We start from the raw sequence: 71,263 nt of genomic DNA on the forward strand, positions 1-71,263 counted from the left end.
TTTTAGGTCCAGTGTGTAAGATGTAGGTGAAAGGAAACTATTCAATATATATTATATTATATTCAAATACTTGATATTTACATGGAGGGGACCCTCTCTACGGAGGCCGTCATGTTTTTTACATTAGTCCAGACTGAACAAACTAAACACCTTTTGAGTTTTTATGATAATTAAAGTCTACCACAGGTTCTTTTTCATGTTTGGAAGGAGAGGGTGAGGTGAGGGGTGTTCAGCTGCAACATGACACTTCTACACTAGACCTTTAAATATTGATGAATGATGAAAAAAGTTGGGCTCCAGCAAAAATGGCACTTTTCTCATCCAGGTCAAAAGGGCAAGCGGTTGAGCACCACTAGGGGTCTATCTGTGCACGTGCCCGTCGAACGTGGTGTTATATTTATTAGTATTTGAGTTAGGGCTTATCTTTATTGCGTTAATTACGATTAATTAATTACAAAAAAAAAATAACGCGTTTAATTGTAATTTATTCCTGCACTCCAAACAGCGCGGAACGTTTCTCATTGCACAAGTTTTGTGCAAATTGTGCAAGAATGAAAATCACCGGAGCTCTTTCAACATCAGCTACTACCTCAATGCCAAACATGTTGCAGCGAGCACAGACAACGTCCCAATTCACACTCGACAAGATGAAAGGGTTCAAAGCCAAAATGAATAAATCCACGACTGACAAATTTACAAACTCACTGGAAAAAATGGATCGCAGTGGACTGTGGACCACTCTCGGTGGTAGAAGATCAGGGTCTAGAAGCGGTGCTACAGATCGCGTCGTCTGACCCCAACCATTTATGATAAAGTGCTTTTTTTTATTTTAAAAAACAAATTTGTTGAAGACAGAAAGTTCACATAAATGTCCTGAAAAAGCTTGAATATATCTAACTAGAATTTCAGTTTGTGCCTTGTTAACGATGCAGTCATAATGTTCCTTATTCATATTGCACTTTTTGCTAACACACTGTTTAAGCTCATTTATGTGTACTCACTGATTCAGTCATATACCAAAATCCATTTAAATTGAAAAATGTTGCTTCTCGTGTCAAATATTGATATGCGATTAACTGAGATTCATTAATAACAAAGCCTCCAATTAATTATATTAATTTTATTAATGGAGTCCCACCACTAATTTTAATATGATTCCTGTTGTGTGAATGCTGTGATTTATAATATAGCCCAAAATCTAATCCGTTTTTTTCTTCTCTCTGTTTGAAGTTGGTGAAACAGGTAAGGTGCCTCAGTCTTTCGATTCCCCACTTTGCCTTCATTTGTAGTAGAATATAAAGCACATGTTACTGATGTTATATTTTTCTCTCACAAACAAACAGTTGTGGATGGAGACTCTTTCACATATTCAGGAAGCAGCTTCACGTACTACCTCCGGTGCAAGGACAATAAAATCCTGCTTCTCAACCCCGCAGGACAGTTTCGACTACAGCACCTATCGACACACGAGCTGTCTCGACATGGTAAAGTGCAGCCACATGAGGGAAAATACTGTACTTTCATTTACACAAGCAGCCGAAGCTGTGTGCTCAGCTGTGAGGCAGAAAACAGTCAGCGACAAACTCATGACAGCATCTACACTGGGATTTTTTACAGCACCTATAACACATGTACATCCAGAGAGAAACAGCAGCTGCAAACAGAAGTTTTAACACACACTACAAAAACAGCTCTCGCTAACCGGGAGGCAACTGTTTGTTTGTGATGTCATGAGCTCGGAGAAGCATCTTTGGTTTGTTCACGTGCTTTGAAGTCGGAATGTGGAAAAAACGTGTAAACAGAATGTGTTGCATTAAAATACTTTAATTTAAATTGCCCTCCTGGACAAATAACGTCTTTTTTTTGCCTGTGAGAGATAGACGTGCAGTTTGCGAGACACAAAAGTGTAACATCTGAAAGGTCCACATCAAAATTTAGACTGTTTAGAGGTGATTGTTAATTGGTTCATAGGCGATGACAGAAACTCGGCAACTCCAGGAACACGTCCTTCCCATGAATCCAACACATCAGGACTTCCCAATGTGTTCAAGTTAGCCCGTGGCAAACAACTCAAAACTTATTATTGGATGTTAGTTACATGAAATTCCTGCCTCGTGCCACAACAAATAATAGCACTATTATCAATTATCCTTCTTGACCTATTTAAACTACCACTCAATCATGATTGGACCAAAACAGGCATGTGACACATGCAGCTAGGATTCATACTATATTTGTACATAATATACATCTTGCACTAAAGTAAGTGAGAAAAATGATGATTTCATGACTTACATGTGTTATAGCGTGAGCTGTGAAATAAATTAAAGACATTTTATTTGGATCTACATCAAATTACACACAGCACATGTTCAAGATTCACACATAATTCTTAATCAATTTAAAGGAAAGAGCCGTGAAAGTGTCCTGGTTCTGCCCCCTGATCAGGATCCACTTCAAACCCGAATGGGTTCTTCTCTTCAGTTTAATAGGAATCCAGATTTCTTTGCATCGTCCTGCTAAGGGACAAACAGGTGCAGATTAAAAACATAACCTCCTAGTTTGAGGTAGAAACGAGTTCAGCAACCTGCACCTGCACCTCCAGCTGCAGCTGTGGGCTGTGGTCGGGGCGGCCATGGTTCTAATCGTAGAATTTGGTTTCATAGGTTCAGCCTCAGTTTCAGAATCGTTACTGCCCAGTGGCTAACAGTAGATTGTGCCTTCAGCTGTCGCAGAGTGAGTCATGTGAGGGCACTGCTTCTGGTCGTCCACACTCAATAATAAAAGGCAGATGACGACAAGTTTTAAGATGTAACAGTTGATGATTCCACATTTCTTTCTCAAAAAGACTTTTAGCCCACTGCCTCCTCACCTCCACCTTCCTGAGCACAAATGCCCTTGTTTCTGATTGGCTGTAACAGTGTAAGTGGAGATCAGGTCATCCCGGTTTCTTTCTTTCCTGAAAACTGAGCCAGAGCCGAGTATTTAAACCGATTCTTTTCCAGCGTATAACATACAGCTAGCGGCGCATGGCGACATCTTCTCAGAATTGACTCAAAGTGAATTGGATTATTATCACTTACCCGACCTTCAGATACTTCATTTCCCCTCCCTCACTTTCTTCTCTTGTGTTTAACTTTTTCAGATTGCAAATTCAACATCCACACGTACCGTGAAAGTTCCCTTGAGCAAAGGAAGGGGGTGCCCGTCATGCTGTATGCTAACTCAAATGACAAGAAGATGGTGGCGTGCTGCAGCGAGAACAACGAAATCTACCCCGAGGAAATGGTGAGGATGGAGAAGGAATTATGGGATAGTTAGAGCTGCAGCAGTTTTATGTGTAAGCATATATCACTCATCGTATATTGTGCTGCTTAGATTCTTTTTTTGCCACTTATGTTTTTTTTTTTCTACAGGATATCCCAGACGAAATTCCGAATAGTGCACACAAGGCCTTGTTCTACCTGATACATCTCACAGCTGACAAGTTCATGTTCGAGTCCACTGTGTACCCTTCTAAATTCCTGGGATTCACTTGTGTCGACGGGAATCCTTCTCTGAAGAAACTAGTCTTGCGTGGTGAAGGTCCCGATGGCGTTGACGAGTCCGCTGAGGCTATTTTAGATAGATGTAATTAATCATTTCAACAAGTCATCATAAAAAACAGACCCTGTTTGTTGCATTAAAGATAAATTGCATACAGAGCTGCTGTCCTGCAAGTTTTTTCTTTTCTGCTGCTCGCCTCTACAAAAAGATTCTTGTTGTGCCACTTATACGTGTGCTGTGGAACTACTGTAGGTTTAAAGGGATAGTTCACCCGAAAATGAAAATTCTCTCGTTATCTACTCACCACTAAGGCGATGGAGGGGTGGGTGAAAGTGTTTGATTCCACAAAACACTTCTGGAGTTTCGGGGTAAACAGCATTGCAGCCGAATCCAATACAATGTAAGTAAATGTGAATGTAACCTAGAATGAGCCCCTATATTTAAATACTTCATATTTACACAATCAGAAATATCGGTCCCCTGGATGTGTCGAGGTTCATGAATGATTATCTGAGAAGTAAAGAGTGTGAAAAAGATTCCTGGATCAGCACCGACATTTAAAGAGTTCTTCCCTGATCTATATCACATCCTCTCACCAAGATTCATGGAAACTATTTTTGAGTAATCGTCCTTACAAACAAACAAACACATGGACGGGGTGGAGGTCATTACGTATTGATTGTGGTAACATGGAACACTCCAAGCTAACTTTTCCTTCTTATTGCTATTTGTCATTTCTAGCCTTGACACCTGGTGTCACAGCAGCTGCATACAGGACCTGTTCACTGAGCGTGTTTGTCTTCTCCCCTCTGCGGCAGTTTATTGTTTCTGAAACAAACAGGTATTCAGAAACGATTGTTGCTTTAAATTTAGATTTTTAATCTTATCCCACATTAATGTGTAAAAGTGAAGATGCGACTTTCTTACATACTTCATACATCTGTCAGAGTGTAGATTTCTGTTCAGTGATAAAATGTCATAAGTATGAAAGCATGAAGACAAGTTTAATCCACTGAACAGGAGCAGTGCACCTGTCTCACATCTAACTTTGTGCGTATAATCTGACAGGAGATCAGCTGAACAGATATGACAAATTGACGATTGATGCGCTAAGCAAACAGACCAACACCAAACTCGTTAGCGCTCATAAACATTTACTGCATGAACATTGTGACAAAGGACTGAATCCGTGAACCCGACCTGTGACCCTGCTCATTCCAGCCACACAAAAATAACTGCTGGTAATAGCTGCATGCAAGGACAAGCAATTATATGCTGTGAGTAAATGTGCCAAGATTACATTGACATTTTTGCTCTATTTTGCTTAAAGGTTGTAAATTATTTGAAAGCGGCAAAAATAAATTTAGAAAACATAGTTTGAAGTTTGCTGACTCACACAGTGGAAGGAGTTTCACACATTAAATACAACACGAGTCAATATGTTACAGAGGCATTCATATGACTGACACCGTTAAGGTCTTGAGTGATACTTGGTTGGCAGAGGACGGCATTTTGCAGCTGTTAAATTCAGACCCTGCTGTGGCTGTTTGCTGCTCCCTCCTGCAGGAGACGCACAGGTCGGCTGAGTGTTGCTGAATGGCTTGAATTTGAAATCTAGCCTCCCTTATCCTTAATGAACCTTCACGAGAGCAGCAGAACTCATATCCAGGATTAAAACCGGCCAATACAAGCAAATCCACTCAACTCTGCACAAAACAGTCTCTGCACACTCGGCTGAGGAACATCTCTCACTGTAAAGCTGCAGACAGCGTTTCTGTCAGACAGGAGTACGCTCTGAACCGTGCTGTACTGTGATGATGGGGGGGGGGGGGGGGGGATGTGGATGGTGAACTCCTGTATAAACAAAAGTTAAATCTGTGAGGGCTGCCCTCTTATTCCTGAAGCGTTACTGAGCAAAAGGCAGCGTATACTTGTTGCGTTTGAAAGAAAATACATTTAAGACGTCAGCGACAGAAAGGACCCGAACCTGGAAAAAAACAAAAAACCACCTGAAGCTATTTTGTTGCATGTCCCTGGTAAATATAACATCTGCAGATCAGGATACTGGATTTCTCGTATTTTGGAATATTTGGTCGTGACATTTAATAACCGGACATGTTGCTTTGTGAGAACACAGCTTGAATTTAGTCGACACTGAACAAAAAAAGAGAAGCTCATCTCCCACATGTAAGGAAAAGATTACGGACTCCTGTCGCCCAATTATTACCCAAACTTAGCTGAGCAAGAACTTAATATAAAGACCGAGCCGGAACTGATAGACATGAATTGCAGTTACACACATGTCAATCACTGTCAAAATGGTCAACATGATATATATTTATAAGAATTTACATAGAACACCTTCAATTTTTTTTTTACAATCGGCCGGGACAAGATTGCTCCCGTCCCGGCGTCTGGGTCCTCCCAAGTCCACAGTCATTCATTTGCTCCAGAGCAGGGCAATGGCTTTGCAGATGCCGACGTCGTTGTAGTTGAAGTAGCAGAGACCGGCGAAGGTGACCGTGGACAGGAGGAAGAGACCTGCGTTGGCGGCCTTGATCTTTGCGTCACCGTGAACGTAGTCTGTCAACACCTGCCCCAGGCCCCTAAGAGACAAACACAACGTGCAGAACAGATGAGCGGTGAATGAATAATTAAAAATCCAAATGACAGAAACACTAATCATAGCTGTGCATAATGTTTTTAGCCATGTGCTCCCGTTTCAATTTTTCCGTCAGAACATCGTCAGTGTCCGTCAGGACTCAACCTGGTCTGATGTTTGTCATGTCAAATTAGTTCCAGCTTGATATTCGGTCAGAACTGACAGCCCTGATATCCAGTGAGCCAAACATGCTGCTGATTATCGAAGTTTAATAAATACAATCTCTGAAGTTTAATAAACTAGACTTAAGATTAAATCTGTTAGAAGTTGTAAATGTCAGTTGATGCGGTCAATACTCTCTGCATGTGTTCACGAACTGTCAGTCAGGTGTCTGCTAAGTCCTGTTCCTCCTCCCTCCCCCGCTGACCTGCGCTCACTTTACATGTTAACAATAGACACCAACAACAATCAGAAGTTTTGAGGACACGTACGTAGTATTAAATACTATGAGTATGTGCTGACAGCCCCTCCTCTGCCCAACATTCACCAGGGTGCCTCACTTCAAACATTCCTCAGTGCTATAAAATCCTATTAGACACAGACACTGCTTATCCTCAGTACCAGATGAAAACAGGAAGCTTTCTAACCTTTGCGTTCTTCGACACCAGATGACACTTGAGTCTTTATTTAATCTGACCCTTGCAGACACCAACGATCCCCTGAGAGACCAGCAAAGCCTGGTCTGTGGCCTCAACCTGCCACGCTGTTCCGCGCTCTAACTGATGGTAGAGCACATCGCTGTGACACTAAGCTGAAGCCACCTGCTCGAGTCTGCTAACAGTCGCAACTAACCAAGTCTGAATTAACCGCCGCAGACAGCTTCGGTGAGACGGATTAAAAAAAAACCAAAACCCTGGCTCAGAGTTAGCCTTGTGTCTGTTAAATCTTTGTACTGAGTCGCGACCTTTGGCGACGGAGTTTGTGAAGGCTTCAAAGGACTCTGACTCATGCCTCAGTTCTCTTGATCTGTTAAATCACAACATGTGGGTGTTAAGATCACCGGGGTGACGTTTAGACAAATTCACAATTTCACACTGGAATACACTTCACTGAGGACCTCATGTGATGAATCCAACCTCCATGTTTGCTTTTTTTCCCAGGAGAGGTGAGGTCTGTGTAAGTACCTGGTCATTTTGGAGGCTGAGGTCTGTGGCACCGTTCCATTTATTTTATACAAGTGTTTCTAACATTCAGTCTTCCATGATGATGTAAGCAGGGTACACAAAATAATACAAGAAACAACTATCAACCACAAAAAATGACCAACGCCTCTGTAAAACAGCGATTGACGATATACATAACTACGAGTATACGTGAATGATTTACAGTTAAATATTAACTGTTTAAACATTCTAAGCACAAGCAGGAGCTACTGAAGTGTGAGCACATGGTTTTGAGTGAAAGCATAAATGTCCTGGTCTCAAACTGAAGGATCTAGTTTTTGAGTGAATAAAACAAAATGCGGGCTCTACCTCCTCCTTCCTTACACAGCGGTTACACGGAGGCTTTCGGGTCATTGTAAACCTGAGGTGGTTCGAATGAGACTGTGACAGACCTCGACAGCCAAGAGTCAGAGCAGCTGCACGTGTGTGATGATGTGTGAGTCCTCATGTTTTATTGTTTGTAAAGATAAACTCGTGTTATTAGAAATGTTGAATTGGTGTTTATGTGTCACAGACACTTGACAATTCTAAATAGAACATTTTATTCTCATTGGTTAAAGATTAGTGGCCAATTAACGAGCATCAGTTCAACTTTTTAGATTTATGTACTTAGGTGTGCGACTGTAAATAACCTTCCCTACCACTGAGACATTAACTGATCTGACCTTCCTAACCACTAACCAACCAGCAGAGAAAACATGACTGCTGTGTAGTTACCATGCGACAAGGAAGTTAATCTACATCATCAGAAACCTGCGGGTTGGCAGTGATTCAATAAATTTAAATGTAAGGACTTCGAAAGACAGAACACGTTCAGCAGCATTAGAGAAGGTATGGCACCTTCAGACGTATCTTACCAGTGGCCATGCAGTGTCAGCGCAGCAGCCAGGGAATAGTCAATGACCGGACCAGGGCTATAATAGGCCACGGGTCCCATGGCCAGCAGCAGGATGCTCAGCACTCGCTCCGCTGTCCAGTGCAGGGAGGCAGCTTTGGAGCCGGCACCGGCTGAGGAGCAAGAGAAACAGCAGAGTGTCAGCAGACACAATCATCTGCCTGGTAAAACCAAAGACTTTATATAAATTAACAACAGTTAATTGATGTATATTACAGTTGTACAGTGTGTGTGTAAACACACACACACACACACACACCTGTGTATAGATGTTAAACATAGCACTTTATTGAAACCACCCTTTTTGTCCACGTCCAAAAATATTGGAACATGTGACTGACTCGGTTCCCTTTTTCGATGGATTGTGAACATAAAATAGCTCGTAGCACCTGCTCTTGGATTTCACCTGAGAAAACTGTCTGCTGTTAAAATTAACAAGAGCAGAGAGATCATTTGAAGTAGAGAAAAGAGGAAAAACTCTGCGTACGGAGGAAGAGACACTGAACAGGTCGGCTAAGGAAAGCTCATGACAGAAACATTGTCAGAGCTGTGAAAGAAAAAGCTAAATGATACCTAGTTAACACCAAATTTTAAATTGTGTGTAAACCTGTTTAGAAAAGGTGATTAACTTCTTCCCCATTAACAGTAGAGAAGCTGCCTTTCAGTTTTTTTTTTCCCACCGGTGTGACCTCGATGTCACAAGCAACAACAACAATCACCTCGAGACGCATTACCAACACCTTCTGAACTGGAGAATGGAACAACTGCGTGATTGTACGAGACTTCAAGTTAATATAATCTCCATCAGAACATACTGACAATCAGTCAACAAGACTAATGTCAGGTAAACCAACTTTTGGTGTTTAACAGATAAACCTGACTTTATCTGTTAATGACTCGCTAACCCAAAAAGTGTGGGAGGTCTGCAGACCTCACGTGAACCTGGTGTCAAAAATACTGACACCGCTGTCGCATCTGGTGTGGACCACACTACACCAGGACTGTGGGCCAGCTGCAGGGTGTCAAACCACACAAACTGAGCTCCCTGCCATAGCATCTTACTTTTCTTAAAACTGAGCTCTTTTACTTTATTTGAATTCGCTTTATTTAAAAGGTCCTCTCTTTTTTATCTTCTCCATGATATTACTCTGATTGCATTGCCGAGCTCACCTTTCCTCCTTCTGTCCAACCCTTACCCATTAGTTGGTGTAGGACCGCTCGACGTGGCCAAAAATGATATCAGGATAAACATTTTCATACAAAGTCAATATCGATAAGTATCTTGATAAATGTCACATTATTATTTATTATTATTATTTAAGTTTAAAATCAGATTTTTGCTCTGGAGTGAGTGTGTGGTTCCTCACTCCTCTTCATGAACAGAGAATAACAAACTCTTGAGGTTGATCTATAATTTGTAAAACTTCCTCACTTTCTGTTCCTGTTTCAATTTCCATGTACAAAATTAAAAATGCTCCGCTGTCTAAAATATTTCCTTTGAAACGAGAATTAGCTCTGTTTGATTCTGTTATTAATCTGAATTTATAGCATATATTCAACCCACTCTAATTTTTCTGTATTCATATATGTCAATATTTCTCTTATAAAATATAATGTATAAAAATGTATAACCTATATTGATATATATACAATATGTAAGCATTATATCGATACATATTGAACTTTTATTATATTATTATTGATGAAAATTATGTTGAAATCATTAATTCATATTGTTTTATTGCCTGGTCCAAGTGCTACTACTGTAGATTCTGTCCAACCGGAGTGCAGTGCGGTGGACAGATCTCTCTCACATACAGTAGATTAGATTAACTTTATTGATCCCAGTTGGGAAATTGTTGTGTCACAATGAATGGTGCTATGATACCTTCATGTTTAGTGAGACCTTAGTTACAACATGCTGCAGTGATAATGGAGTTCAGGTCAGTCAGAGGTGAAACTGTGTTGTGCTGCTGATTCACACGACACTGACCGTACAGAGCCTGCGACGCATGAATCCTGGCTGTCAGCAGGTGAGGCTGCTCCTGGTATTTGTGTGGTACAACCAGAGGTCTGGACAACAGAGTGGTTTGGTACAACAGAGCTGAGGAGAAAGGACAACATGTCACATTTACCACCAACATGGAATCAGCTGGAATCAGCACAACAAACCACATTTAATTCTTATAAAGCAAATTATTTAAGCATGTCTTGACACAACGGAGATTATTTATATGTTCTGCTCTGGTCTGTGATTGAAATCTTTCTAAATGATAATGCAACAATACAGACAAACTATTCAACACTCACAATGTGTGTCACACAATCACAACTTCTTATTTAGTGTTCAATGTGATTTATTATAATAACAACAACAGTAATACTAATAAAAATGATTTATATAGAATCAGTCGTGTGCTTTACAAGTCACAATAAAATGCTTTACAAGTTCAAATGAAAAACGAAGGGGGAATCTTTTTATTAGAACATATTTTCTGTTTTGCAAAACTGTATTCAGCCCAAAGTCACGTGACTTCTACCGACATTGAATATGATTCATTAACCACAGAGTGAAAACAATGACCTGTATGTTCATGGTGCAAATTAAGCTATTAAAGGTTCACTGTGCAGAATTTGGTGACATCTAGTGGTGAAAAGTCACGTTGCAGCTGAAAGTTGAAAGTGTTCAGAGTGGAAACATCAGTGGGATTATTCGATATCATCTCTTTGCCAGTAAGACCCCTGTGCTCTTGAGTGTTACACACTGAGGCTAATCACAGATCTCAGGTGTTTCCCACAGTTAGAATAAAGGACATTAACGTCACTGACGTGAGTGAAGCTGTGATTCACAAACGTCGCAGAGCAAGAACGTCACGGTGGGTTTGGCTGCCTCTGACTGAGCGTCGCTATTTATAGACAAACTATATAAAGTGTATAAAGTGTGTAAAGTGTGTAACACCAGATGAGAGGATCGAGTGAGTTAAACACAGCTGGTTCATCATCACCACAGACGAGAACACGAGTGGACTCCTGCACAGCCGCCGAGCGACTCGTCCTCTCCGTCTCGACTTCAGTGAAGTCAGGACACACGGTCAAACACTGGGGGGGACACAGGGGGGACACACAGGGGGACAGACACACAGAAGAACTCACGTCTGACTCCTCTGCGACACACGGAACCCAACCTGACGATCGCCGCCATGATGATACTCCGACCAAGGTCACCACAGTTACCCGGATGTAGTTGCTGTGTCGTCAGCGGCACAAAGATGTTGAGTGTGAGAGGAGATCAGTCAGTCACGTACAAGTACTACTACTACTACTACTGCTAATACTGCTAGTACTAATAATAATACATGGTTACAAAGTGCTGCAGAAGTAGAAAAATACAAGTACAAATAGATACACTTAACAAAAGCACAAAATACAAGTACACATACAGCAAATCATAGAAAAGCCATGCAACACTGAGCAATGCAATAAAAAACAAAACAGACAAAAGAACAAACACAACTCAACAAAAGCAAAAAAAAAAAAAAAATCGACACATGATGTGAGTTTACAGCTACTTCTAAAAGTGAAGCACTCATTTGGCTGATCTGATTTCAAGCGGTGTCGGAGCTGAACGCATAAAAGCGTGATCCCTCCTTTTTATTAATGATTGTCTGCTCTCAGGGTTCTCTGAGAAATGTGAGGGGTTAAAAGTTCTGACTTTATGAAGCAGAGACAGTGATTCATAAGTGAGTCAGTAGAATATTACATGGAAGCTGTGAGGTTTGGCTCGGACTGGAGTGATGTGTTCTCTCTACGTTGACTGTAAACACTAGGTTATACTGCAGTTTGTTTTGCTCACATTGGAATCACAGTTACACAAGACACTTCATCATCATAGCTTTTTAATTAGTTTAGATTTGATTGTACAGATGTAATTACAGCAAAAAGATGCAATATTTCATAATAATCAGTTATTTGATGTGCTGCAAACTGGATGCACAATCCAATGTTATGTTTGAATTAACTGACTCAAAAAATGTGATCAGTTGTCGGTGACACAAAGTCCTGTGTGTGTTTGAATCCTTGTGCACTTGTAAAATATGATGAGTTTCTTATATTCTCATGTGTCCTGTTGTTCATACTGATGTGAAGCAGTGAGGTTAGGAGAGATCTTAATTTGAGTTTGAGTTACCTTCTCTTAAACGTTGAAAATCTTTGTCAGTGTCACTTCCTGAGTCGCAGTAAAAACGCTGAGTTATAAATCACATGGATGGTGCAGCTGAGCACGGGCCAGCGCAGCAATGCCGGTCCTACTTCCCCTGACGTCACGCAAACCTCCCGAATATGACCTCAGATGACCGAGGCATCTGAAGGGTTTGATTATGACGTCGTTCTAGTTTACATAATCCATCCACCTCTTGTCTCTTGTAAGCAGCTGAAAACAGATTGATCTTGTATTTACAGAATAAGAATGACACTGATGCTAAACCTTGTTTTTATTGCATCGTTAATGTGTCACAGTTGTAATCAAGTGTGCGAATAAAAGACACAACCCCAGGTTTTCTTTCTGGTTGGTCCTAGTTGTTGAAGCAGACATGAATGTGCAGCCGACCGCAGTCTGCATTTTAAATACATTCAATCCGCAGAAAGAACCTTTGCTTATTGGCTGCAATCAAGCCAGACTCCACTTCTGAACGCCCCCATGTTGTTTTAACTTATATGTAAAGAGCTGATTTTACAATAACAGCAATGTTCCTATATACTGAAACATATAGAAATAAATTAATGAAAAAAAATGGGACAAATTATTCATTTTCTTTGTCCGAACTCCTGTCAGATTGACAGTAGACCAGCTCATAGTGTCACTCAGACACAATCCGGACATTCTGATGTAGAGTTGCAAAATGAACTCTGTATAAAAGATCATCATACAACCACTTTCACCATTCAGTGCATATTAGAATCAAAGCAACACGTCCTGTTCCACTTTAGATTGAGAGTAGACAACGTCACTACTGCACCTTTCAAATACAAAGTATTCTAACTAATTCAAAATACCACCAGTAAATAAAAGAGTTTAAACAGTGTGCAGGATGTAATTCATGTAATCCAAAATAGTGAGAGTGGTTTTGAACTTGAATCACATTACCCTGATAAGTAAACTGTGTTTAATTATGTTTTTCAAAATGCATTTATATTTCTTGACATTGAGTGTTATCATTTGTTCAGAGTACAAATAAAGTTTTTGGTTTTTTTATACTTCCCAGTGTTGTTGACAGTACCAGTGCTCCCTGCAGCCGCCTGCTCTTCCTCTATTGACCAGAGGGGGCGCCGTTCATGTTGCAGGCGCTTCAGACACCCCCTGTGTATGATTTGTAGATCTGTGCTTTTTACCCACAAGCCACTGCGCCCGGCTCCGCGACAGAAGGTGACCTCGCTCCTCCACGTTTTTTCCTCCAGGAGCTCGGCACCGACCCGCCGCTGCTGCTTTTACGCTGCGTAACGACGCCATGGACAGTTTCGACAATTTCAGCGCGTCGGAGAAGGCGGACGCGTCGGAGCTGCAGCGGATGATCGCCGTGGAGCAGCAGAAGGCCCAGTTCCAGGCCCAGGTGTGTTTGATAACCGGGGCTCAACCTGAATGTTTTAACCGGTCCTGTGGCTCCCAGGTCCACAACACGTGAGATCACTGATCCCAGACCTGAGCGCGTCTCCTGTGGTGGGACTGTAGTCCCTGACGAAGAGACAACCTGAGAGTCCTCTGCGGAAATACACTGTTAGAAAGTTGTTGATGGTATAACACTGGGAGCTGGTGGAAAGAAGTGCATTCATATCTGCATAACAAGACAATTATACCCAATTAGAAATAGTGTGGTCAGCCTTGATAGTGGAGTTTGTGTCAGTACATGTGGCTTGTTCCAAAACCCTGTTTTTCCCAGTATTTTATTCAGGCCTGTCCTTCTGAACAATCTGGTGTCGCCATGCTTTCTTAAATATGACATTTAGGCCCATGTCCCTGTAGTTTCAGGACCCAGCATGGCACAGTGTGATACACGGCTCATGGTTTCTTATTGTTACTGCACTAAGAATGTTTTAGATGTGAAGAGATCAGTTACAGAGAGAAGCTTGAGTGTGTGAACTCAATGATGTAGAAAACACAGATGTAGGTGTTAGTTAGCCTCAGTATTTGCATGCAGACATATTTGGAAGACATCATTCCATTCCACTGCTGCACCGGCATTGATCAACTGTTGTTTGACCAGTGTGTCACATTTGCAGCTGACTTAGCTGTGACTTGTCAGAATCTCACAGCCGATGATCAGAAGCTGGTTCACTAAAAACACATGAGTTCATCTTCAGTGAGAGGGACCAACGTAGAAGAAGAAGACACACCCCTCCGATGAAGATCAAGTTCTTAAATGACTCCATTCTTAGATGCATCGCGGTGTGGACTTGGACGCCTCTGCAATGATGCAGTGACAGAACACAAAGATTCATGTTTTCCACTACGTTCATTATTTTAGCGATGTCCGACGCTGAATAATTACAGCCAGCGCTGCTCCAGGACAGACGCTCATTAATAGTCCGGCTGTCCTGTGTCCGAATCATCTTCCTCCTCTGACCTGCGCTTGTTTTTTGTTTTTTTAATCCTCAGTCTGTGTTTGGATCCTGTCAGTAATCACGTACTGATAATCCATCTGTTTGTGTGGTCTGTTCCATCACCGTGAATTATTAATCCCATACTTCTGTTAATCAGCTGTATTCTACTCCTCTTGATTCCAGGTGCACAGCTTCACTGACATCTGCTGGGACAAGTGTGTGGAGAGTCCGGGCTCGAAGCTGGACTACAGGACAGAGACGTGCCTGGTGAGCTGTGTCGAGCGATTCATCGACACCACGCTGACCATAACCAACCGCTTCACACAGATGGTGCAGAAGGGCTCTCATTAACGATGGAGCACAGATGCCAACAGGACTTAAATTATGTCAAAAATAAAGTTTTATGCTTTCCTCACACGTTGATGGAAGATAATGTGAAGAGAACGGGTTTTTTATAACTCACTGTTTAGACTGATGGTGCTTGACGGGTCCAGAAAGAGTCATGTAATGTGACCTTAATGAACTGACACTGGGATCCTCAGTCTACTAAACAAAATGGGGGACGAGCAGCTTCCTCTGGACAGAGTTCATCCACCAGCACGTGGAGAGAAGATCTGGTTTCAGACGGACTTTTTTTTATTTCTGTTTTTAGTGTCGCACCAGTGATAAAAAATCATGTAACTGGGAAACAAGGATTTAAGATGAGAATTTATTGAAGCATGGCCACATGAATATCAAGAAAAGCTTTGATTAATAACAGATTTATTTCATATATTCATCTGAAACGACTGAAAGCTCCCGATCAAGGCATGTCTTGGTGAAATATCTTTGAAATAGATTCTCCTCTGCTCAAGTTAATGTATCCTGGCACAATAAAATAAATGTACCGTAATAAAGTAGAAAAAAAAAACCTTCATGAAATCAGTCTGTTGTCTCTTTGTTTGAAAACATACTCATTGGCCAAAGAGGTGGGGGGGGGGGCAATATTATGAATGCATATACACACATATATATATATATATATATATATATTGGCCTTGTCAGTTATTGTTAAAAATGAATCTTTCTGTTAAAGCTGCCAAAGGCTGCATGTAGTAGCAGCGGCGAACAGCAGATGTCTGTTCATGGCGTTATCATGGCGTCTGTCCCCGGTTGGGGGGGGGGGGCAATAACATTTTAAAGCAATTACTTTATTCAGACATTTTATTTTCTTGTACCTAAGAGTTTTAATAACTGAAACATAAACCGGCTGAACTGAAATTATAACAATGATAATAATAATAAAATACAGACATTAAAGATTCGATGGCGTACAGAGAGGATTCGGAGCTTCCAGAACATTATGTTTTTCATTTCTCTGAATGTGAGTGAATGTGTTCGAACGTGTGTTAAGAGAAAAGTCCGAAACAAAGCTACAGTGTGAAGCTGTTGATATTTTTCGCTGCCCTGAGTGCAGACTTCATGGCAGTTTCAATCCACCCATGAGGCATCGCTGTGTGTTCTCCTGCAAAGTGCACCCGTCCCTCACTCTGGAACAATTCCCTGGCGTATTGCCCCTGCTGGTAGGGCATGAACAGGGCGAAGGCTCCCAGACTGTAAGGATCCAGGCCCCATTTCTTCACCAGCCCCCCTGTCCACAGTTTCCTAATTCCTTCTCCGTGGATCTTAACCAAGTCGTCCAGGACCACGGCCATCACCTCCTCCTCGCTCATCCCTTGGAAGAGGGTGGAGTCGTCAGAGCAGGTGTAAGATGCCAGGAGGGCCCCTGCGTCTGTGCCCTGGAAGGTGTGGCTGGGGTAGTAGATGAAGCGCGAGGGGCGGTCCGTGATGCTCTTCCCCCCTCTGATGCCCTCCTTCTCCCAGAAGCGCTCCCTGAAGCTGAGCACCACCTTGGTGGAGCTGATGTAATGGACCGAGCGCAGGGCCTCCATCTTGTCCCCGGAGAGAGGGGGCTGGAAGTCAATGAAGAGGGTGGCCTTGGCTGTGGCCGTAATCAGGGCGTAGTCCACTGTTAGGTTGGTCAGAGCGCCTGAATTACGCCAGTCCTGATATGTGACGGTGACATTGCTGCCACTTGTTTGGTGGATCAGCTTCACCTTGGAGTTGAGAAGGATTGTGGAATTTAGCACCTGGTAGAAAGCCCTGGGGAGATGGTCGAAGCCATCGGTCACTTCGAAGTACCTGGAACAAAACACTCCTTTACAAACCTCTTCATCACAATACAGCAGTAAACAAACCCCTGAAAGTCTCCGTGTTCCTGAGAGTTACATATTGAGATGTTTTTTTCATTGGATATTTTCTCTTCACTGCCTGAATGTAACACTGCATCTTTGCCTCCTTTAATAATCCTCATATCTAAGATACGAATGAGCCCAGCCTCTGTCTCTGCAGCTCCGACTCTCACACAAACTCTTTCAGGATCTTCTTTTGTGACTTAAGGCTACAGGCAGGAGAGTTTGTGTTACTGTTGCTTGTTGAATTAAAAGAACAAATGCACAATATGCTGTGTATTTTAATCAGACTGAAAAAACGATGCACTGTTGATAGACACATAATAAAACGGAATATTTCTCACTCAGTGTTGTCAGAGATGTCTGACTGGATGTACAGCGTCTCCAGCAGTGATGAGTAGAAGAGGCTGTTTTCATTCAGGATGTCTCCGATCATCCTCAAGCCACCACGGCTCAGGTTGCCCTCCTTCACCAGATATTCCTGTCAGCGGTCGAATGTCAAATGTTTTTCAAACTATGGCCTGTGTGACATTGCTCAGACATTTTCAAAATACACAAACTGTTACCTGCACTGTGTAGGAATCATATTTATGCAGCATGGCACTGCAGCCAAAAGTCTTGAGGTCATCCTTCAACTGTGCACATACAAAGAAAGAAGATATTTAAGTCAGTCTTTATCAGACTTCATTTTTACAGCACTTCTCATCAAAACCAAATAACATAAAATGTTTGACATTAAAATACAAAAATATTCTGTTTTGCCAGGTATTTGTTTTGTACTTGAAGAATTTAATGACATGAGCTGTTTCTGTGTGTTTGCTGTGTTAATGTAGTGTGTATGACTGTGTGTGTGGTGGACCCCAGGAAGAAGAGCTAACATGTATTCTGTATGTATTGTGATACTGTTGGTGATGATCTAACAACATCATGAATTATTCTGAGAGGAACGTAGACAAACCTTCCACAGGGCCTCACTGAAGAGTTGAGCGGCTGACTTCCCCCTCTCTCGTTCGCTCACGCTGTAGTTGAGCAAACCAGGGTTATTCTTCACAGCATAGGTTTTCTCTAGCACTCCATTGACCAGATAGTAGGTGTTGATGTCGTCTTGGATGAAGTGGTTGAGGGAAATCGGTAATTTGGAGGCAAAGGAAAGCAGGATCCTGTGGAGTATTATTATCAAAATCATTATTTGTAAGATTTTTCATTTTAGCTTTTCTCATTTTTTTAATGACCAGTGCTTACAGCTCTGCTTTGGTCTCTACCAATCCCTGAGGGAAATATCGGGCTATCAAATAAGTCACTGATTTCATTATTCACAATTCTGAAAATGCTCAATGTCCACACAATTGAGTTCGGGCTTCCTCTGGAGTCATTAGGGGGCTGGCCTGAGAAACTCTGGAGAATTTTGTAGAGGGCGCTATTAAGCCATTTTGGCACGGCCATTTGCAAGACCCATATAAAGTTTTAAAAAATTTGTAATTTCCGACATGTTTTCTAAATTTTCGAGCATGTTTAGGCCCCTAAAACTGTGATCAATAGTACAAACTAAACCTCAACTTGCCACTTGTAATGCCTCGGCAACAGCGTTCAGCAAAAACAAGATTCGTAGCGGTCGCAGCTCTGGTCATAATGATAATGGACTGTTATGATATCGGTCGGACTTTCTCACTGCAGCACGTTAAGCTTTGTCCTTAGTTAACAACTACTAAAATGCAGTCGTGGTGAATGCCCTTGTGGTAATTGTATTTAAATACTGTACTTGAGTGAGACACTCACTTATGGAAGCTGGGGATCCTCATGGGACCCATTTCTGCATACCAGCCCTCTCTCCTGTTCCTGAAGGTCTCCACACGTCCTCCAATACGGTCACTCGCTTCTATTATGGTCACCTTGTTGTCATGGGGGACACAGAATCATCGTGTTAAATACACAGCATACAACCATTTCAAGGATTCAAGGAATTAACGCGCAGTAAAATACCACCGGTACATTTCAAGACAAAGAAATAGCCGCACGCATCGACATCCTGAGGTTCTCCAGACAAACTGTGTGAATGGTGCTCAGAGCACGAATGCCAGGTCAGGTATTACATCTGAGGGTTTTAACCAGTTGTTGAAAGGTGTTACACATGTTCTGTATCACAGCATCTTCCTGAATGTTTCCAGTCATTTTCTACACTAAAGAAATCAGTCATCAGTCATAAAGGGACCGGTTTCATTGATTTGCTTGTCAACGGTGACAAATGGTCAAAATTAGTCAAAGTAGTCAAAATGGACAATATTCCACATTTTAACTATGTACTATTTATATCTTAGTTTAATTTATTTGTGTATTTCAACTGGATGAAAGACTTAATTCAGTCATACAGGGCATCTATGGGCAGCACATTTTCTATGAGGGGCAATTCAGGGTCCACTATCACAGCTCAAGGTTATTTATGCAGATGTGGAAGACTGGGGTCAAACCCTCAACACACACACACACACACACACACACACACACACACACATTGTTAGATCAAGAGGTTTGAATGTTTTCAAGCTGAGGTCATTCTGTCATCACCACCAACAAATTTTACCTTATGTCCAGCATCTTCTAAAAACTTTGCAGCCGTGAGTCCTGCGATGCCGCCACCGATGATTGCCACATGACGGGGCGTCTTTGCGGCGGGGAGGCCTTTGTTCACGATGTCGAGAAGCTCACTGTAGTCTGTGTCTTGGAGGCAGTCGCTCAGAGGGTCTCCAGTGATCCCACTCACAGCAATCACCACAACCCCCACTAGAACCAGAGGAACTGACGCAGACAGAAAGAACCAATTCAAGGGGGATTAATTCAAAGCATCACGAGGTGAATATGCAGAAGAGAGGGAATATTCAGACTTTTAACATTTCAAACTGAAACCTGTTCAGCTGACAAACTTCCTCATGTCTCTCGCCTCGAAGTAAAACCTATGACAAATGGCTGTGTAAGGATAAATGTTGTGGTCATTTTGCAGAAATTCACATATACTGTTATTCTAATTTAGGTTAGATTTTTTACTTTCATAATTAATGGAATTCCAAAAGCTGCATTGGGGTTTTACATAGATACCTATGTGTATTGCCATTTGCACAAGTACTACATAAAATTGATACGTAGGGATTCAGGAATTTTACAAGAAAAGCAGGCAAAATAAAAAAGCAGCAAAAAACTATTAATAAATAAATACACACACACAATATATACAATCAGCTATGCAGTTCTGAAGTATTGCGCAAAAGGAAACAGAATACACTGAAATATTTACTCAAGACATTGAAGTATTGCACCAAATGTAACTATTGAATGAGTGTATTATGTCTTAATGTTTTAATACTTACAGAATTTGCACAGTGCCATGTGAGGGATCATCTTGAGGATGGAACTCCAAGGTCTAGACTTGTTCCCTGTGCTGCTGCTCCTGACACTATAAGAGGGAAAGGACACCTACCAAAGACACAGAATTAAGAAGTTAAATTCGGTGATGAACTAGTAAAACTTTAATATCCACCTGATCCGAATAAACTCGGACACTCACACATTAGCATTACTTTCAAAAGTGAAATGAGATTTCTCTCAGGCCACATTCCACTCACCTTTATCAAAGGTAAAGTCTCGTACGTCATCATAAACCTCTGCATGACTGAGGTGAAATGAGTAAGTCCTGGATAAAGCTTCACTTCTAATGCTGCGTCCGTCTATATGAAGCAACCTGCAAAACCTGGATGCGTGGTATGTGTGAAATTGCGCACAACGTCATCTTAATGAGGGGACTGTGTGGCTCCTCGAGACTTGAGTCTGGAAATATTTTCCCACACCGGCTCCAGAGTCAACCATACTGAACAAATCAGATTAGTGAGCTTCTACTAGTCATCTGCATACCTCATTTCCTCCATCTTCATTCATTTCAATATCTGACCTGAAAGTCAGTCATACCAAAAAAAATGCCTGGTTCTAATTTAAAGCTGCAATACATCGCATGAAACATTGTGCACACAACAGCACTACATTTGTCAGTTGTTTTAATTTAATGTCATATGATCTGTAATGCCATAACAAAGCAGTTCCACTCACCTATCTCCTTCTGTGTCCACTAGGTAATATCAACATGGTCTGATGTAACAGTAAATTAAAGCAAAAGCAACACAGTCAAAAAGGAGCAAAGTTTCGTTTTCCTGACAGCATCAGTGGCTGTGATGACTCATATAGCTTAAGTCTTCTGTAGGAGAGGAAAGTGAAAGTGGAAGAAATAAATTAAGTTATTTAGGACATATAAGATTATTGAACTGAAAGACCTGTCAAAAACCAGAAAGAGCATGAGGTGTCTGCATTTCCAGTGATCTGCTGACTTATGCCACAGCCTGGTTTAAACTGCAACAGTTGCTGATTCAGCAGAAAGTGGGAATCATTCACCTGATCAGCAGGTGAGACTAAGTCACAGTAGCTGCCAAACTGCCGAGCAGTAAAGGAAAGGTGTGTAGCTGAGTGTGATGCTGTCATTGGGCGAGAGGCAGGTTTTATCTCACACTTTGTCATTATATGGGAAAAAAACTGAGGTCACCGAACTAATGAGGCTTCTGGAGAGAAATCATCCATGTTAATGAATAATGTGCATAAAGCTGCTGCTCTCACAACGCACTGAGAAATCAGACAGATCTGTCAGTTCACAGTCTGATGACTGCAGGTGTAGGGAAAAAAGTGTGTGTGTGTGTGTGTGTTTGTGTGTGTGTGTGTGTGTTTGTGTGTAAACACCATAATGACAAAGGAAATATTTATTTTTATATAAATCAACTCCATTTTCATTTTGGCATATCTGCAGCTGTACCACACACACACACACACACACACACACACACACACACTTTGTCACCTCTTGAGATTATTTTTCAATAATAGCAAGTTATGAATGCTGTAATGAAAACTGAGCTGACTTTACGTTTCATTTTCTCAACACTCATCCAGACAGTGAAGGTCATCGTGAACAAGAGTGAGGTGAAAATTCTTCATCACAGATTAAGAATTTGTCTGGAATAATATTCAGAGCAAGTAATGAAAGTAAATTGAGTTGACTTTCCCTTTAATTGTATATATATATAATATATAATATTACACTTTATTTGATTTGTCGGTGTTTATCTGCTCCCAGCACCTTGTACCGTAACGACGCGAATAGACGCGCATTGATTTTTCAACCTGCGGTTTTTCACAAAACACTCGGGCCACGTGAGCGCGCTGTGCCGACGCTCGAAGTTACGTCACGACACCGGAAGTAAACAAAGCGGACCGCAGCGGAAGCGGGAGCTGCGTCCTGAGACAGCTGCTGCAGGTGATACACAGCTCGGTTGTCTCTTGTCTTCTTGTTGACATGTGTGTGTCTGTGTCTGTGTGTGTGTGTGTGTGAAGCGTCCTCGCGGTGCAGCCTGTAATGTCACGGTGATGCTAGCTAACGAGTCATATTCCGACGCCACCAGTCCTCGGCCAAAAACTTCACAATTTTGCGGTTGTTATGCGCTTTGGCTGATTATAGCAACACACAGGACGTGATCACGGACTTCTGACAAGTCCACGGCGTCTTGTCTTCACTTCGGCACATACTGGACAGTGATAGAAACAAATTACTAATATTTCGACTGAGCCTTTTGCATCTAGTCCCTTCACACGTCTAACAAACCTCATGGAAGGGAGTAAGTCGTACACAGTCAACATCACAGTGAAGTGGACATCGTGTTGTTCTGGGGGATTAACCTGTTAGCCAAATGTCCAGAGAGTTTTTTGTAACGGGGTGAGGAAACTACGAGAGGATTAACGGGTCGTAGAAGCGGATGTTTGTCATGTAAACAACTCAACAGTAAATGGTCACATTTATCGGCGGGGTTTGGTGCAGAGCAAACAAGCTTGTGTGGAGCTAACGTTTGCTAAACACCTCCCCGAGCTGTTTGAGAAAGTTAGGTTGATGGAAGTGAACACTGGCCGAGGAGGATGAAACACCAGTAAACACTAGTCAGACATCGTGATAGCGACGTTAGCTGCTAGCATAAACATCTGGTTGACTTCAAAACCGAATGTACCACAGGGTCCAAAGGAAGTTTAGAGTGAAAGACAGCATGAACAGTAAGTGAGAACCAAAACAAAATATCACAGAATCACAGCGAAGAGTTAATTTATGGAATAACAACACAAAAGTACTGAGAAGACGTTAAAGGAAATGTTTGACAATAACATTCTGAATGCATATATATGAAGGAACAGGATCTACTGAGCGAACTCCCTGAGACAAAAAGAAAGAAACAACTTCATGCACAACGTTTATACATTTTCTCTTTACTCAACACACATCATCACAAACACAAACATCTGCTGCTAAAAGAGAACACACAGTTGCGGCACACACACTCACACACACTCACACACACAGTCCATTAAAGGTGGTCCAGAAAGCGAGGACTGTCCAAAATGTCCTCACTCTGTAGGTTGTAGGCTCAAACTGGTCCTCACAAAGACAGCTGTGCAAGAGGACACACAAAGCAGAATATTGTTTAAACGTATTTTAATGCCTGATTTTTTTTTTTTCAAGGTGTGATGTGGCTCTGACATGTTCCATCTCCATGTCCCTTCCTGACGTCGACAAGCCAGAAGACGGTAACAGCGTGGATGGTGCCATGGCTGAGGTGTTGGGACAGAGGAGCTTGCTGGGCTTTGGTGTGGTGTTGGCATGGCTGGTTCTGTTCCACCTGCTGGTCAACATCTGGCTGCTTTGTTTGTTCACCAGCCTGCTGGTGGTGCTCGGTGGCTGGCTTGGCTCGCAGGCACTCCTGGATTCCAACAGTGTGGTTCATCTGGAGAGGTTTATCACACTGGAGCAGGTACTGTTCTGGTATTTTGCTTTGTAACCATTTAATTGGTTTTTACATGGTTGAAATACATTTAACCGTCATACTCTTTTGGGAAATAAACTTCCTATAGTTCCTGTATCACGTCATTCTCATTCTGTCCTTGCCAAATGTCAGGTTCCACCGTCTGTGGAGGCTGATCAACACTTGGACCAGGAGATCCACAACACAGTGAGGAAAATCATCAGGGACTTTGTCACCTCCTGGTACTCCACGGTGTCCTCTGAGAGTGGCTTTGAGACAGAGGTCAACGAGGCCATGATCTCTATGGCGATGGAACTGAAAACTCGTGCAAGACATGTCGACAGAAAGGTACTATAATGTAAATTCCTCTGTGTTGTGTAAATATATGTGTGTGTGCAGGTGGATTCATATTATTGATAAAACAATAAGTTTACATTTACAGTTGCCTCAGACTCCTTCACTTTTTAAACACATTCTGTCGTAGATTAAACCAAATTGCCATCAAAGAAGTAGAGAGGCATTTTGAGAATTGTACATTTACACTCGTAATGATAGAAACAGAATGAATAGAAACCAACATTTACTCATGGACGACTTTCATTATAATTTCTAAACAACTTTTCAAATCATTGTAGGAGCTGACCCAGAGGATCCTCGATCTGTTTGGCTGCCACCTGCAGGACTACATCAGAGCTAAGGAGCTGGTGACCGAGCAGCAGATGGCCGTGAATCGTGAGAGCGAGCTGTTGTGGAAAGCTTATTCCGGTCTTACCACACCTCATCTTGCCATGACCAGTGACAGAGTGGAGCTCAACTACACCAGAGCATTTGTAGATTTGTTATTGCATGTTTTGGTGCCATCGCCGCACTTGGAGTCCCAAACTGGACGGTTTGTTGTTGGAGAGCTAATCACCTGCAATGTTCTTCTCCCTCTTATTGAAAAACTGTCTGACCCTGACTGGTTAAACTTCCTCATAATTGAAATATTTGGGAGATCCAGCAAACCCCAGGAACGCATTGCAGCAGAGCCACTGACTCCGTCCCCACCACTACCGTCACCACCAACAGATGAATCTGATCTCCCTGCTCTACAGGAAACAGCACAGGCTCCTCAAAGGAATACGGAAATTCCTCCAGCAGGAGCACAGACGGAAATTGTCCCTGAGGCAGAGGTGGCTGAGCTGGCTGCCTTTGACGTCTTTGACTCAGACGAGTTGGACTGTCCACAGAATAACACAGAAGAAGAAGAAACTACTCGACCCTTTCTAGAGATTTACATGAGAGGGAGCAAGTCAAACCCATTTTACCAGGAAACTGATTCAGACCTGGATTCTCCTTCGGCTGAATATAAACAGAGTTCCACTGATTCACTGGTCATGATCGGCCAAGAGGAGAGTCTGGATGACAGAAGCAAAGAAAATACCACGTCTGCTGAAAACAACATTGGTGTGGACTTGGAGGACATTTGTCCCTGTCCATTAGACGGCTCCTGCCCAAGTGTATTGGTGAATTCAGAAAATCCTAATGGTTATGGCCCCTCATCAGTTAGGGCATCAGAGGGGACTCCTAGTGTCAACAGCCCCCAGGACCTGGCCAGCTCCCCTCCAGTAAACCCAACCAGAGAGCTTCTCCTGGGCGTAGAACAGACTGGGTTGGGTAACTCTAATGAACTGACTGCAGTCAGTCCATTGCAGGTCACTTCCCCCATGGCATCGTTCAGTTTCGAGCCCCTCAGCAGCCCAGATGGACCAGTCATCATTCAGAACCTCCGCATCACTGGTACCATCACAGCTAAGGAGCACAGAGGCACTGGCTCACACCCCTACACATTATACACTATCAAAGTAAGAGGTGTCCACTTCCTCTCTTCACTAATCAGAAAAGGACAATTCTCCAATTAATGCTTTATGCTGATTTTTAATATAACAATTTGTATCAGAATTTATTTCTAATATTGGCTTTTTGGACACAAACTGTTAACTGCATTTGTTTTACATGAATATAATATAACTTAATTTTACAAACTGTGTCACAAACTCCAATATGTTGCGAACAATATACATTTTGACTGGAATCAACAGAAAATGTTAAGCTTGACAATTGGTCGTGTTGGTTTTCAGTATGAGACAGCCATGGGTTTTGAGAACTCAGGAAGCATCCTGTCCGGCTCCGAGGATGCCGAAGTCTTTCAGACAACTTGTGAGAATCCCTCTCGCATTCAGCCGGTAGCCTATCACATGGTCAACAGACGATACAGCGAGTTTCTCAACCTGCAAACACGACTGGAGGAGAAAACAGACCTAAGGAAACTCATCAAAGGTAGGAGGAGTGAAGTCTGTCCTTTTTTTCTATTTTATGTATCTTTGTCTGGTCTGGAGAAATCCATGCACCTGCCATTTAATCACCGGACGTTGTTTAGATAATTGATTTGTGTTTGTTTCTTGAACCAACAACCTTAATCCTATTGTTTTCTTACTGTGCTTTAGGTGTGAAAGGTCCAAAGAAAATATTCCCAGACATGCCGTTTGGGAACATGGACAGTGACAAGATTGAGGCCCGGAAAGGACTGCTAGAAACCTTTCTGAAGGTTGGTGGGCTGATATTTTATTACTTTATATGAATTCAGGATTTGTATATGTATGCACAAACATTTCTACATGGCTTTATTCTGTTCTCTGTTTCAGCAACTCTGTGCCATCCCTGAAATAGCCAACAGTGAGGAGATGCAGGAGTTTCTGGCTCTCAATACAGATGCCAGGATCGCCTTTGTGAAGAAACCTTTCATTGTGTCACGCATAGACAAGGTTTGATCCTGAATATTCCACCGTGGTAAAATTGTAGTTGACTTCACAATAAGAACATTGTTTATTCTTAGTCATTACTATAATCAGAACATTGAGGCAATGATGTAAAGACACGATAACAACATGTATGCTGGTCTAACCCTCTGCTGGGGTCATAGTGGATTTGTTGAAGTGTGTGTTTTCTGTGTGTAGATTGTGGTGAATGCCATTGTGGACACCCTGAAGACAGCCTTTCCTCGTTCAGAACCTCAAAGCCCCACAGACGACAACGAAGGAGAGGTGGATGGTTGGAAAATAAGTTTGGACAAGAAGAGCAAGTAATAATAATAATAATAAATTATAACAAACCTTTTTTTATAAAGCACCTTTCAAAACACAAAACTACAAGGGGCTTTTCAATTTAAAAATATAAAATGGAATGCAAACAATAGGAAACACCCACACCAACCTCCTGTCCACACGTGCTAGAAACTCAAACACACTCAGTATGTTTCCCTGGTCGGGTCAGGTTGAGACGGGAGTTGCAGAAATTGCCAGCATTGTCACGCCTCCGTGCCGGAAACAGGAAAAGGTGAACTTATTAGAATTTAGTTGTCGAAGGTCACTGTCCCCAAATAAACATTACGATGACTGAAGAGGAGATTGTGAACGTCAGTTTCACCTTTATTATTAATGAAGAAGTATTAATAGTGACTCTGAGGGGGAAGCCTGTGAGGAATCACGTCTTGAACCCCTTGCTCTTTGTTCAACGTAAAAAAAAGAGAACAACAGAAATGTTGATTTTCCAATATTGATTTTATCTTTCCTGGTGAAACCTTTTTTTTTTTACTCTCAGGTCTCGTCTGAAGTTCAGTAGTAAAAACAGTCCCTCTGTGAACGGCTCTGACATCAGACCACCAGTTTTGTTCAGTTGGGAGCAAACTAGCACAGTAAGTATCTGACATTCGCATCACTGATATTTCATCATTAGTTCAAATCTACAGGAACTACATTTTACACAATCACACGCTCAGTTCTGTTGCATTTTGTTTGCTGGTTGACTTGATGTTTTTCTGTTCTGTCGAAGGTTTTCAACAGGATGTCCTTGGAAGATTTGCAAGCCTTTATCACTGAACAAGAAAAACTGTCCATCAGAGTTGAGTCGGAGACCAAGGGGAGTCCAGTGGTCAGAGAATTCAGAGGCTATCTGGATGACAGCTTGAGAGGAAGGCAGAGTCAGGAGCGTGGTAAGAGCACACAGTCTAGATCATTGGGATGGGAACTCCTGGTAAAAAAAAACCTTATCATCACAGGTCATGACAACTGCCAACACAACACCACATGTAGCCGAGTTACTGCTTATACTCTGCTGCGTCCACTGACTGATCAAATATTTTAATTAAGCTGAAATCCCCAATTTTTCTTGAGCCTTAAAGGAGAAGGGCAGCAATTTTCTGTATTTTTCATTTCGCCATCAAATATTTAAAACACTCAGTCTTATCCACTGACCTCCCGGCCCCTCCTCATTATCTGTGCAATCATCGTGTCTGCTCATCTGAGTCACTCTGGCTTGTCTGCTTTCGTTTTTCCTTCGTGTCGGACCAGCACACTGACTCACTATCTGTTGTGTCTTCCTTCTTTCCTGTCTGCTACATTCACCAGTTTCCATCCACCATCTGATCACAATTACAGCAGCCCCCCTTCTGATCGAAACCAGCTTGTGTTTCGCAGTCACTCATCAGACTCACCAGACCAGGTTTATATCTGGCAACCTTTGGCATGCTGCTGTAGCTGCACAGACAAAAGCAAAGGAATTGACTTGTTGCGATAGACCTGGTTCCAAGTTTCCACTAACAGCCGCTACAGTGACATGAGTCAGAGTGCATTTGAACCCAGTTTGGACTCTGCACGACTCTGGAGAACACCCATCTTTGTTGATGGAAACTATATGTGTGGAATTATGTTTTACATTTAAGCATTATATAACTTGACTCATTGGAGGGGACGACAGCCGCACCATATGAAAGTGTGACTAAGTAGAACATTTGTTTGTAATACTCAAGGTTTATGCTTAAATCATTTAAATAATTTTTGTCCAGTTGAATTTACTCAACATCCCATTATGACAACAGGATGTTTTAAAAAGTAAAAAAAGTTTATCACTTTGATGTATGCATCTATTTGGGGATTTTCTTCCATTTTTTTCTGCAGATCCTCTCAAACTCCGTCAGGTTGAATGGGGTCAAGTCCGAGCTAAGCCACTGCTGCTAACATACTAGAAAACAGACTGAGAGAAATTAGCAGTGGGAGCAAAACTTCCCCTGAATTGATTGAACAGCAACAATCACCTACCATCAGTATCAGTCATTTCTCCCTCGCTGCCACAGGAGGGCAGTATTGATAAATACATGTAGTAGCCGACGTGACAGCTGAACCAGACTGTTGATCAGATGCACACTGAACAAATGACATCTTGATATTATAATCTGTCTAACACAGTAATTAATGTATTAGTTTGCGGAGTGACACAGAACATTGTGTTTTTTGTGTCTCGTCTCATGTCGTGGGCACAGCCTCTGAGACGGCGCTGGCCGAGGTGGCTCTGAACATCCTGTGTCTGCTGATGAAGGAGCAGTGGAGCTGGCTGTGCACTGAGAACATTCAGAGGACCATCCGGATGCTGTTTGGGACCTTTATTAACAGGTGACGTGCCACATGTATTTGAAAAACATGAGTTCACTGACTAATGTCTAATAACTGACTTTATGAAGAATTTCAGAAGACAAAAAATGTTTTTAATTAGAACTAAGCTAGTTCTCATCAGTAACTTAGCTAGCATGCAGCACTTGCATGTGGTCCTCTGAATTAGAATCCATACTGCTTGTGTGGTGTCACCCAAGTGTCCGCAAGCCCCGAAATTCATATTCGACTCGAAACCAGTTCAAACTTCTGAGACTCCAGAAGTGTTTTGTGGACTCAAACACTTCACCCACCCCTCCACTGGCATAGTGGAAGGTAGATGGTGAGTGCATTTTCACTTTTCAGTGAATTATACCTTTAAGACGAGACCGTTTTCTCTATGAAGCAAAAAAACCTGTACTTCTTCAGTGCTGCGCTCAGCTGTAAAGTATGTCTGGTCAGTATTCGGTTGAAGAACACATGGTACATGGACTGTCAATAGACTGTGAAGGAGAGCCTGATTTTTTTTTTGGCAGTTTTTCAACATTGCACACTCACAGGAGTAGTCTATGTCTGGGATTTTTAAATGTATGTATATTTTTCCCAATGCGTGCGTTCGCAAACCTTTGCTGCATGTCCTCCCTCCTCACTCCCCCACTGACCTGCGCTCACTTGACACGTCAACAATTAACAGCAAAACTAATCAGAAGGATCTGAACAGTCATGAAATTTACTTTGTGTTTGAGAGACGTATTTAAACACTGTGAAAAATAACGTAAATAAATGCGGCTGTCGTTTTTTTCTGAAGAAATAGTGAGACGAGGGGTGCTAGCTCATATTATGACGTAATGCAGTGTTTTAACGTCATTGTTGCAGAAGCAGCGACTCTCTGTTTATCCAGGAACATGAATATGAATTCAGCAGGTTTTTATAAAGATTTATTCTTCACGTGAGTGATTAGGAAAGAGCAGAGGAGCATAAAATAATTGTCAAGTAATTGAATCCATCTGTACCGATATCCTTTGGCTTGGCTGTGTAGGGCAAAAATGATATATAGTACTGTGAGTTATTATTGTTAAATCCATCCTGCCATTTTCTGCTGTGTGTCTTTGTCTGGGTGCAATGACAGCGTTCTTAATAGAGTAGCTCAGATGTTTCTTTTACCAGCCATGTATTGCAGAGTCGTTCCCAGGGTGTGTGATCAGTCATGTTTTAAGAGAGACGAACCAGATAAAGATTCCTGGGAAGAAAAGTCCATAAGACCAAAGATGGTGGTTGTATACTCCTCCTCATCTGCTCAATATCAGTCGAATGGGAAACATATCAAACTAATGGTGTTCTTGGACTGATGCAAGCGAAACCTTGCACATTTGTTGTAGCAGTATTATCTTTGGTGAAAAATGGATGTGATCAAGTTTTTTCTTATATTCAGAACACATAATTTCTGGTGATAGTCTCATCTCATCTTTTGACGCCTCATGAAGTGAGGATGGTTGTGGGATTCTCTGTTTCAGGAAGCTACAGAAATCATCTCAAAAAGTTACCTTAGCTCCAACGTGGTTCTGTCTGGTCGAGCATGATCTCTTTCTTTTGGCTACTATCTAAAGCAGCTTTTATTTATAGTCCGCCTGGAGACAACCTCTCTACAACAGCCCAGTGCTATGCCTGTATTAGGCGGCGATAAGGCCAATAAATAAATCAAAAATTCAAATCATTTGATTATTATCACATTAAACATTTAAGTTTCTAAGCTAATTTTTGTTCCCAAGTGAAAGTTGTGCTCCTTCAAGAGCAGAACATCAATTATGTGTTACTGTACCTCTTCGTTATGTTTACACAATGCATGAGTATTACATTGATAGATATTGTACTTCATTTATATTACTGTTGATGAAAAATATACTGCGATAATTATTGATGTTGTTTTATTCAGTATCACAGATGATGTTGCACCAATTCATCTGTCTCCCTCTTGTGGCCAAGGCTGCAGGCTAATCAGTTGCTGAAAATCCAAAGTCACTTCAATCCACCATTTTTAAACAACCGTAACTGCCAAACTTAATAGAAATGATGATTAAAATCTGATATTTGAATATTACAGAGAGAAAACCTCACTGAGATTCTACACATACGTTCACTTTTCCTATTCTTGGTTATGAGCAGATGTCAGCTGCATTTGCACAACCACCTGACTGATGCTGCCATAACAGTGCATTTGTTATCTCCCCCCTCACGTCCATTGCCTCTGATTGACTCTGTCTTCTCAAAGAGCTTTTACAGGCTTGTTCTCATGCAACAAAACATGCAATGGAAACTTCTGCATAGGAGGAATTTGTATCCTCAGCCAGGTCAGGACATGAAGACATGTGTTTCTCAGCGGAGATTCCACAGAGAGAGAGAGAGAGAGAGCTGTTTATAAGCCACGGGGACTTATATATATATATATATTTAGAGGCTTATATACAATTCATATTGTCAAAAGAGTTGATATATTAAAGCAACCATGATTCCTTACAGAGGTCTATGTCTTGAAAAATCAATGGCATCTCTTGCCATGCTGTTGTTAATCGCTTAACAGAAACATAATCTGATTAAGCAAGCTTGCTCTCGCTTTTTGAATATGAGTCCATGTGCATACATGCATGCCTGCACTATTTGGCCCTTAAGAGAATGCCTGACATAAACTCTGCAAACATTTGTCACAGTAAGGTATAGCTCCTGCTGCCAGTAAACTGAACATGTAGACAATGTTCTCAGGTTCTACTGTTCGTGCTGTGACCTCACGTTCCCTGGGGTGTCGGTATCAGAATATAATTGCTTCACATTGATGCCAGGCCCCTCTATTTTAAGAAGTTCCACCGGCCAAGCATGAACGACCTTGTACTTTTGTTTAGCCTCATCTATATTAGGCAGCAGTCTGTCAACGTTGCAGTGACAGCTCTCAGTGTGGCAGGTATCTGCTCTCATCAACTGGTTTCTCTGTGCAGAGGAGACAAGATGCCATGAATTGCTGGTAATAGAAACACCACATGACCAAAATAGTTCTTTTCATTTATAGTTTTTTTCAAATGCAAAGTGATATATAGACCACTGTGGTGGAGTGGGTAATCCTTTTAACCTGAAGGTTCGATCCCAGCCTATGGGAAGTGTCCTTGGGCAAGATCCCAAATTGCCCCTGACATTCTCTTTGAAAGAGAGCTGCCAGTATATAAGAATAAGAAGAATGTGCACCGTATAAATGGGGCTGAATGGCAGAAAACTGTACTGTAAAGTGCTTTGAGTGTTCATCAAGACTACAAACGTGTATAAATACAGACCATTTACCATCTACAACAAAACCATCAATAAATAAAAACAAAACAAATGAACAATAAAACTGTCCAGGCATGGAGTAAATGGTTACGTAAAAGAGAAATGCAACAAAAAACAGAAAAATGCCGCACATAAAAATTATAATTACACAAAAGCCCAATTTAAAAACACTCTCTTGTAAATGGACAAAGGGAGTAAAAAGAATGATGTGTTTAAAATGTTAGCATATGTCAGTGTTTAATGATGTTTACCAGAACAATGCTTGGGAATATCTGACCGCACGCTATCTAATTGAGAAACACAAAGGACAAGATGTAGCTATTATAGTATATTTGTCCATTCGAAGCTGAGCCTAACAACAGTTTAGCTGCAGGGGCAGCAGTGATGGTGGGTCCAGCTTCAGGGTGCAGAATGAAACGTGGATGAATTGAACTGTCTTTGGAGGTTCCTTGTCGTTTCATCCAGAGCCACCATCAGGTCTAATATTTAACACTTCATTCTAATGACTGATCCCATCACTGTCTGTGAAGATTATCAGTCATCAGGGTCACTGCATCTTCAGAGGCTGTATGAGTGTAAGTCAGCAACTGGACTCGTGTTTGTTAAAGACGTTTCACCTCTGATCCAAGAGGGTTCTTCAGCTGAACTTCAGGGATGATAAGACACTTTGAAGAAACTAGACTCTGTAGAGTATCTTCATTCAAGCTGCACCATATTTTACAAACTCGTAGATATCAGTTCCCTTAATGTACCTGATTATTTTCATCAAGATCCATGAATTATTAAATGTTGAAACAAGCAAACTAACAAACTATATATAACCTACTTCCCGGTTGCTGATCTCAGTGGAGGAAGTGGTTTTGCTTCCTCTTTGTCCTTTATGTTGTAAAAGGCACCTCCTTGTACATTACTGCTCACAACTGGTTTTTGAAATGGATTTGTTTTCTGTTTTGGTCCATTTTTCTCATCAATAAATTGATCCAGATTCTTTTGTACTGGGACTGAAAAGATATGTCAAATATTGTGACAGTTGTTAGTTGGAGGGAAATGGAAGCTTTACCATGCCAGTCCACAGCTGTACAGAATGCAACTGTCCCAGAATCTAATTTAGAACAAAGAAGGAGTGTGCTTCTGTCCGAGAGACGAAACCAGGACCCGATGTTCGGTGGCCAAATCTTGTGTGTGCTTGGGACAGATCTGGCTGGAAATGCCGGCTCTCTGCTCCTATAAACGGGGTCCAAGGTGAAGCTCTCGCTTGGGAGATGTCTGATTTTTATGGACTGGAAAGTGGGACAAGATCAGTATAGTCTTTTTCCCTTAGACGGCAGTCTGGATGGAAAATCCAGCTGGAGCCAGATTGTTGTCAGTGTCTAGATGAACTGTGTCTAGATGAAGCAGAGAACAGCCACTTTGTGACAACATCACAAACATGTCTAAGGATACTCAACGTTCTTTTTTCCCCAAAACGTGTTGGTAAACGTAAGGCGTCCTTCCTTTCAGTCGGTGATCATCTCGAGGCAAAGATTAGTCGGTATAATTACTCAATTTCACATCACAGACAGTGTGAGAGTTGTGTCAGTGACGATACAATATAATGGTCCTGTCCTGTGTGGTCATCATATCTGCTGACGGGCTGAGATTTGTAGAACTCCACCTACCTGGTTAATGCACAGGTGCTAATGATCTATATATCTTTGTTTCTGTTTGTCTGAATGTGGCTCAGATGTGTCCAGGTTCTATGTGCTGACTGGAGCTTCACTGAATTTTAATGAACAGGTGAGCAGCTCTTAATGCAGCAGCCGGGGCTCAAAGCTTCTGCAGACTGAGTGTTGCAGCCGGTCTTTACTTGCTGTGGCTCAACTTACCGCTGGTCACCTTCACAAAGAAAGCTACAGCCAGCATCGCCACAGGCCAAGCAAACAGGGCTTTCTGCTGGATCACCTCTGCTCTGCCAGCCTGTAGCTGCACCTGTCGTTCTATGACATGATCCTTTATTTTTACTCCCTTAAACTTCATATTAACACTTCCATAAACAATTCAGTTCACAGCTTGATGAGGTGGTGGGAAGTGAGAATGAAGGGGAGCATGGAGGCTTTGAAGCTTGTCAACAGTTGTCAGACTTTAGAGAACTCTCTCACTCTCTAAATCAGTTTTCTTTTGCTCTCCCCATCTCTGCTCCAGCTTCACTGTTAATTAATACCCAGGCATCTCCATCTGACATCCAGTGGCTTGCTTGGGTTTCACTGGCAGGGAGCTACGAGTAGTTTGGCTTTGGGGGAAGTGGTTTCTGTCTCACTGCTGCACTGTTTAAGCCCGTGACCACATTATGGCATTTGGAGGGAACTCAGAAGATGTGGTCTGAACTCACATATTAACCAAAGACAACATTGCACTGGCTTTTACAAGTAGTATATTCCAGTCTTTGATTTATTATACGAGTCCACTCACACAGTGTTTTCGTAATTCTCTGAGTCGACAGCTTGCTTTGGAATGCACGAAGCATGGGCAGCAGCAGTGTGACGGCTGAATCTAAGAATGCTGAATGTTTATCTGGTTATTACAGTCAATACTTTTTGAATGTAGAAGATTTAGAGAAATTGTGAAAACCGTGTCATCAAATACGATTTGTATAAAAAGTAGTAAAAGCACTCAAGCGTTTCTGTTGAATGAATCTATTCTTTTGTTTTAACAAGGTTTCTATTGTTATTCTGATGCACAGCTTCAGACAGTGGAGTCCTGGCATTTAATTGAGTGCGTAGGTTACTTTTATTGTTCTTGGTTATTTTTCTTTTGTTGCAGCGTTGTAGTTCTGGAAGGCCATTGCATCGATTCTTTTTGAGCTTCCAGCACTAACGATTATTTTCAAATGTAATTTTGGATAATGGTGGCCTGTAAGTCATCTTTGCAAAAGTTGTAGCACTAGCAGCAAACGTCATGTGTTGAGCAGATCCTTACGGATGTTTACCCACGACAACTGGATCATTCTCCTGTTTGTCTGCTCGACACCTTGTTCTCCAGAGAGAGAAGAATACTCGTTTTAGTCTAGTTGTGACTCCGTTTGCTAGAATGTATTCTTGTGGACATGGCGTCTCTTTTGACACTCTGCCTGACTTAACAAGTGTCAGAGATCATTTTTCATTTTGTCTTAAAATAACAGAAGACCTCATGCCTTGTTATAGTGTGAAGACCTAATGATTCTCAGTGAGAGCGATGAGGGGAATCCAGGGACTTACTCTTCTAAATGATTGGACTCAGAACTGTGATCTCTCTCTTTGACCCGGGAGAAAACATCTGGTTGTTTTCACTGTGAGGAGGTGATACCAGAGTCTTCTGCTCTGGTGCTATGTCCTCCCATGTGGGTCCTAATGACAGACATGTGATGCAAACAGTCTCTTGAGGCTGAGTGTGCTGGTGGTCAGATGGCAGGGTCATACGTGATAGATTTGGCATCGGTGGGAAGCAGAGGAGGAGTGTTGGATGGAAAGGATGCTTGTTATGTAAGCGTGCGAGCTGTCTACCAGCCTCTGTTGAGAGGGGGAGGTGAGACATCCTCGGACAGGCTGTTCCTGACGAGACAGATTCAGACAGCTTGTATCTCACGCTGTGTTTCAGCCTTTTTTAGTGTGTCTGAAGGCATTTCTTAACTATAAATATTGATTTCTGTTGCAGACGTCCGTAATCGTCTCTCGTGGACGTCATTACCTGAGTAACTTCCTGTGGAGGTTGTGAAACACACTTATCCCTTCAGCCACAGTGCTTCCAGCCTCTGTCTATTTATTCTTATTTAGTGTTTGAGAGTTGTAGCGACATTGAAATCCTCGCTTGCGCACACACTTGATAACGTTAGTTGGAGGACATGTGCTTGAGTCCCGAAGCACTGTTGGAATGTTTGCAGTGGGCTTGATAAATGATAAACACAGAGTCTTAAATAAGGACAGTAGCGGGATGAAGTCATTCAGTGACCCTTTGGCCCCTCCACATCTCTGGGGTGTGTTCTCACCCCCTCACCTGAGGCAGGGCTCTGAGATGTTTCGCTCTAAAGTCATGGTTCATCTTCTGTCTCCAGAGACACACTTGTGCAAGTATGTCTGTTGAAAACTGGCTGTAGGCTTATTTTAGCTCAAACGTGACCTGGTTATACTTGTCTGTGTTCTCCATAAATGGTCACTGAAATAAACCCCTGTGGACTCTTAACACAGACATAGTTTCAAGCCGGCTCAGCTGATTTATTCTGATTTGAGTTTTCTTGCATCATACGGTACCAACTTCCTGCCAAGTATTTGAAGCATCTCCCTTTATCTTTATTGCTGCTGATTGTTGGAGCTGAGCCCAGTAGTTGTTAAGTTAATCAGTTGATTTAAACCCTTGAGCACTTGTAAATGTAACTGGTCTTTATCTTACAATCCTTAATAAAAATGCCTAATGGAGGCAAAACGTACATGGTGTGTCTTCCAGAGGACACATGGTGCTAACTGAGGCCTTGTAAAAGAAGGGCGTTATGAATACATGTCAAACTTTAAATTCCTTTTTGCTATGGAATAAGGTTAAACATCCCGGATGTATATTTGTGTAATTATTTGGGCTAAACAGTTAGTGCCCCTCATATTGAGGTTCTCAAGAAGATGAGAATTTTTGTTTCCATCCAACAACCATTGTAAAACCTTTGAAACAAAGTCAACATGTTAGAAAAAAAATCTGCTGAGGTGGTCTATCGAGCAGCATTCGATGGAGACAGACAAGTAAACCATGATGTACGTCAGGCATGTGAAGAAAATGTCACTCAACATCACATTCGTGGACTGGTGAGGAGACTGTGATGTTGGTAAATGTTATATATCCCTGTATGTGTTTACGGTCTCTACTTCTGAGGTGGCTTTAAGGAAAAAGACACGAACAATTCATATTTGCTTTTCACAGTTTTCTAGAAGTATGGTTCAAAAGTTTGATCAATGTGGATGTGAACCAGACTAATGTTGATACTTTAATTTCCTCATACAATCTGTGATCAGGAATACTGAACATGTACAGTACTTCATTCTTTCATTCATTCATCTGGACCCATGAAGAACAGCCAGCAAACACAAGTGGAGGGTCTACTCTTCCACTTTGATATGTACGTGATATGTATTTCGTGTCGAACTCTCCCCGGGATCTCATCCCGGCACTGCCTCCTTTCTGCCCCTGCTGTTGCGTACCTTTGGAAACTCAAGTTGCGATGCTTGAGGGGATTTTCCTCTCAGGATTAAAGTGTGTCACCTGCACTGTAAATGTCTCTTTCCTGGCAAGCCCTGCAGAGGAGCTGGAGTAATCACTAGCAGAGAGAAGAGCTGGCTATGTCTCTGTGTTTTCACTCAGGCGGCCTTGGCTCAGCGACAGTCACCGCCTGCACAACAATTTTCTTTATGATTAATGTTTTATAGCCAGATTTGAGACATTTTGCATACTCTTACAAACGAAATCTTTGTACCAGTGTGACTTTTAAACAGTTACACTTAATGCTCTGTTTTAAGCCCCGTAAGTCCCACAGGCAGAGAGTAGAACTTTGGTGAAACACTCTCCTCTTGCATGAAAAATGTTGTTGACAGTGGAGCTGTTTGTTTTCATGGAAGCAATAATGCTGCACCATGTGAGACTGAACCAGACCACAATCTCTCATATAGAATTACTTGGAATTTGTCAACTCTAATTGGCTGCAAGCACCGAACTGTGTGTGTGTGTGTGTGCATGTGTGAACCATCTCAGGGTTGGTCGCCTGTCAGTTTGAGTATTAATGTGACTTGAATGGAGCCAAGGTGGCATTAATGTCGATCTCTGTGGGCCACGTGTGATTAAATTGTGGCTGAGGGGTTATTATAATGCCACGTGTCTGTGTTGACCGGCCACGGGGAAACAAGACACCACAAGTGTCCCAGTAAAACCAGGCCCAGCACATACCGTACGGGCAAACACTCAAACACAACACAGAGAGACAGAGCTGACCTCAGACAGCGGGACAGACGGCTGTAAAACAGCAGCAGTAACTGTTCATATCTGTGGTGTTCAGACCTGCCAAGGATTGGATCTGCTTGTATCTCTGCTTCCGCTGGTGTGTGTGTGTGTGTGTGTGTTTCTCTGGGTTCTCCAGGTTCCTCCCACAGTTCATTGACATGTTCTGTTTGCGATAAGCTTACTAGAAGGTACTGGTCGAGGAAGTCCATCTGTCCATTATCTATATACTATTATCCTCTGATCCAATGATCCTAACCCCAACCTGCATGTCTTTGAGTACCTGGAGAAAACCGGTGTAGACACGGGGAGAACATGCGAACGCCACCACGCCACCTCCCGGTGGAGGAAGTACTCAAACATTTTAAAGGTACAGTGTGTAGAATTTAGTGATATCTAGTGTTTCATGTTGCAGCTGAACACCCCTCACCTCACCCTCTCCTTCCAAACATGAAAAAGAACCTGTGGTAGACTTTAATTGTCATAAAAACTCAAAAGGTGTTTAGTTTGTTCAGTCTGGACTAATGTAAAAAACATGGCGGCCTCCGTAGAGAGGGTCCCCTCCATGTAAATATAAAGTATTTAAATATAAAGGGTCTTTTCTGGGGTGAAGAAAACTACAATTCATACAATTTAGATGAAACGAACTCGTGAATACATCATGAGGATTATTCTACATTACATTTCTGCCAATAGTTCCCTTTCACGTAAATCTTACACACTGGACCTTTAAGTAAAAGTACAAATCAATCGACACAAATGTACTAAAGAAGAATTACTGCATTAACATGTCTGCTTGAGTAGAATGTAAGTAAGTACTTGCTTTTAAAGTAAAGTGCACATGATGATTAGATTACAGCCTCTTGGTAATGTATTCAAATGTAGTATACTGTTGTATGTAAACTGATGTAGTGTTAATCTCAGCAGTCTCGTCTGTCTATAACTGTGTTGGCTGTGAACATGAGACAATTAGCACCTCATCACGTTGACTGACCTCTAATTTTATCTCTGCTTCTCAGTCTGAACACTGCTGCTTTTGGCTCTGACTTTTACCTCGAGTTTCTCGTAAAAAGAAAAAGAGCAATGACGGAATGAGCTCGAATTTTTTTCGAGCTGTATTGTTGACATTGGATATACGCATCATGGCAAATGGAAGACAAATAGATCCTGTGTTCTTGGAATAACCACGTAATCGTTGATGTGGTGCTCCGTCACGTTCAAAGTCAAAGTTTCCTGCTCGGAATGGTCTGTTGAGAGTGATCCTTTAATAGTCTCACCCCATTTGGATAGAATTTAATTCTGGAAAGGGGAAGGGATTATTTTTTGATAATGTGTATGCTGATTATAGCTTTTAATCCTTTTATGGCTACATGTGTCTGATATTATCCCCCCCTCTCTATTTATGTTTCATTTACGCATCCAGATATCTGGTGGTTTTCTGGTACATTCAGATGCTATTAAAACAGACACGGGTCAAGTGATTTTTATTTTGCAACAGAATATTGTCTATTACTAACCACATCTTGCCATTTGTAGATTGATAACCTGCTGCTGATGGATCATGAGGAGGGGGATGGAAATATTATCTCACCCAACTCCCTGGAATATAAATCCCGTCCAAATGAGGCTATAAGGGAGACTTGCTAACTTGAGTGGTTGTGACTCAGTGTTATTGTTAAAAATGTGCTGTGAAAACACTGAAACCAGAGGGGGGGGGGCAGTGTGCTTTTAGTCTGTGGGCTGAGTTGAATACGTCATCCTCTATGTTCTCAGATCAATTACAGCAACAGTCAACAACTGGGTCAAAACGTGGGTCAATATGGACGTCAAATCGTTTTTTTTAAACACCGGTTCAAACTTGTATACAACCCACAAATGTGAACAGCAACACTTTGACTGTAAAATCTTCATTGCAGATTAACGAGGTTGGATCAAGTGGCAGTAGAGACGTACAGGAAATATGGGCACAGTAATGATGCGTGGGTTCTGGTCTGTGCGTCTGTTTGTGTTTCTTGACATCATCTTAATTTCTGCAGTCAACAGCTTAATTGGTGTTTACTACACAGCAGGATGCGACAGAGCGACTAAAGTAGAATCTGTTGAGTCGACTCCTCTGAACTCACCTCTGCAGATAACACTCATCAAACTAATTGCCTCTCATTAGCTTTATATCCAGCCACTTATAACTGTTACGTCAATATAAGGCATTTTGTGGTTTTCTTTTAGATAAGCAGCTGCGTGTGATGTTGTTCCTGTTGCTTAGATATAGTTGCAAAAGAAGCGGGTTGAGCCAGATGACGTGACTGAAAGAGTGCCACTTAAACCTCAAAGAAAACATGATGGAAATAATGACACACGTGTTTCATGTATTACTGTGATACAGTCTCCTCGTGGCTTTACACGGATCTGATGTTCTGTCTCTTCAGTGAAACACACCGGAAGTAGCGTTTAAGTTTTGGTGTTTCCTCTCAGGTGTTTGTCTCACAGTGAATTCAGAGAAGGTTGCATGCGCTGATCTGTGTCGTGTTAAGCTCCAAAAAGAGCTCTGATGTTTTGGGCAGAAGTAAAACTGAACTCATGAGACTCAGATGCTTAAGCTATTATCCCCGCAGCTCCCTCAGCCTGTAAAAGCTGAAAACATACCTTTGTTAGACGACCCCCCCCCCTACAGCCAAGTATTACACAGTAGTTATATAGATACCAATTACTTTTTTTAATGGTGTGTTTACCACAGCTCTTAATTGCTAGCTCAGGTTTTCTGTCTGCACTAAAGATCGAGGCTAAACGACAACATTACATTTAATTGTCAAGTAGTTTATGAAAGTGAATGAAGTGGAATGAAGGAAATCCGAGGTGTCATCATAGAAGCTGAAGAGATTTGATGAACAGTTTTTAGTTTCCAAGATTTTGCCCCATTCAGATAACATTAAAGAGCACGTGTGGATGTTCTCTAACAGCAGAGACCACGTCAGGTTCCACTCCTGTCAGCAAAGAACAGAATGGATAAAACCATTGAGCGAACCTGCCTTGTGTCAACCGTCCAGGCTGCTGATGGTGTGATGGTGTCAGGAATGTTTCCTTGACTCACTTTGGGCCCTAATATCAGTCAGTCATGGTTTGAATGTCACAGTCTGAGTATTATCGCTGACCATGTTCATCTCGTTATAGCTTCTAATTGATACCTCCTGCAGGATCGTACACCGTGTCACAAAGTTAAAGTCCTGAAACTGTTTTGTGAACCTGACAGTGAGTTCAGTGAACTTCAGTGACCTCCTCAGTCATCATCAGATTTTTTTGATTGAGAAATGGCTCAAGGAATCTTGACTAAATCTTCTTACAGCTGAACCAGTGGATGGTTTGTTATTAATTACACCTTCTTCTCCTCTGCAGTTGTGCAAGTTGAACAATCAAAACACTTTTAGTGTCTGTCTTTTTTTTTTTACAACAATCTATAATTTGGCTTCCCTTGCAGTATAAAATACCATGAAAATAAGCATCCACGTTGAAGCCAGAAATGGCAGCTGGCACAACTTGTTTATCCAAAGCTTCTCCGAGAAAAAAGCTGAGCAAAGTGGTAAATGGCCAGAACAAGCTAATGAAATAACTTTATTAGGGCCCACATGAAGTGAGCAAACATTTAGCAGAACATTAAGCCCTGAGGGAGGTCCTTGGTTCGCTGAAGTTTTAAACAATGTTGCTTAACAGCATCTGCATGGTATTAAACATTTCAGGGTGTCTGCAAGTCTTGGAGTCTCACAGGATCTGAAATGATGCTAAGGCCTGGGCTCAGTATGAGACTGCATTCAGACTGTGCTATAGGCTGGACTCAAATCTGTGTGGGAATGCAGTGAGGCACGGGTTTCATCTAAAAGGATTGGCTGGTCTGAGGACAAGATCAGTCGGTACTTGTCAGGTCAGGCATGATGAAAAGGTCACTGAACTTGCAGACTGTCTGAAAGTCAGCAGGTTAATCAGCTGTTGCCAAGGTCACGAGACACTAGACGCACTTATTTGCAGAGAGAAGTGTTTCGGCCCACCCAGATCCCAAACCCCTAAAAAACACAGGTCTCTAAAACTTGAGTAACAGGAAGAACAGACTTGATCTTGAACGTTGGTACTAACTTGAAATCGCTGTTGTGTGTTTGTAAATTTCAGGTGGCTGGATGTGAGCGTAGCCAACCTGACATCCACGAGTTTCTGGGTTGCGTACCTGCAGGTCATACAGGAGGCTGTATGGCCCGGCGGAGCTCTGCCTACGTCCCCTCAGCTTGAACGCAGCCAGCAGCAGAGGGACAGCACCAGACAACAAGCCCTACACTGTCTGATGAGACTCTTACCAGGTACATGTACACACGGAGATTGAGGATAATGTTGAAAAATGTTGGGGAACCACCGTGAACAACAGGTGACAGCCAATTAGCACATTCAACACAGAGTTGTGTATATTTATCTGTCCTTCTTCTATTTGCCTCTCTCTGTGCCCAGACACATTTTGGTACAAATGAATTCAGAATAAAGTTGTCCTCCTCACATTTCTGTTGTCAGACAACTCCCCCAACTCTCCATATTATTGTGTTTTTACAGATCTGGTCTCCGACATGTTGGGACAAGACAAGTACAAACTCAGCTGGCAGACTGCACTGGACTCTCTTCAGGACCCCTACATTAACAGGTGAATATACTTTATCATTTCAAATAAATGGCCGCCATTCTCACAAGTTTGGGGGTCCCTCCCTCTTTGAAACGTAGCCAAGATGGAGTTGGTCGATGGTGAGAAGCGTTGATGGTGCTTGTATTGTTTTTTACCCACCCTGTGTTCGACGTCACGGATGCATCAGAAACTGAAAAGCTCTCTCACCTCGCCATCTTGCTCGTGTTGCATTTTGCATGACACAAAGCGAGAATATCTGTGGCACGCTGTTCCCAAACAAAGTATTGAAACGTTCATGGCTGTTTACACGCAACCGCTCAGAAGATCAACGATCATCACAGCAGCTCCGAAAAAAAGTGCTGCGTCTGTGTCAAAATAAAGGGCGTCATGTTTTCATCACACCCATTCGGAGCCAAAGCTGCTAACTGTATCTCAGCAGAGTCATTTGACCGGGAGTGAGTAGTGATCGTATCCATTCTCATTGCAGCCAGAAGACAGATGTTACTGGGGTTTTTTTTTTTTGACCAGTTGAAAAGGGGCTTAAGTTAACATGCTGGAGTTAGCAAGACACCAGTGTCTCCAAGTACAGTCTCACAGAGCGAGCTGTAAACTCTGATCCGACATTAAAGCCTCATCGTCATAATTCTGACTCTCTAGAGGCAAATTGGTGCAGTTTTCTTTCCAATAGAATATTCAAAATCATAAATCCAGGAAATAATGTCAGTAAGAAAATCTCTATAGTACCTTCACACACACACACACACTCACTCCATTACAACCCTCCATGTTCCAAGAGACCACTGTTCCAGTTCGGTGACTGTAACCTCAACTTTATGTTCTTAGCTGACGGGAGTTAAAGCAGGTCGTCACACACAGTTACCAGTTCACTTCAGAATTCATTCACAGAAAAGTGTGTGGTGATTTCCCTCTGGCCTCTCTGCTCCTCTGTGCTGTTGCCTCCGCAGTAATCTGAGATCTGCTGGAGAGAGACCACCTCCAGGAACAATATAATGACACCACAGCATCCGCCCACCTCACAGGTCATGTCCCCTCTGATGTCAAACTGAATGAGCCTCTTGAATGTGGCTGCGTGCTTTGTTCACTCGGACGCAGCCACATTGTTTGCTGATGGAGGAGCTGGCTTGTTATCAAGCAGATGCATCTAATCAAGTGGCCCGGGGAGAGTGTGAGCTCACTCACACAGAGACAGAAACACACTCGGCATCATATGGCGAAGACTCGTTTCTCTGCTAAACAACAGGCTGTTGACTGAAACCGTACGCTGTTTCCTTTAATCACGACGCGAAACAAGGAACGAGAAGCCGTCACGTTTCCCTTGTTGCCCTCTGTTACCACTCAGCTCTGCTTCTTCATCATTTCAGTGGTATGTTGGAGGATTTCTTCATCAAAGGGCGGCTGTTTACCCCATTTAAGAAATTTGCCATTTAGAGTGTGAGTGTAACTGATCTCAGACCACCTTGTTTGGGTGGATGTTTTGTCTGAATATTGTTTTCAGTTTGTTGTTTTGCCTCTGGGCTGTACGCAATGTGTTTTGGGTTTTTTGCATTCGTCAGTCGCACTCTTGAGCGTGAAACCTCTCAAATTCAGTGCAAACATTCACCTGGACTCAACGATGAAGTGATAAGAATGAGGTGGTTAGAGGTCAACTCAAGAATTCATTCATATATGTATATATATATATATATATATATATTAGTGTAAGTAATAACTAAACATCATAATTCTAGAGATCTGTGATCTTTGTGCTGAACTGAGTCCAGAATTAATTAAGTTATTGAATTATTTGTGAATTCAATAATCCTGCAGTTTTGGATGATTAAAATACGACCAGGCGATATAAAAAGGTCCCTCTCAGTCTGACAGTGTGAAGCAATCCCCTTTTTTTGCCTCCACCTTTGAATTCGATCTTTCATCCTGTTCTCTTAGACACCTGGTCTACTGTATATTTGACCTTCTGCTGGAGTTCCTGGTTCCTGAAATACCTGAGGAGGATTTCCAGAGGAGGCTGCTGCAGACCCTCTCTAAAAACCCGGAGAAGTCGCTGGCCTGAGGAGACGACCGACTCGAACACCTTCAAATCCAGCTTTAGTTTTTCATCGTCCTGACTCGACATTCCGCTCAGACGAGAAGCTGAAAAGCAGCTCGACATCGAGGCTGCTCCTGTTCTGCTAACGTTCTGTGATCACAGTGTGAGTGAATATTTCTGGTGAGACTTAATATTGTCTGTCCCCACTTTAATCTCCCGAGGTCCGTCTGCTCTGTCTCTAATTATGTGTTGATGCATTGACATGAGGCTCTTGAGGCGCTCTGTATACGAACACACACGTTTGAAGAAGCATTAATTACACGAGAGCGCCTGGTTTGTGTTTGATCCAACGTGTTTGTGCTCGATCGTGCGGTGAGATCCAAACATGTGGCAAAGCACTGTCCGTTGTCTCCGTCCAGACTAAACTCACTACAGATGGTTTTCACACTCGGTCCCCTCCCACAGTCTCTGGAAACAAGGTCACAACTCTTTCTCTAATCTAGTGAAGCAGGATTTATCACCCCAACAATTAGCTGTTGATCTCAGCTTCATGTGTAAACCGTGATTCTGACGTGAGCTATACTTCCTGTCGAGGGGACAGAATCACTGCAACTGTCCGAATGTAGGAAGAGAACATGCGAGTTGTGAGTTTCCAGTTCTTTTAATAAGTTCCACAGTGCAGTTAATATCTAAATGGACGTCTGCTGTTGACAGAGGTTCAGTCAGTAACTTTTTTGTTGGCTACTGTAAAACAGTGAACTGGCAGGCTGGTTAACCACAGGCCGTAAAACGTTGGTAAGTGACATAGAAGCAGATTCTTTTGTGCGATGAAGAAAAACCAACAGAAATTGTCTTGGTAAGACGTTGGGTCAACATGTGACACCAGAGCAGCTTCAGTGACTCTCTCGTTTCCATCCGTCCCAAAGAAATGTTCTCGTTTGGTGTTTTGATGATGTTGATGGTGGTGGTGGAAGGAGGGAGCTGTCAAACAAGCTGGTCCAGGATCAGCCATTGGTGTTCGACTGGTTTGAAATCTGGTGACTGTGAAGGCTCAGTTATGATTCACAACATTTCTATACTCTTAAACATTTAACCTCTCACCCTTCAGTCGACTTAGAAACCATCTGAAGAGGGTTTTAGTGGCGTCGCCACACAATCTGTCGGACACTGTAAACAAATCTATGAAGGTTTTCATGTTTATGAAAACTGCCTTATTCTCTTATTGCCTTATTTGTGGTAGTAACACAACAATCATCTCTTCAGTCCCACTTGGATAAAGAATGACCAGAAAACTTGTAACCTTAATGTTGTCTCTCACACACACACACACACACACACACACACACACACACACACACACACACACACACACACACACACACACACACACTCACTCTTTTGTTCTGAAATGTTAAAACAGTTTATTCATGTGAAATGTTTCATTCTGTCTTTTGTGGTGAAAACCAAAGTCAGATTTTAATGTTACTCATCATTCCAGTGTTTTTGCACTTATACCTGCATCCTCGTCTCCAGTTCCTCTGTTTCTTTCCACTGTGTTGCCTTGTCGGTGTATTTATTAACCTATTTATGTGTTGGAAATATGAAGTAATGTCTTAACCTTCCAACCTTAAAAGAAGGAGTGAGGAGCTGATGCAGAGGAACCACCTGCAGTATTAGGAAGTGCTCTTCACCCCCTGGGTTTTGCCTCACAGGCAGATTGATGGAAGCGTGGTGTGGTGCAGCTGCAGAGAAACCATCGACCCTGATGAGCAGCCACTTGTTGCTTCCTGTGGTGAACCTGTTTACTGTTCTTTTAATTGTGAAGTGTTACAGTTGTTGTATGTTGGATTGTACATTTGCTTTCTCTCTCTGTGTGATGAAGGAATCAGTGCATCCCTGCTTTAACAACATCTTTTCACAGTATACGATCATTTGTTTCGTGCTATAACGACATATTGATCTTGTCTTGATTTTCCAGTGGTCATATTAATCTGCACAAAACAATCTGAAAGCAGTTGACGACAATAAGAGAAAAAAAAAAACATCCTGCTACTACTGTGTGTTGCATAGACTGAATATTTTAATCATTATAACAATGTGCAACAACTTCTCTTATAATAAGAAAAGTCTGTATAATATTAGAACAGGGAACGTTCTGGCGTTGTGTTGTTGATTATTGTGTATTTTTTGTGTAAACTCAACTGTTTTGTTATAAACACGAGTGATCATTTAATATGTCGCAATATCCAGAAGAGTCGAGCTGCAACAGCAAGAAGAAGAATTAATGTTAAAAGGATCATGTTAAAGCATCGTCATCATAAAAACAGATCAGTATTTGTCATGTGGCTGTACTTTCCTGCTTCGATCAGTAGTTTAACGTTTGAATCCTAATGGTAAAATGCACAGTGCTTTTTTTTTTTTGTACTTAGAACTTTAAGTATTTATATTGAATGTTACGTAGAACAGCAGAGTTTTTAAGGAGAACTCTGCACAAGTTTATGTTGAGGTTTAAATTTCCTCTCTCCTCTGCACTGCTTTTCACGTTTGTGTCTTGTTGTCCGTCAGACTCTAAAACGTGTGGTCGTGTTAGCATTAGCGCTGTGAATCCCTCTCTCGCCTTTTTCCTCTCACGGATTGTGTCACAGTCTTTTAAAATGCTGGATGGTGGTTCCTGAACACATTTGCCAACACAATAAAGTTACCAAACATGATTTATTCAAACTTCCAACTGTTGTTCGCACTCGTTGTTTTCTTGGCCTGAGGCGGTTTGTACATTTTACAGCAGGCTGGTGAGTAGCTGGCTTATATATATATATATTTTTTTTTTAATGAGATTTCATTTTAAAAGTATCCCATGCCTGGTTCTAACTGTGCTGGAGTTTCTGTACTCCATACAATCTCTCTTTGCTGTGCTCAGTCAGCCCGCCACTAATTTGCTGTAGCCTGCAGACTCATGATTCATGTCCAACAACAACAAGGAGTGTGTGGATGAAAACCTCTAAACAACCCGTAATAAAGATCAGACCCATTTCTTGGAGAAGTTTGTGTTCAGCTCCACTTCTCTAACAACAGAGGGGGGGTGTGATGAGGTGGGGGTGTGATGAGGTGGAGGTGTTCCATTGTGTTCTTTACAGTTTTATCTGTAAAGAACACGATGGATAAGTTCTGTTGAAAACTTAAATTCATGTATTTTCCCTGCAGAGCTTTTTGATGGAATCACACACACGTGCATATGTACATGGCTTATGTAGAAGTTTGGCTGATTTCACTTTCCTCGTCGGCTCTTGTTGATCCGACACAATATTTATACCAGAGTTCAGAGCTTTTCAAAATACAAGTTCTGTAATTCTTATGCATTGGCCATTGTTGCTTTTACTTTGAAGACGACTTGCCAAAGTCAAAGTGATTCTCAGATCAGCATGTATGACAGCAGTGAATGTCTCTGTCAGTCCTATGAGGTGAAATCATTCAGCTATACAATTTCAAGGCCAATTTACAACACACATGCCGAGTCTGAGGTGGATACATGACACGTGGACTTAGAAGGTTTCTGTATTATTGTGCTGAGAACACTTTCTGCTCTCTTCTTCATGAGCGTTCAGCCGTGTCACATGATCATGGGACTAATGTGGAGTTCTGTGTTCTGTCTCCTGAGGATTAAAGCGAAAGTTAAAAATACCTGACATCTCTCTCACAATAACTTGTCGGGGCCTCATGCAGGGTTAAAAGAAACAATTCTGTTGGGCGCCTCATATCCAAGTTTCCATCAAGTTCAAGTTAAACAGCTGAACATCGATAGAAGCTTCATGACACTTGGACCTGAGACAGAAACCAACCAGTTCTGATGGTTCAACACCAGAGTCGCCCTCGATCTCTCCGGGGCTCCAACGCTGTAACTTATTAGCACCATAAGATCCATTCAAACAAACTGTCTCCGCTATATTTCAAAATGTAAAATGCTCGTCCGTGTTCAGGAGCCTCAGAACATCGCTGCAGTGTCTATAGGAGCACCAGAGCTATGGTGAAGTGAGCAACACCCGGGAAAGAAAGAGGCCTCATGCTCGAGTCAAAAACAACCCGAGTCACGACAACGTCTGTACGAAAAACAGCTCGTGCTGCAAATATTTGTTGATCAATTCCTCAGTGTGTGAAAGAAAAATCATAAACCAGAGAAAACCTCAGATCAAGTCTTGTTTTGTGAGAGGAAAATGATTTAAAGCAGAAAAGCAGCAGGTCCTCGCAGTGAACCACTGGAACCACAGAACCATTAGAGGTTTGGAAAAAACAAAGTTATTGCAGATAAATCTTCTGTGGACTGAATAATGAATTGTTTCAGCTCCAAAAACAGCCACATTCAAGAGTTTGAGACTCGAGAGATATTCTTTGAGGATTTTCTCAACTGTACACATGGAAGAACATTTAATCTTTTTAAATTTGTCTGAGAGTCTTCACATGTTGGGTGGACGGTTAAGATTCAACACAAACTTGAATTTGCTTTATTTTCCATTTTTTGGGGATTTATTTATTATTTCATCGTCTCTGAAAACACATTCACTCCCGTGGTGCGATCGACCGCTCTACAACAGTTACTATTATTGTTAAAACACACAGTTATTTGTTTGTGTGTGATACAGTTTGTGTTCTTAGCAACAGAGATGAAAAAGAAGCCAAACTTGTAATTGCACAAATTCCCACAGTCAACAGCACACATCATTATGTGTCATTAGAGGACGTCCATCTTGTTCCAGACCACAGAGCTAATCATCTGTATCATTAGCGTGCGGTCCTGAGTGGCAGCATGAAGCCACAGCAGCTAATGGAGCAGAAGCGTTGTTTCACATCAGTGTCAGTCTGCAGCACGGGCACGTTTACATGCAAACCACATGTTCTTGCTCCTTATTATAGGTTATGTAATCCCACTCATCACAACCCAGTCACTCCACCTTTTCCTTCTCTGTCTGGCTCTTTTGTTTTCTTTTCGTTCTCACGTACTCAAACACACACGCGAGCCAGCAGCTCTGAGGACATACATGTTTGAACCGACTGCCCTTTAAAGGACAAAACCTGAGACTGAACCCCCCCACAGGTACTTCTACTGACCGTCAGTAGCTCTGTCTACTTTTGGAAGCATGAATAGCATTTTCTTAAATTAAATGCTAATAATACTAATCCGTGAGGCCACTGCGGACGTGTGTGGAGCAGTTCTTCTATCAGCCTCTTGTGGTTCTAACATCTTGGAGCAAATAAATGTTAGAGAAAGGACACTGTGGCCAGCCAGAGAAATTAAACAACTCAGCAGAGCGAGGTCAGCTTTAGAAAATCAGTCTGTCCGAGCTAATGAAAACAGTTATTCAAACCTCCTGCCCACACACACGCACAGAAAGAGAGAGAGAGAGAGAGGTCAAAAGAATTAGCATATAAACAAGAACCTCTTGTACATTTGCAAAAGTTTGGGGTTCATGATTTTCTCTTCCAAGTTGAAAAGTCGTCTCAGCCTGAGTGAGAAGTTGGTTCTTTTAAGAAAACGTGCAACAGTGATGTTAAACTGACCGTCCTGGAATCTGGAAATGTTCATCTCCCCTGATGGTCACTGGAGTTTTACAATCTGGCTGAGAACAACATGCATATTTTAAATGAGACTATCCAGAAAGAATGTATTGTGTATCCATGTCACTGTGCTCCACTCCAGCGCCTTCTAGTGTCTCACAAATAAACCGAGGACTATTTGTGCAACACTGTACAAAAACAATTTAAAGTAGAAATGCTTCAAAGCTTGAACTGAATTAAAATGTAGTAAAAGAAAACACAGTTGGTGATAGATAGATGTGGTAAAACAATACAAACTGACGAGATTTAATCAGGTCAAATGAAAAAGCTTTGTTTCCATCCTGCTTCACGGCAATACAGAAATAAATAAGAGAAACAATGAGGAATAAAATAAATAAAAATCAAATGCAAGTCAAGTGGCTCTTTAACCATCTTAGGTAACATGGGACACAGATCCAAGGTTAATAAGACGATTACTATTTGACATCATCCAGAACACTTTTAATTACATTTTAAACACATAGTCTTACGAGCAGGACCAGACCCAAAGAGTTGACATTATTTCTGGGAATGAGTGTGACTGCTTCACCTGTAGATGGCAACATAATCACACTGTTGACTTAGTGTCCATTTTTAAAGCGACCATAAGGAGGCGCTGCAGGGCAAAGCATCAGCGATGCACCTGTTACTGCTGAGAGGTGAGGATGAGGCAGCTCAGGAGGCTGCTGTGTGTTGACTGTCTGCCTCCATGATACACATCATCAGAAACAATGACCTCTGGATGGTTCGGTGAAGTTTACTGTCAGTGGCGAGTTAAAGGAAGTGCACGAGTTTGAATGTGGCGACAGTGAGGCTGTGACTGAATGGCGGCCTCCTGGAGGAGGAGGAGCAGGAGGAGGAGAAAACAGCACCAGTGAGACGGAGGTTGATTCCCCGGCCCAGTGATTTGTTTCGGTGGTGACCGGCTCTCACAACTCACTGTCGCAATGCAGCCAAACCACTGAGCAGTCTGAGCAACACCCACCGTCGGGTTCTAACCAGAATCCTCATCTAACTAATTCACCCCCCGCCCCCCGCCGCCGCCGCCGCCTGTGTAAATGGCTCCTGCTGTATTTGTAGCTGTGTGAAACTGAGGAAATCATCCTGCGTTTGTCAAACAGCAGCAGACGTTTCTTTAAACCGTTAATTTAATAAAGCTGCTCCTGCTGCACTCGATCACCGAGACAATGAAGTGACTCAGACACGTGGGGGACGATGACCTCCAGTCAATATATCAACTCTACGAAACTTCAACATTCAGTTTTTTCAATTGTTCCCCAAATATTCTTCCCACATGTTTCAGAGACTTTTCAATACACGTGCGTGGGGACTTTTGGCAAAACCATAAACCTGCCGAGCGCAAGAAGCCAGATGAGAAGATCGGCATCACTCCCACCACCCCTCGACCACCCTCCGTTAATAAGTATGGAACCAGAGTTGAGAGTCTCCTACAACTTACATTTATATGCTGCTGGTCTGCAACTACAGGGAGGAAGTATGGAAACTTAGTTCGGAAACTTCCATTAGAGTTATTGACGACGGGACAGGACAAAAGTGGTCTGTGCTTTTAACCATATTTAGATTTAAATGTTATATTAACATTTATTATTGATATTATCTCTAATATAGTTTAAGGGGAAAAGTTCAGAAATATTGCTGCTTTCTTGACACGTTGTTGGGGGGGGGGTGGAGCTGGGAGAGCTCCTCCACCTGGACCAGAGGATCGATCAGCGCAGGTGACGGCTGTTAGCTGATTGATCCTCGGGTACAAAAGGCTGAGCTGCCTCAACGAGACACTCAAAGACTGAGAGAAAGTTAGAAGTTAGACGATTTACGTTTAGTTTGGTCTTTATGTTTATGTCTGTGGAATAAAATAAGATGAAAATCAGCTCCTTTGTCTCTGGCGGCTGCGCAGAGACAGTCTGACTTGTACCAAAGCCAGCCAGCGTCGTCTCGGCTGCTTCAGGTCATTGTTGTAACAAAAGGAGATCTGAGTCTGCCGTCCAGTGATTCTTAAAACTGTCACCTTCAGATATGTTCTTTGTAAATGAACTCATTAGAATTGTGTGTTTGATTAAGTTGGTGAGCGGTTTGACTCCAGTGTTCCCCATTTCTCTTGCCGAAGTGTCCTTGGGCAAAATACTGAACCCTAAATGACAAGACAAGAAAGGCTCCATATAAATACCGATAATTACCCATAATTCCACTCTGTATACACTCTACCACAGAGTGCGACTGACAGATCTGGCTGTGCCTGATGGGCAGAATGTTAGAAGGTTTATCTGATGCAGCAGGTTTGTTGAGAAAATGAGTCTCAGGTGTGGAGGTGAGCGGAAATCCAGAGTCCAAATCCATGACTGGCCAGGAAAAGACACACACACACACACACACACACACACACACACACACACACACACACACACACAGACAAGGGACGGGGAAAACACAGGAAAACATGAAAAAGTGGGAAGATAGGACCTGAGACCAGATATTTAATGCAACTAAAAGATGTTCTGTCATGAAAGACTCATTTGTGGTGAGCTCAGAAAGTGGAAACTGAGAGCGTGCACGTGGCTCTGTCACCATGCTAACATGTTATTTTTCAGTGACGAGGAGTTGAAGAGATGAACAGACAGAGATCTCTGCAGCCGTCATGTTGCAACGTGTCCAAAGAGCAAGGAGCAGGTCTCTGTCACCCAGAGCACAACACCAGATTAAAGATCATGTTTAACTTGAATGGATGGGACAGTGATTGAATGATGGTTCGAGGAATGAAGTGCATGCTTTGGGTTTTAGAGATGTAAACATGATATTCTTCGTTGCCACAGTTGAAGCCACTGGTAGGAAACAGTGCACAGAACGAGCAGACCCTTGAGCTAACGAGGGCGCGACACGATGTTCTGTTTGCAGAAGAAGAGACTTCATGCTGAGGAACACTCACTGTAACAACGCAACTGGTGTCTTTAGGTTTTCAGTCATCCAAGTCATGTGATCTCTCTCAGTAGTATGAGCTTGAGCTTGTGCTTGAAGACTTTTCATCACTCATCTGCAGGTCTGCTGAAAGGTAGGAACTCCGGAGAGACCACGCAGCCACTTAGGGCCATATCTCATGACAAGACTCATCAGTACACCTCACCTCAAGGAAACGGTCTGACAGAAGTGAGTAGCACAGGATTGACTGCACATCGATGGCCACAGAACCTCAGACAATAGGTGGCACCCTGAATTCTTCACCCCTGAACGTGATAATGTGTTGGCTTTCCGTGCTGTGCAGTGTGACTTGGGCTTGGACCTGATTGAAAGTTCGTGGTCAAAGGCCAAGGTCACTGTGAACTCTCAAAACACATGTTTTACCTTGAGAATGTGAAACCTCCAGACACCTCTAGAGAATTCTTTCAAATTAGGCAAACATGTTCACTTGCACTCAGGGATTAACTGATACCATTTGGTGGTCGATGACTGATGACATATAACTGAAGACTCTTAAACTGCTTCCAGACATGCACTGAACTCCGGATAATCTCCTGAAATGATCGGGCGGGGCTTTTCATAAGAACACAAACGAGGCTGCAGACATTCCCCTGAGTCGAGTGAGCCTGCGTGAGAAAACAACAGTAGATCCTCCAGAGGTTTAACTGCGAGTGAGTGGGTGTGTTGTTGATGTTTCTAACACACAATGGATGCAAAACAAAAAGGCTCCATTGCGTGGACATTTTCCCTGAAGTTCATCTCTGAGAACCGCTTTAGTTTTAGTGAAGTGTTTGGAAATTTAATAAAATTCCAGTTGTGTTGCTACGGAATTCAATTAATTTTCATTTGAAAGTAATTTGCAGGAATTGTACCTTTTGTTATCAGGATCACTTTTAGATATAAGGGAACATTATGTCTAACTCTGAATGACTCCCACTCAGAAGTTTCTCCGTACAATCAGAATCAGAAATACTTTATTAATCCCTGGAGGGAAATTCAAACGTCACAAATGCAGAATATGCCACCATAGGCCCCGCTGTGAAGTAATTTAAGTCTCTGCAGCCTGAAGAATAACTTCACGATGCTTTTATCGTCAAAGCACATCACGGAATCAGAATCGTACAGATATTGTTCTTTATGCGGCACCTATGAGAAACCAGCTGATTCTGATCGTACCAAACAGATGCAGACCTCACACGTCATCCTTGTTCCAGTGAAATCTCCGAGGACAGTTTTTCTGTGGGAAAGTTACAATATCTGATCAGTTTACAGACATATTACACAAACTGTATGTTGCCAACAGGATCCCTCCTTCTGCTCCCCCTTCACCCTGATCACCATGGAGATATTATATTGTTATCATTCTGTTGCCAGCGATTTGATTAAAAGAACATGTTTACGTTAGCATTCATGGAGGGGCTGTTCTCGAGCCGCAGCTTGTTTCTTGTTCTCGAACAGGAAAAAAGAAAGAGGCAGTGGGGGGGGGGGGGGAACCAACAAGAGGCCTCGCTATGGTGGGAGAAGAATAAGGAAAAACTGGAGGAACGACAAGGAGCAGGAGTTTTTCAGAGAAAACCATCCACTGAATCACTCCTCACATCCCAGGTAGCTGAGCTGAAGTTTAATTTAACAAGCATTTGTGTGTTTAGGCAAAGTCTCATCACTGGAATCATCAATTTCCCTTTTATCATCTTCAAAGAACCAAGTGGTGCACATTTAAAAGGATCTGAACTCTGTTTGAAGGCAATCACCACGAAATCCCATGGAGTCAGTGGAACGTTTCGGAATGTGAGCGTCCTCTAAAGGTCACATTGCACAAATGTATTTACTGGTCTATGTTTTTGGTCAATAGATAAATCTCACTGCAGTATTTTGTGTACATTTAATGTTTTTGAAATGTTTGAAAAAAAACATGAAACAAGGTGCAAGAGTGGGTTTCAAAAGAGTTCAGCATCCGCAGCCCCATCCACCCATCCTTCAATCCATCCATCCATCCTTCAATCCATCCATCCATCCACCCATCCTTCAATCCATCCATCCATCCTTTTTCTGTCACTTTTATGGATTCGGGTCACAGCAGCAGATCAGAATGTTGGTCTAAATGTCCCTAGCCTCCCCAGCCACACATTCCAGTCCCTCCACAGCGACCCAAGGAATTCTGATGTGAACCCATGAGACACTCTTCAATCTCTTCAGAGTCACTGGAGTCGTCCAAACCCCCTCCACTGGTTTCTGTGAACTAGCAGCGTCTCGAGCTCCCTCCAGATGTACAAGCTTTTTCAGTTGTATATTAGAATGAGTCCAGTCACTCAACAGAGGAAACTCATTCAAACTCAAATCCACATTTATGACCGTTCGTGAAGGTTGGGACGTAGATCAACTGGTACATATCGAAAGCTTTGCCTTCTGGCTCTTCCTAAGCTCCAACTACCCGTCTTCAATTTGTCAACGACAACATTAAATTGTGTCATGTGTGGTATTTAATTCCACGGGCTACAATTATTTCACTAAAAGCTATCATCCTGCCAATTTCAGCCCGAAGTGTTTAACATTGCAGTGTTTCATTTTTTACATGACAACCTCCAGAGATTACAGTGATGAAAGAGAAGATTAGACTTCCGTCAGATCGTCCCATCTTTTCATTTTATCCTTTAGCGTGGAACACATGAAGAAGTTAGAAACCAAACAACCTTATTCTCCTGCGTGTACAGACTTTCACTAACCTTAACCCTGTGTAGTTAATATTTCAATATATTTATTATTTTTTAAATCAAGTGGCCAAAGCCCAAGAGGAATGGCTTCATTCGTCACACATCATTTTTTTTAAAAAGATGATCCACTGAGGTCAGGGACGTTTCTCAGCCCAGAAAACAGCGTGTAATTTGTCATCCAATCACCACCACCACTAATGCTCACCCTCTAAGATCCTTGGTTTCCCTCAAGAGACACTGTGGTTTGGTGGTTTCCTCAATGTCTTTAATCTGAAACTCAACAGATGGCTGTCAGAACTGCTTCAGACCAAAACCACTTCTCCAGAGTTGTTTCCAGGAGTGACACATGAGTAGAATAATAACACACTCTCCATGTCACCCGTGCTGGTCGGTCAATATTCTTTTAATTGCCAACCCACAATCCCAACCCTCTCTGGTTTATGTTAATAGTTCGCCAAAAAAAAAGAAGGAAAAAAAAACCCCTCAAGATCCACTCGTGTTTTTTTTCCAGAGAATTAAAAAGCAGATTGTTCCCAGACCCGGGCTCTTTGATATCCTGCATTGGCTCGAATGTAACAAGGTTTTTTCAAGGAATTAATGAAAAAGTTGGCACCATATTATGTTCAAGGACTTAATGATGCTGGGCTACTTAGTTTTCTTCCCCGCACCATTTGTTTTGTGTCTTTTTCAGTTAGGACAAACTAGAAACCTACAAACAGAAATCACTCTTTAAGATTGTTTTCTCTAATTTCACCAGATTTTAAGTTTCCAGTGATCAACGTCTAATCAGTGACAAGAGTTCTGGTGGTAAACTGATGGAAAAACTCTTCAGCTGTTGACACGGACGACACCCAGGAGCTTTTATGCTTTGATTTGCCAGTTAAAAAGATTTTTTTTAAGAGCTCAGCGTTTGCTCACTCTCACACCACAAGACTTTCACCAAGCTTCTTTTTTCTTTTATTTACTGCTACAGCACATTTCCCTTGTGCAACACAAAAGCGATCAGTTTGCAATCATGGAACATGTTTAAAATAACCTCCAGCCATTGGATCAAAATATTTAAGATGAAAGTTCATACATATCACACACACTTGGTTTAACTTGATCGTGCGCCCTCTGCTTTGGTTCTTTGGTTAGTCCTGAAGACGTTTGGTCCAGTGTAACCTTCAGGAATGTTTGCTCGGGTGTCCTGGGAGTTACGACAGCACTTGAACCATTTACAGACTTCAGTTTAAGAGCCTGGAGTTGTGGATGCTGATGGATGAGGAGCATCTATCCAGAGAGCAGCTGAAATCTGTCCATTCTAACTGGACATGGGCCAAATGGATGAAGAGCAAATGTTCCCACTGAGGGAGGAGTGGAGGAGATGAGAGGAGGAGGAGGGGAGAGGAGGAGGAGGAGGAGGAGGGGAGAGGAGGAGGAGAGTTTTTCCTCTCGCAAAATTCCTCGAAGAGAGCAGGGAATTAGTTAATCAGCTGCACCTGTTGCGGACTCTGGGACTGCTTGGTGGGAAAACACACACACACACACACACACACACACACACACAAACACACACACACACACACAAACACACACACACACACACACAAACACACACACACACATACACACACACACACCTAGGCATTTGAACAAAGACCCATCCACACCCTCACATACATGTTAAACCACACATACTCAGACACACACACACACACCCCTAAGCATTTGCACACACACTCACACAGACATCTACATGCTCACATGCATGCTAAACACACACACACACACACACACACACACACACACACACACACACACACACACACACACACACACACACACACACGGATCCAGAGGTTGGTGGTGGGAACATGCCTGTGTGATTGGTCAGCCCCTCTTGAGGTAGCTAAGGTCAGCAGCGAGTGTTATGCAGTGTTGTGATCACTGCTGTCACATCTCACCAGAAACAGAGGGACTTTCCAGCGCAGCGAGCTCCAACACAAAATGGTTTATGCATTCATGATGTCATCTTTCAGTCTGCCGCAGCACATTTGGAAAACGTTAGCACTTAAATCGTGCTACAGCCCAGTTCCAGCGCATGCATCACGGAGCTCAAGAGCACATCATATTTGCCTCTTTGCACAATTTAAAATATTCACTCGGATAATTGTAATAATGTTAATTATAACATGACGATTATAACAGTTGTTTGAAAAGTTCTCTGCTTTGACCCATACCACAGCTTTGTTTAATGATCTGCATGGGCTCCAGCCACATGACAACAAGCCAGAGGAGGAAGAGAGGAGGAAGAGAGGAGGCATATGATTTTGATGATAACGTCTCCAAACAGTTGTGCGTTTGTTCATGCTCAGACTGAGGGGCTAATGTGGGCCAGCACTTTCCTGGCCCCTATTAATCCGATTATCTGATTGGTCATTGTAGTATTTCTCTCATGAGATTAACATTCCTCTTCTGTTTGACTTGATTGTCACCATTGATTCTGGTCAGTACCATCAGGGGAAAAAAAGCTGAGAAATTTCTCACAACGACAATGAGATGTCCGAGGCTGCGAGAGGAGGTTCTTTTGTCAGAGTTATTTCCAGACCGCTCGTGCCGTGTATACAGTGAATACGAGCATTATGCAATCCCGTCTGTATATGTAAAATCAGTATTTCTTATGAGTCAGTGTAGATTGTAATAACAAGCCTGAAGCTATAGATCTGGATTACTTTACGCCACACTGAACAAACCCATTACATATCGAATGCAGCTAAATCTCTTAAGCTACAGGAAAATACAGGAACTTTCTTGTATCCGTCCATGTGGATCTCCAACAACAGCGTGCACACACCCACCAGGAGGTGCTCGCTAGCAGATATGCTAACGCCGAGGGTCTGCTCCAGCTCAAGTCCTGCACTCAGCTCCCGACACACTGGAAACAATTATGACGTCATTGACTTCACTATAGAAAAGCTTTTAAATGTCATGTAAGCACTGCATCTATATTTAGAGGGCCAGAGGCCTGTCGACATTAGTGAGGATGATGTTGTTATAACGTTAACCAACAATGTGGTGCGCGCTCAGGCCATGTGTGTCTCGTTGCGTTGCTCGGAACGTGCAGGTCGAGAACGAGACCAACATGCAGAGAGGGGGGTGGGGGGGTAAAAGAAGGGGATTTTGGGTGCTTTGGGTGTGGTGGTTGGATGATGGTTATGATGGAGCATTAAACTCACTGAGGCGTTTCAGCTATTACTGTTGGCCAGTGTGCTGTGTGGTTACTAACCAATGTTGTGGGTCTGGCCCATGTCCCTCACTCGCTCCCCTCTCACTCTGACAGACACACACACACACACACACACACACACTCACACAAGTGATACACACACGTGGCACTCGCACAAAATGTATGGGTGAAAAAATGGAGGGTTACCCCCAGTTCATCCATTAAAGTAAACGAGCCACACTGATTGTAGTAAATTAATGTCAAGTGTATGTACAGTAAATGTTGTGTTGTAAATACTTTGTATTAGTCGTCTGTATGAAAATGAAATCCTTCAATGCGTCACTTCATTTGTCCAGTTAATGATGTGAACTGACGGATCTGGAGACCCAATCATTTGTTACGAATGCCGTCTAAATGCAATTAGAGTTTCAGGCAGGGCAAAAAAAATGAAAAGAAAAGTTGTCCTACATTTCGGTGAATTATTCATTTCACTCCCCTCGAGAGTTAATCATTTTTATGTTTTTATTTTTTGGCCACTTTGGACAGTTCAACAAGCTGCACAACACTGATGCTTGTCTTACCTTGTAAAGTTGATGTAGTGAACTTGTGTGACCATCGGACACAGAGCGATGCATCAGCTGTGTTTTCAGTTCTGCTCATTAAGTCCAATATTTTCTCTCTTTTTAAACTTTGTCTCAGTTTTCACCAACTCCTGAGAAAAGCATCTGTTCCATCTCACTTTGTTCAGCAGATTGTTTTAAAGTTGGGTACAAGGCAGTAAGAGTACAAAACTGTGCCCCACAAACAGTAAAATGAAAGCTGTGACGCTTTATGGAAAAGAAAGGGTTTAGTATCAGTAATTCATTCTTGGTTTGTAACACGCCACTCATTGACTGTACGACTGTAGAGACAGATGGACGACATGTCAGCTTCCCAAAGGTGAAGCCAAAGCATCTCGATCGCTACCGAAGTCACAGTTGTTCAAAGGCACTTGTAGTTTTTCAAATTTTACAGGAAAACAAATACACATTACATTTGACTCAATGTTGTTTTAAAAATACTGATGAATGCAGGTTCAGCTGATCAGCCTGCAACACTCATTGATTTTCATTCATTATGAGCATTAGCTGGAGTTCAAAATTAAGAAAATACAGTATCATGCACAAACTGAATACACCCGTACCCACCCACCAGGCACACACACACACACACCCCTCTGCACCTGGGCTGTGAGTGACAGCTGGGTGGTGGGTGACTCTTTGTGGGTGACAGTGGTGACCTCACCGGGTGACGTTGCGGCAGCGGCAGCTAGCCGATGCAGCCAGATGTGCTGGCTTTGGCAGGTTTTTACAGCTGTGCAGGGATAAAGGCATGGACAATGTCCAGTAACAACCTGCTCTGTTCCCTATGTTCCCTGGAGACTCGTGGCCATGTGAAAATAAATTCTTACAAGAGCTGGAGTGAAGGGAAGCAACTGTTACACCGTGAGCTAAACGCTTTATTACCTGGAACAGTCAAGAGTTTGTTGTGTGTTCAGCTTTTACAAATCTGAATCTTTCAGAAGATAATATACATTTGTCATTTCAATTAAACACTAAGGTCCAATCTGTGTGTATGAATATGTTTAAATGAACTCCCTGACAAACCATTCCCATCAAGCACATGTGTTGTCAGGGTTATTTATTAGTGAGAACACAGTATTTCAGTGTAATCCTTTTCTTTGGCTGAAAGCTTTGCTGGGTTTTGAAATTTCCTGGAACAAACCCTCAGCATTTCCAAACAACTTTCCCTCTCCGCTGATTGTCAGTGAAACAATTGATAGAGGGTGGTGCAAAAGGTTAATGTTTCTTGTGCTACATCATGTGGATGAGATATGGACCACATAATTCACTTGTATTTGGACAGCTGTCTTAATTTAGACACCTCTCTCTCTCTCTCTCGCTCTGTCTCTCTCTCTCTCTCTCTCTCTCTGTATGACATCACGTGATTGATGATGGAGTGCTCTGTACATTGGTGTGCATGTTCACTTCATGTTCACAGCATCATCATAATAGTAACTCCACCAGTTTTAATGGTGTTGTCACAACAAACTGCTCCGTTCACCCTTTTAATAAATGTTTTACCAAGTTATAAACGCATGAAGCTCTTCATGTAGTAGACCTTGTTCAAAAGTGTGAGGATACAGCAGTGCTCTAATGACTAATGTCTTATCTCTGTTTTATAAACCAGTAATGATTCATTTGTAAGAGTTTGAACAAGGCTTGTGTATTTCTTCCTTAATAATTTCTCTTTTCATTTTAACTATTTAATTCATCAGTTCGGCAGCTTACTCAGAACCAACAGACCCAAATCCATTTATCAGCAAACCTCAACAGCTGCACACTCGATGGATTGTTTCCCTCTATAAATGGCATGAAAACATGTTTAGATTATTCTTAGCTTGGATCCCTGCATTACGACAGATGGAAATTAAGCCTTGATGAGAGTCACAGCGGTCCGACCACAGGCAGCATCAAGAGTGAAGCGAGTCATCAGCAACTTACACGGAAAACTGAGCACACCAAAGTATATAACGGTGTTAAAGTCAAACTTGTTTAATGGACCTTTAAGTCTCACAGTGGTGCCTGGATGTGAGAGAGGCCACAGTATCCGTCAGAAATACCATGTTTCTATAGTTACAAACAGACACAGCTCAGTGTTTCCTTCGCCTCTCGTCACATTCAGGACACATTTCAATACCAGGTTTGAAACAGAGGAACTCAACGCTGACCACTTGTGATCGGATCTCTGAGGTGGAATGTTAACACCAGGTCTGAACTGGGCCGGTGTGGATGTGTGTGTTTTTGACTTTTCTCTTCCTCTACACTCTCCACGTTGCTTCAACCAAGACACGCAGACCCGATCTGTTACCCAGCGGCTCTATGTGCATTGTCAAAAGAACAGCTGAAGTGGTTAGCACAGTGGTTAGCGCTGCCACCTCACAACCTGTTGGACGATCACGGTCTTCCTGTGTGGAATTAATCCTCTACCTGTGTCCGCATGGGTTTTCTCCAGCCTTCTCTCTCTCAGTCCGAAGTCCTGCAGCTTCGGATCATCTGACTGTAAATTGACCGTAGGTGTAAATGTGACTGAAATTAAATTGAGAATTCAGTGTAGTTGAGTGGGAACATCATTTTTACGAGACATGGTTGTACCTGAAAATGTTGCTTCGTGTCTGGCACAAGGAAAAACAGAGAAAACATCCGTGGACCGATGTTTCTCACAACAACATGACTACGAGTGTGTGTCTGATGTTCAGGGATTTGGTTGAGTTGGATGAGTAATGGGCTGTATAACCTTACACACGTGTAGAACGTACAATACGTCGTGTTCTAATGCGTTCTTGTTCTTTCTCCGTCAATCCAATATAAAGAGCTAATATGTCCCAGATGACATGAGAATATTAGTGTCTCCTCCGGGGACATGTTAGCCTCCCAATTAAAATCACTGAAAAAACATTTACACAATGTTTCATAAGGTATCGAGTGACGAGAGGATTTCAGTCATACGTTGAGTCAAGGTGGGTGCTAAAGTTGTGACTCTTATTACAAAACAGCAACATACCAGATGTATGAAGTCGACTCGAGGAAGAAAAAAAAAAACTGTGGGTCTTTGTTTTTCACAATTTGAGAGAGAACATGAGCTCATTTCATGTTCTCCATCCACATGCTGTCATATAGTGTTTTATCATTAGACCTATTACAAATATAAACAGACTATTTGAGGGTATGGTGAGTGCGTAGCCAAATACTGCTCTTCCATTTTTGTCACCTCTGTAATGTAACGCCTCAGTGAGATATTGGAATTGTCCAGAATAGATTCTGTGTTTATTCACTACAGATGTTAAAACTGCATCGAGAAAACCAGAAAACCAAATGCAGAGTATTATCCCCTCCTCCCATTTGTCATGTCTATTACAGGCATGTTCTTAATAGTGTGTGAAAAGTAGTAAGTTGCATGTGAGAGCCGCAGATCGCACGCAGTGTGAGGATACAGCAGTGCTCTAATGGGTAATGTCTTATCTCTGTACTATAAACTAAGAGTTGACCACGTTTGAACAAGGCTTGTGTATTTCTTCCTTCTGCAGAATTTCTCTTTTCATTTAACTATTTAATTCATCAGTTCGGCAGCTTAGTCTCTAAAAAGAGCCACAGAACCAACAGACCCAAATCCATTTATTAGCAAACCTCAACAGCTGCACACTCGATGGATTGTTTCCCTCGTTTAATGTCATGAAAACATGTTTAACTGTTAGATTATTCTTAGCTTGGATCCCTGCATTACGACAGATGGAAATTAAGCAAATAATACGTCATGTGAGTACAGTTGTAAAAGGAACTCATGTTTGTTGTACAAATACATTTAAAGTGGGTAATATGGCAGTTTTATATTCTAGCAGCGAATCGAAGAGAATTACACGGATCATAGATATGTTCACACTGAATTATAACATAATAATAACATTGCTGTGCCAGTTCTACACTTATCATAACTCTATCATCAGGTCTCTTTAATGCTTGATGCAATTAAAAAACAATCCATCATATTCATTAGAGGCTAAAAAGGAGCCGGTACCAGAAAAGGGACTTGGATCTGCAGTGCATAAAAGTCCGAAACATGTTGCTCTCCACTTCGCTTGTCGAGTCGAAGAAACGGTCACTGACTTGCCAAGCTAGCTTCCAGGGAAAGAGGGGGGGGCAGTAGATTACAAGATGAAATGCAAAACAGGTAACGTCAGATAATAAGATGTCAAGAGAGATATTACTTTAATGTCAGTGACAATCTGTGACCATCTGCCGTTCCAAAATGTCCTTATACATATAAACATACAGTTCTACAACAACACCATCTTGAATTTAAGATTCTAAAGATACGTATATATTTAAACTGGCTGGTTTTTACTGTGCGATAAATGCAGAGCGTACACCGCAGCCGACACAAGTGGCTGTCAGTCACTACTCTGTTTTCTTTGGTTCTCACACCTCTCCAGAAAGACACAACAAGGTTAACAGTCATGGATAAAGTGTCACATTTAAGTAAGTGTATCAGAAAAGTGTTTTTATCATCAATATGACTCACAAGCTGTTTGGCAGTTACACAACACAGACACAGAATGAACAGGATGAGATGAGACGCTACAGGAGCTCAGCAGGCAGCAGACTAAACATGTTGAGGCCCATGTTGCCTCATGGTCCACGGGGTGGTTCGCCCTTTAGGCAAACTACGGGGTGTGTTATGTAGCATTATAATGTGTTCAGTTTGCTGCATGCACTCAGGTAACCCTGCAGATTCTACCACTTACATGACCATGAGTGTGTAGTCTAAAACTCCATGGCCTCATCAACACAACTTTGCTCACTGGAATAACCACAAAGAGACGGTGGACCATAATCCATCCCTGCTGAGGTGTTCGGATGTCTGAGACAAATGTGGTGTGGTCCTGGTGGGGGCAAAGGCTGAGTGGCAGCTAGCTTCCATTAGCCTTCTCAGGAATAGTAAACCTACCGAGGGGGTCAGACGAGGAAACTTCATCAGGCTCTGCATGATTTCTGGTTTTGCGTCCCCGTCTGTTGTTGAGAGGAAATGTGATAGATCTCGAAAGCGCTCACAGAGAGAAGGGACACAAAGATTCAAGCAGTCTGTGAACGCTCTGAGATAATGTAACATGAAATTACCTATTTCACAGTCGGCTGCAACAGGCTGTTGGCTCTGATGTAGTGGCAAAAGACACAGATGAGAAAGGTTCTTTCCTTCAGTTTGACCAGACACCAGATCGTTTTTCTTTGGAAGCTGTGTGTAAGTGGGCAGGTGAGTGCATGTGTATATGTGAACGGCTCAAGTCCTGCACGTATTACATTTCCCGCTCACCCCGCAACACCCCCATCTTCACAGCCGGACAGTATCTGTCAACACATGTAGCCCTGTTCTCTGCCAGGGCTGCAGTCATGGCGGTTTACCCTGGTGCTGAGGTACGACGAAGAGTGTTGTCACAACTGAGCAGTGACGTTCCGTCAGGAGAACCAGTTGGGCGTGACCAGTTCAACAGAAACACACAACGGTTAGAACAGAGGTGAAGAAACTTTCTCCTCATCAATGTCCATTTCAGCATTCGTCAAGGGTCATGTTAAATTACTGAACCCGTGTAGCACCAACATCACTGATGCAGAGGATGGAGCTGCTGTTAGAGATGATGACGATGATCCTCCCTCACAGATTGGACGCATTAGATCATCTGGATAATCAGCTGCTGATGGCTACAGACACCAGAGCAGCACTCTGGGTTTGAGAACGATTGTGGTTTTGGATTAATACAGAAAAAGTAATCAAGTGTTGACTTTTTCAATATTTAAAGCAGCACTCGATTCAGTGACACTACATAAAAAAACACTCTGCCACAGATCGATTATCACATCATTTACATTTACGTGTTTCTGTCCACATGATGTTTACACAGTAAGTTCAATATCCGTGGCCTGTCTGCTGTGTGCTGCTGCAGATGATGATGATTCGGGGGATGAGACCAAAGCAAAAACCCTCAAAAGTGAACTGCTGCTGTCAGTGGGTACTGACGGGGAAACAATCAAACTGATTCAGTCATCGGAATATTTTCTTCTGTTGAGAAAAACAAAACCAGGCAGCATCATCAGAGCTTTTCACAACTGCCAAAAAGCTTCATAACCGTATATTTCCTCAAATAGTAACAGAGATTATTGGTTTCCTCAGCTGCAGAAGTTAACGGGCGTTTGTGTGAGACTGACTCTGTTTGTTAACAACTTTATTTATAACTCCCCGTGTCAATTCAATTCAGTTTTATTAATATAGCCCCAGATCATAATATACATTATCTCAAGACACTTCACAAAGAAGGTCGAGACCATATGAGGAAATATTTCTACTCCCTGTCCTGCATACTCAGTGAAACACATGTACGTGCGTGCACACACACAAACACATGCATGCATGCATGCATACACAGTCATACACATGGAGCAAGCAGAGCGGAGACGCTGTAGAGGCCACAGTGAACGAGGTGAACTTTAACAAACCACCTGTTCAACGGCAAATAGCCAATTGTTTCTGTCTGCAGGCTTATTTTAAAATATGCCAAACTTGTAAACGTATCTGATGTCTGGCACAAACAACCCCCCCCCCCCCCCCCCCCCCCGAATGGTACCTGCACACAGTGAGTCACAGCAGCAGCAGCGGGAGGACGGACACTGACTCATGTTGTTAACTTCACCCAGTAGCATTATTTATTTAACTGACATGTTAGATTTGTTTCTAGTGACACATTATTGACTTAATAACAACATTTCTGTTGCTACTCTTCAAACAGTAGTTTGTTAAAATGTCAGATGCTCCACATCACGGTCCAGAAATAAAATCTCCAAGTATATTTGTGTATTTCCAACTTACTACACGTGTACAATCGTGTAGGCCAACTCTTCACCTCCGCCAAGGAGGTTGTTATCGCTTTGTTTGTTTGTTATTTAGCAGGATTCCACAAAATGTACAGAACAGATTCCACAAAACTTTGAGGAAGGATGTGGAATTTTGATTCACTATCTCTGCAGCGTTGACCCAAGAATACATGAATGGCTGAGGCTTCCCGAAAGTCGCTCTCACGCACAGCAGAACAAACTGAACCACTCAAGCCGAAACATTGACGTCTGACTGTCTGCGTGGACACATCGACTTAAGGGATGAAGTGCAGCAACGGAGCAAAACACCAAGCTGGAGATCTCTTCTGTTATTATTAGTGTAGAAACATTTGTAGGCTCCACATTTTCGGCTTTGATGGTTTAAGTTTGTCTCAATCAGGGCGAATGCATCTTGTTTCTTTCAAACATATATTCGGAGACAGAATAGTGTGATCATAATAATAACTTTTATGGGACGTGGTTGTTGCAGGGAGGGTTTTGTTTGTTGACTCTCTTCCTGCACCAGGACAGATCCTTCAAAATATGTCATATCTCAAAAAGAATTCTTCCGTTCGGTGTGCTGCACACCTCTGGAATGTTACTGAGACTGAAAAAAAAAAAAGGCACATAACTCCCGGAGCATGTCTTCGTTCTAAAAAAAAAAAAATCAGTCATTAATTACCCTTGTCCTGGGGCACAGCTAGATATGGATATGACTGTGAATTCTTCCATGCAAACACATTACTGTGCTCTGGATGTATTAGGCCTGGGTTTCAAAAATGTTTGGACAATGAGAGGAAATAATTCACGTTTGACAGAAGGTAAAGAAAACAATGTATTGTAGCTTAAACTAAATAGAATTCACTAACAGTCGGTCTTTATGTGCACTAAGTTAAACGGTGTCACATACACACAGTACGTGCCTGGACACGTTCTCACACACATGCACTTCATTTCCTCTGCGTTGGTCCGCTCTGGTAGCTCAGTGTTTGCAACATGCTATGAGACCTGATATAATAACTTGTAGAGCTGCAAACAGCAGGAGAAGTGTGGTGAGAAGAAACTGACACTTCCTGAGGTTTCAGCACAGCGACGTGAGGAACAGCTGCAGCTGCCTGATGTGGATTTTTCTCTGTGTTCAGGGTGGTTCTCAAAAATCCAACTGATTTGGATTTTGTTGTTTGTTATTAACGGGATTCTTCGTCTGGCTGTCACACACCAAACTCTACAGCTGCCTGTGGTGGTCAGAGTTTGTTTTTCGAAACTGCAGGATCTTTTGGAAATCATCATAGAACAATGTATTTCTATAAACACAAATAAACAGACAAGTGTCATGAGCTGTTGTATTAACACACACTCACAATAACAGACACACAGCCGGAGCCTGAAATCTGATCATCAACAAAGAGGATCGGCCTTGACAGGAAGTGGCTGCTCCAGATCCGACGAATGGTGAAACACCTCCACACTTCACTGCTGCCCTTTCACTTAACACTGCCGTTACTCTCTGCAGGAGGACGGACTCATTAAGAAGAGCATCCAGACCCAGCAGAGGTATGTTCTGCCATCTTGACCCCATCACACTGAGCTTTCTTCAGACCACTGCTGCTAATCTGCTTCAATCCCTGACTGCTACCACCAGCACTCATCCACACATGGCTGCTCTCAGGTCAGCCGGAGAGAGAAAAACTCAAACACAAACCCACGGGATTTTGAGAACACAAGAGTTCTGCCTTTTTTGTGTCAACTTTACAACAGAGTAATTCTGATTTTAGTTATAGAGTAATATAATTCAGTTCAGAAAACTTTGAGAAGGGCGAAGGTAGTTTGTCCACTAAGCAGAAGGTCGGCAGTTCGATCCCCGTCTTATTGGATGTATGACAGACAAGTGTAGTGCAGATGTGCTGAATGAATGTGTGAGAACGGGTGAATGTGTTGTATAAATACAGACTGTTTACCAATCAGTTGAACATTTTGTTCTGTTGCACTTTTACGAAAAAGGAAGACGTTAGTAATCCCAGATTTAAAGCATCAATTACAAATGAGGAGAACATATCAAAGTCCTTTGACTTCCAGCACAGACGTGAGTTCAATTAACAGAAACAAATTTCTTCAGACATCTGGTCCCCACAAGTTATTCAGTGTGTGAATAACTTCTGAAGGTCTGGGCCACATGCCACCGCAAATCAGAAGAGAAAACACTTTCACTGGACTTGGTGGATATGAAATCATAATCTGATGAACACACGCCACATCATACAGTGTGTGGTTGACTGTCAAAGCCTCAGTTATGCAAAGAACGGTTCCAGTGACTCATTCAGCTGGCAGCTTATTATATTAGGGGCTTTTTTGGAATAGGCCTCATCTCACTGGCTCATAGTGTAAGTGATTAAATAGCCCAGTTTACCCAGAGGCGTATATTTACCCTCTAATATATGTTTATGGGTTGCTGTGTGTTTCAACGAATCTTTTTGACTACAACTGTAAAGCCACATCCAGGAGTTGCCAAATATCTCCAGTCTAAATGAGAACAGCCATGTTATTTAGACTGATCTGATATCACATCCTGTGTAAAACGCTGGGTACAGTGTAAACGTATACATATGGGCGATATGCATGGGTGCTTCAGCTTTTCAGTGTTTACATGTGTGAAATGTATATACAGAACATACATGAACATGTTTGTATGCACACGAGCTCTTCTGTATATTGTTTTATACGAGCATACTACCTCATTTCTCCCACATACAGAGGAATGTCCAGTGCCTGGCATGGAAGCGTTGTAGTATCATCTAGTGCAGCTGTGGAGGTCTGTGCCAATGGCTCTGCTACCCATCAGTCATGGAGTTGTCATAAGCCAACAGCTGACTGTGCAACACACATCACCATGGAGCTCAATCTGGACTGTGCTCACATTAGAAACCGACAAATGATGTCATTGTATTTGATGGAACATAACAGCAGAGCTGGCGTGGCAGTACAGAAACAGAAATTCCATCCCACTCCCCAATTCTGCTGCATGTTCCTGTGCTGGGAAGATATATATAAAACATAACACACACACACACATCTATTTAGAAATAGATATTTATATATAGATACATAGATATTTACTCAAAGATATTCAATTTCATCCAGTTATCTTCCTTTCACAACTAAAATTTACTGTGTGACCTCAAGAAAAATAGCTAACAAAGCATATATAGATTTTCACCTAACTAGGACAACCCAAGAACATAATGCCTCCGGCCACGGGCTCTTGCCGGTGCTGAGGCATTAAAAGAGGATATGATTTACACATGATAATGTCTGTGAATATAACTCCATATCTGTAACGTATGCACACATCTGTAAATACACTCGCTGTCATGAAGTCTGAGATCCTCAACCTCTCGAATTCATAACATCTTCCACATGACATCGGCTACAATCCAACAGATTCAGGCTAATTCAGCGTAAGTGTAATTCTTATCACTTGTTTCTCGATCGCACTGTTTGGACGTGTCACAGGAAATGTTAAAGAATGGCAGTGCACACTGGCATCCTGCCCGCTGTGTGAACTCCAATTAAACAAGGTCTGTTCACCACATGAGCATCTTTACAGGGGTGGTAACTCATTTGCAATCACACACACACACACACACACATATACACGCACATGCATGCACAGACGTTCCAGTCATTCCACCCTGATGATGAGCACATCTTGATAAACACTCAGAGCACTTTGATGACACTCGAAGGGAAAGGTCAGTGAGACGTCACTTGGAATCTGCAAAATGTTTTGTTTTTTTTTTTCAGATCCAGAACAGTGAGGATCCGTGACGACCAGCTCATCGCTTGGCTCCGAGGACGGTGTCAACGCGCCCTGCTGTCGAGATGGAGTGACGTCAGTGTTTTCCACAGTT

The 71,263-nt window shown here is 42.2% G+C and overlaps 4 protein-coding genes across 9 annotated transcripts; 2 read left to right on the forward strand and 2 right to left on the reverse strand.

Moving 5' to 3' along the window:
* Positions 1 to 4,401: 4,401 nt before the first annotated feature.
* Positions 4,402 to 12,504, reverse strand: sdhdb (succinate dehydrogenase complex, subunit D, integral membrane protein b). 2 transcript variants are annotated; one of them, XM_069534975.1, is made up of 5 exons: positions 12,453 to 12,504; positions 11,420 to 11,513; positions 10,260 to 10,370; positions 8,229 to 8,379; positions 4,402 to 6,152 (listed from the first exon to the last, which is right to left on the reverse strand). In XM_069534975.1, the coding sequence occupies exons 2-5, from the start codon at positions 11,466 to 11,468 to the stop codon at positions 5,987 to 5,989; spliced, it is 477 nt and encodes a 158-aa protein (XP_069391076.1). In that variant the 5' UTR covers positions 11,469 to 11,513; positions 12,453 to 12,504; the 3' UTR covers positions 4,402 to 5,986. The 2 variants fall into 2 exon arrangements, with proteins under 2 accessions (XP_069391076.1, XP_069391075.1); XM_069534974.1 differs by lacking the exon at positions 12,453 to 12,504 and having other exon boundaries at positions 11,420 to 11,532.
* timm8b (translocase of inner mitochondrial membrane 8 homolog B (yeast)) lies at positions 11,108 to 15,781 on the forward strand. 2 transcript variants are annotated; one of them, XM_020102759.2, is made up of 3 exons: positions 11,108 to 11,357; positions 13,528 to 13,872; positions 15,044 to 15,781. In XM_020102759.2, the coding sequence occupies exons 2-3, from the start codon at positions 13,771 to 13,773 to the stop codon at positions 15,209 to 15,211; spliced, it is 270 nt and encodes an 89-aa protein (XP_019958318.1). In that variant the 5' UTR covers positions 11,108 to 11,357; positions 13,528 to 13,770; the 3' UTR covers positions 15,212 to 15,781. The 2 variants fall into 2 exon arrangements, with proteins under 2 accessions (XP_019958318.1, XP_069391077.1); XM_069534976.1 differs by lacking the exon at positions 11,108 to 11,357 and having other exon boundaries at positions 13,678 to 13,725; positions 13,759 to 13,872.
* On the reverse strand, positions 15,559 to 21,551 carry il4i1 (interleukin 4 induced 1). 2 transcript variants are annotated; one of them, XM_020102757.2, is made up of 8 exons: positions 21,184 to 21,551; positions 20,451 to 20,556; positions 19,670 to 19,884; positions 18,868 to 18,980; positions 18,050 to 18,251; positions 17,658 to 17,726; positions 17,436 to 17,572; positions 15,559 to 17,041 (listed from the first exon to the last, which is right to left on the reverse strand). In XM_020102757.2, the coding sequence occupies exons 2-8, from the start codon at positions 20,479 to 20,481 to the stop codon at positions 16,273 to 16,275; spliced, it is 1,536 nt and encodes a 511-aa protein (XP_019958316.1). In that variant the 5' UTR covers positions 20,482 to 20,556; positions 21,184 to 21,551; the 3' UTR covers positions 15,559 to 16,272. The 2 variants fall into 2 exon arrangements, with proteins under 2 accessions (XP_019958316.1, XP_069391074.1); XM_069534973.1 differs by having other exon boundaries at positions 20,706 to 21,185.
* Positions 21,552 to 22,233: 682 nt separating this feature from the next.
* LOC109639371 (sorting nexin-19) lies at positions 22,234 to 48,148 on the forward strand. Of its 3 annotated transcripts, none has more exons than XM_020102795.2 (14): positions 22,234 to 22,435; positions 23,684 to 23,972; positions 24,117 to 24,311; positions 24,599 to 25,807; positions 26,084 to 26,282; positions 26,450 to 26,550; positions 26,648 to 26,767; positions 26,960 to 27,084; positions 27,603 to 27,696; positions 27,834 to 27,993; positions 29,320 to 29,449; positions 42,878 to 43,062; positions 43,307 to 43,394; positions 45,321 to 48,148. In XM_020102795.2, the coding sequence occupies exons 2-14, from the start codon at positions 23,715 to 23,717 to the stop codon at positions 45,442 to 45,444; spliced, it is 2,988 nt and encodes a 995-aa protein (XP_019958354.2). In that variant the 5' UTR covers positions 22,234 to 22,435; positions 23,684 to 23,714; the 3' UTR covers positions 45,445 to 48,148. The 3 variants fall into 3 exon arrangements, with proteins under 3 accessions (XP_019958354.2, XP_069391079.1, XP_069391078.1); XM_069534978.1 differs by having other exon boundaries at positions 22,422 to 23,220; XM_069534977.1 differs by lacking the exon at positions 22,234 to 22,435 and adding an exon at positions 22,768 to 22,891.
* The last annotated feature ends 23,115 nt before the right edge of the window (positions 48,149 to 71,263 follow it).

Source organism: Paralichthys olivaceus, chromosome 11 (genome assembly GCF_024713975.1).
Source record: "Paralichthys olivaceus isolate ysfri-2021 chromosome 11, ASM2471397v2, whole genome shotgun sequence".
Taxonomy (NCBI): domain Eukaryota; kingdom Metazoa; phylum Chordata; class Actinopteri; order Pleuronectiformes; family Paralichthyidae; genus Paralichthys; species Paralichthys olivaceus.

Excerpts from the sequence above, each read along its gene's own strand:
- sdhdb (XM_069534975.1), bottom strand. The coding sequence starts at position 11,468 with ATGGCGGCGATCGTCAGGTTGGGTTCCGTGTGTCGCAGAGGAGTCAGA. Across the intron at positions 8,380-10,259 it reads TGCGTCGCAGGCTCTGTACG|CCGGTGCCGGCTCCAAAGCT; the intron begins GTCAGTGTCGTG and ends CTTGCTCCTCAG. Across the intron at positions 6,153-8,228 it reads CTGACACTGCATGGCCACTG|GGGCCTGGGGCAGGTGTTGA; the intron begins GTAAGATACGTC and ends TTTGTCTCTTAG.
- LOC109639371 (XM_069534977.1), top strand. The coding sequence starts at position 22,866 with ATGTCCAGAGAGTTTTTTGTAACGGG. Across the intron at positions 26,283-26,449 it reads CCTAAGGAAACTCATCAAAG|GTGTGAAAGGTCCAAAGAAA; the intron begins GTAGGAGGAGTG and ends ACTGTGCTTTAG. Across the intron at positions 43,395-45,320 it reads CAGGACCCCTACATTAACAG|ACACCTGGTCTACTGTATAT; the intron begins GTGAATATACTT and ends CTGTTCTCTTAG.
- il4i1 (XM_069534973.1), bottom strand. The coding sequence starts at position 20,750 with ATGCAGAGGTTTATGATGACGTACGAGACTTTACCTTTGATAAAG. Across the intron at positions 19,885-20,450 it reads CATGGCACTGTGCAAATTCT|TTCCTCTGGTTCTAGTGGGG; the intron begins GTAAGTATTAAA and ends TGTCTGCGTCAG. Across the intron at positions 17,727-18,049 it reads TCAGTGAGGCCCTGTGGAAG|TTGAAGGATGACCTCAAGAC; the intron begins GTTTGTCTACGT and ends GTATGTGCACAG.
- timm8b (XM_020102759.2), top strand. The coding sequence starts at position 13,771 with ATGGACAGTTTCGACAATTTCAGCGCGTCGGAGAAGGCGGACGCGTCG. Across the intron at positions 13,873-15,043 it reads AGGCCCAGTTCCAGGCCCAG|GTGCACAGCTTCACTGACAT; the intron begins GTGTGTTTGATA and ends TCTTGATTCCAG.